This window comes from Homo sapiens, chromosome 13, assembly GCF_000001405.40.
Source record: "Homo sapiens chromosome 13, GRCh38.p14 Primary Assembly".
Taxonomy (NCBI): domain Eukaryota; kingdom Metazoa; phylum Chordata; class Mammalia; order Primates; family Hominidae; genus Homo; species Homo sapiens.
In genome coordinates, this window is record NC_000013.11 from 30,063,648 (window position 1) to 30,124,595 (window position 60,948).

A 60,948-nucleotide genomic window follows, 5' to 3' on the forward strand; every position below is an offset into this window, starting at 1 on the left:
ATAAAAATTACTTACATTTTGGGGAAGTCTTTGTTAGTCCACTTGGAGTACTAAGGAAGAAACTAAAATAGATGTTTAAGAGTGGAGGGAAGAAAAAATATTATTTCTTCTACCTATCTTTGGTCCATGGCTATAGCCCCTATAAAAGACACACATGCAAATGTGTGTAATATAAGTTTTACATGAAACGGGAGCCTTCATAAGAAAATGAAGACCCAAAGAAACAGATGTTTTTATGCCAGGTTTGATGAAGCATGGAGAAATGTGATAGCACAAAGAGGGTATGAGCTAAGTGTCATAAACTGGAGGGAACTTAGCAAGGCATGTTTGTTCAGATTATTCGTGTGACCGGGGCACTGGTATCTTCAGAGATAGTGGTCCTGTCCACTATCTCTGGAGGAGGAGGACAGTGCTCCTGTCCTCCAGGTAGAGGAAATGCACCTCTTGAATGACAGTCTTATGACCTGCCTCAGGGGAAGGTCAGAAAATCCTGGGTTTTATAACCCGTTGCAGGAGAGAAGGGCTGGGGAGGATCAGAGAGGCCTTCCTGCAGGCACTGTCTCCCACATGCCTTCAGCTTAAAATACTCAATCTGCCAAAGCACCATATTTTAGAATTCCTGAGACCCAATAAGGAAATTTAGTTAAATTGCAAATGCCTTTTGGTAGTAATTATTAAAATTTACTATTTTTTAAAACAGAATTACAGGATTTGTAGCTTAAACTTCAAAGCCCAGTGAATGAGAGTTTTTAAAATTTGTAAGTTTGATATAATATTAAATGAGGTAACGATACAACCCGAAACTATTGTTTCCCATTCCAAAAAGTTGCCGTCAAGATGTTAAAATTTCTCCTTGACATCAGGCTGGGTGCGGTGGCTCACGCCTGAAATCCCAGTATTTTGGGAGGCCGAGGTGGGCAGATCTCCTGAGGTCAGGAGTCTGAGACGAGCCTGGCCAACATGGTGAAACCCCATCTCTACTAAAAATACAAAAATTAGCCAGGTGTGGGTGGTGGTGGGCGCCTGTGATCCCAGCTACTTGGGAGGCTGAGGACCAAGAATTGCTTGAACCTGGGAGGCAGAGGTTGCAGTGAGCCGAGATGGCGCCACTGCACTCCAGCCTGGGCAACAGAGTAAGACTCTGTCTTGGGGGAAAAAAAAATTATTGACATCTTAGAAGTCTAAATGGTAGAAACCCTTCTCAGATTCCCCCTGCCAGGTCCCATCTCTCTCATCTCGCTGTGCTGGTTCTTTTTTATAGCACTTACCACCTTCAAACAGACTATACAGCTTACTTTTTTAAAAAAACTATTTTGGTTTATTTTATTTTGATAAAATATACATAACATAAAAGTTACCATTTTAACCAAATTTAAGTATACGATTCAGTGGTGTTAAGTATGTTCACAATGCTGTATAACCATCAGTTAACATTTATTATGCTTATTATTTACTGTGTCTTTCCTCTCCAGAAAGTTCACACACCTTGGGAAGGGATCGTGTTGTGTTCCTTGGTGTTTCCAGAACCTGGGACAGTGTGCTTGGCACCAGAGTCGTCAGTGATTTCTTGCCTGGATCTGACCACCTCCCTAGCAAGGTTACTTGGTGACACCAAACTGAAGCAGTTTTGGGAGCAAAGGAGAACACAGAGCCCATTGTTGCTCCCTTTCTTCTCTCCATAGGAAACAGTTCCGGGACATTGACCAGCCAGGCTATGAGACTGTGGTACAGGCCCTGCACTGGGCTGCTGTGGCCTGGGGGAGGGAGGTGTGTGACACAGGCTGCCTGTGTCTTCTCTAAACCACAGCACACAGTAGCTCCCCTTGACTCACTGAGAAATAACTTGAGCCGGTGGCTAGCTTTATTTCATGACCATTTTAAACTTAATTGTTAAGAAGGAGTAAATTAGGTGAACGTAAATGGGATAAAAGTTTGTAAATGAACTTTTCATTGTTTCTTTAACTTATTTTTAAGTGGTGTCATGATTAGGTAGTAGATTCATGAAACTTCTGAATAATTTCTTTCTTTTTTTTTGAGACGGAGTCTCGCTCTGTCGCCCAGGCTGGAGTGCAGTGGCGCGATCTCCGCTCACTGCAACCTCCAACTCCCGGGTTCACGCCATTCTCCTGCCTTAGCCTCCCGAGTAGCTGGGACTACAGGCGTCCGCCACCACGCCTGGCTAATTTTTTTTGTATTTTTAGTAGAGATGGGGTTTCACCGTGTTAGCCAGGATGGTCTCGATCTCCTGACCTTGTGATCCGCCCGCCTCGGCCTCCCAAAGTGCTGGGACTACAGGCGTGAGCCACCGCACCCGGCAATGTCTGAATAATTTCTAAGCAAGATAAAATACTGAAACATAAATTGCTGAGCGTAAGTTTATTTTTTGTTTTCTTCGATTTTATACAAAAACAAAATGTGTTTAGATCTGTTGGTAAATATGTTCTGCTTCACACTGAAAAATTGTGTTATGAAGAAGCAGATATTATGAAATGGTGATAGTTTACAAAATGCTGCTTTGTAATTGCTAAAGATTAAAATATCTAATTAATATATGCAATTAAAATTACTAAAAATAGGGAAACAATTCCGTATGCCAAGCATACAAGGAAAGTGATATGTTTTTTGAGGAAAGTTATAAAGAAAGCATAAGGATACGCCATAGTTTGAGTTTTTTTGAAGAAAAGAATAATTTCGTCTAATTCAGAGATTATTTTAATGTTGTTTCAAAACATAGATATAGGAAGGAAATAGAAACAAGGCAGAAAGGAACCAGTGAGTAGGGGAAAGGGAGATTTTTGTGTTTTATCAAAATAATTTCCTGTGCTCTACACTGTCTTCATCAAGTCTTTGATTACTTAAGAAAACTGAGTTAAAGGTCTGTTGTTGTTGTTGTTTTGCAAATATGTAACTTCTTTCGAAGTCTTTTAATATCACTCTGGTTAAAGGCTTGACTGGTATTTCACAGTGGCCTATGATCCTGTTTTTGATCAAATAATTTGAACCTTTATTTTGACACTTTCTGAAATCAAATTTTAAAGTTTTTAAATTAAGTATTTTTGACCTTGAATTAATTTTGGGATACCCCAGAGGGCCCTGGAACATCTGAAAGTGTCTATAAAACAGATATTACACCCGTTGGTCTTATTTGATAAATTACACGGGAAATATCAAAATAAGAAATGATGTTTAATTTTCTTTGAGTTGTATATATATGGGTATGTTATTAACATGTGTTCCAAAATATGTCTTGGCATAAGTGTTATCAGTCATAATGTTGATTATTATGCTAAAATGTTGTACACCACGGAAATAACAAATTTCCCTGTCAATTGCATCATTATGAACTCTCATAATGAGAATTGTGGTTTAAAACCTGATGAGATTTTTTAACCATTTTAAGTCTTGTTGTCCATAGTTAAATTGGTTTATTCTGATACTTTTTCTGAAAGCTCTTTGCAAGCAACTATAATTCTAAAGCTTTTGGTCTTCAAGGAAGTTCATGGAAAGGATGAAAAGACTTCTGACAAGTACAGGTTTCTGATAATTTTGAGATACCATTGGGCTTGTAAGAATTTCTAAAACTAATGAAATAATTGATGGGTTTGTGAAACTATCAACCAGGATCAAACAGACCAAAAATTAATTACATGAGATAGAATAAACTGATAAAAAAGAATTACGGTTTTTATAGCTTTTTATTTGAAACATTTCTGGTTCTTTCAATGTTTTGTCTTCCAGATTTTTTTAAAAAAAAAAAAACAACTTTATTTTTCTTTAAAGCTATCTACAGTTTACAAGAATTTGGTGAAGTATACATTGGTAAACAAAAATTGAGATATTTGCTTTTCCTCCCTACATGATCCCTCCAAAATTTGGAAAGTATACCTGAGTATTCTTATTTTTATGGCAACATGGTTATTTGCATGAGTTCATTAAGAATTGCTTTCTTTATAGCAGGATACAATTGGAAACACTGGTTATACTACTAGGGCTTTGGTTGGAATGTCGTATTTGAGAAGATGCATAGAATGCCTGGTTTCAAGTGTTTCTAGCCTTACAGTGAAGGAGTAAAAAGTTGTCACTTCCTGGCAGGCCCAGGAACCTCAAGCTATTAGATATTACAGGTAAAGGATGATGTTTGCCTTGGTTTGGCCTCCTAGCACTGAGAGGTTTTAAACGTCCAATCTGAGATTCCTTATCAAAATTTCTAGCAAAGCGAATTTAAAAGAAGCCAATGTGGTTATCCTTGGTGCACTTATGCAAATAACTAGGCCAAGTTGGAGAATAAACTTATTTTACAAACCTATTTGTCTTACCATGATTATCCTTGGTAGAAATGAGATGATTGTGGATAAAAAATTTATTTTTAAAAAGAAAACGATAGTACACCCGTTATTAGATAGTAGCCGTGCTTATTGTTTTCAATTTTTCATTATCTACCTGGAGACCAGACTGGATTATGAATTCTAGTTTTCTCTAATATCTGGGTACAGCTCCCCATGAAGAATGGGAACCACTGTGTTTCTGAAGCCCTATAAGCTGGACAACTTAATGTAAATTTCAAGGGCTAAGTTTCATGCCTGATGTGTGGGCCTACACAGAGTGTTCACAGAAACGTCAAATGCCATAAGACAGTTCAACCAAAGACATTCAAACTACAAACCAGAATGAGAAGCTGCTGACTTCATTCTGTGGACAGCTTTTCCCACGATTGCTGGAGCAAAACCCCCAGTGTAATAAGGCTCTTACCCCTCTCAAAGTTTTCTCACCTATGCCCACTTCATTCATTTGGCAGGATGACACTGTAGTTAGGATTTCAAGATCAGTGGTTTTTGGTGGATCGGTGAGTAACTTGGAAGAGTAGCGGATATGTCAGGTTAAACCCAAATCTTTACAGGACCTAAGAGATCCTTTAGTTCATGTAATGGGTACTTCAGCAACATCCCTAACACAACTGTTTGTTCAAATTATAGTGGTGTTTTTTATAGAGTTAACACTCTCTGCTCTAATTTAAGCCTTTCCTGGGGTGCTAGATGATAAAACTGCTACCTACTAACTAAACAGGGAGAAATCTGTGTAGTTGCTGACAATTTTTCTTGTACACAGATGAATACATTGGGTATTGTGACTCAGTTGCAAAAAGTTAACAGACAGGCGACTTGGTTAAAATGGGTAGATTCCTTCTCTGGCTCAATCCTTGATTTATTCAATTGTGGCTGGTTCAGTTCATGGGGACTCTGCCTAGGCAGCATACTCCAAACACTTGGTACAACCTGGTAATCATAATATCCTCCTAATAGTTATAAAAGTAGTCTCCCTGGTGCGCTGTATCCTCTCAAAAAGTTTTAAATGTTTGTATACAAACATCTGTCGAACATCAAATATTCTTTCTTCATCTAAGTTACAGAAACGCAGAGAGATGTACGATCATGAGGACACTGCAGCCTATGAAGGGTGTGTTGAGACTGGAAACCCAGAATGATGGTAACTGAGAGCAGCACCAGTGTCCTGTGTTTTGGTCAGATTCTCGCCTAGGTGAGCACTTAACCAAAAGAGGAATTGTTAAGTAACAAGTATAGGAGGGCACTGTTTAGGACTAAGCTCCTGCACTAGGCCCCACCAGACCAGACTAAAAATCCAAATAGAGTCACTCATGCTAATGTCCCATGTGACCCAAGTAAAACAATAAGTTGTTCTCTGACCTTCCAAGAAATTAGGAGGGAGAGGTAGCAGCCAGTTCCCCAAACAGGTCAATTTCCAACCTTCAGTTGGCATAATAATGGCCTTCTTTCTGCTTTAATTCTTAACCGGAAGTAATCTGGTGTTAACCAATGAATTATCTTTCTATTGTTTTGTCTCTCTGTCACCATTGTAAAAGAAAAGTAACTTTGAAGTGGCCAATCTGCTTTTTGTTCTCTGTTTCTGCTCTATTCAGCCCTTTTACTCTCTCTAAAGCCAATCTCCTCTGCTCAATTCATTGGAACATTATTTTGTTTTATGGAGTGAGGTATTGCCCAATTCTAGAATTGCAAATGAAGCCAAATGAGATCTTTACATTTGTTGTAATGTTGTCTTTTGACGGATCTAAACTGCCAAATCCAAATGACCAAAAACATGAAGTTTAGATGTGATTGAGATCAGGGAAACAGAAAATAAGTTACAATAAACAATGAGTTCCCACTTTAAATCCATAGACTGACAAAAATTATGAAAGAAATCTAATACCAGCTGCTCTCAGAAATGCCAGGGAAAAGAGTGCCCTCTTACATTACTGGTACAGATCTGAATTACAGAGTGATGGGAAAATAAGATGCAGTAAGATGCAGACATGACGGCCAGGCACAGTGGCTCACACCTGTAATTCCAGCACTTTGGGAGGCTGAGGCGGGCTGATCAGCTGAGGTCAGGAGTTTGAGACCAGTCTGGTCAACATGGCGAAACCCCATCTCTACAAAAAATACAAAAAAATTTGCCAGGCATGGTGGCGTGCACCTGTAATCCCAGCTACTCGGGAAGCTGAGGCAAGAGAATCACTTGAACCCAGGAGTCGGAGGTTGCAGTGAGCCGAGATTGTGCCACTGCACTCCAGCCCGGTGACAGAGTGGAACTCCATCTCAAAAAAAAAAAGAAATCGGAACTATATACAGCCTTTTAAGAAAGCTGTTTGAAAAACAATCTGGCAGCACTTACTAATTTTTTTAATCTGCATTCTTTATGAATCAACAGTCTCACTCCTGGGGAATCTAGCTGTTAGAAATAAAAGAATCAATTTGAAGAATGTAGTTATAAGGTTGCTGTAATATATCACTCTTTGTAGTGGAGGAAGAAAATCTGGAAACAAAGTGAATGTCCATCAATAGAGAGAACCTGAATTCATTATGGAACTTCCTCCCAGTAGTTTGCTGGAGCTGTCTCCAGAGATCCTGCACAGAACTCTTCTCAACTCGGCTCCACCCAGCCATCACATTGGTAGCTTGAAATGAGCCATGGTGGGAATATTTAGGGCACGGATATCAGCAAACACTAGCAGTCAGGGCTTTCCCTGAGAGAGCTGGGGTTATATCTTTACCAGACAAAACTACCTTCACCCCATAAAATAATAGGCATTAAAAATCATGCACCAATCCAGTTAAATTATAGGTGTTTTCATTAGGTTTCATTGATTGATATAAGAATAGTTGTGTCCCATTGCATTTTTGAAACAAATTTTTTAAAAACTTTGCAGAAATGTATATGTGTGTAAGTATTTTATAGATTATATGAACACGGAGGAAAGTATGAAAGATACATAGGAAAGGGTAATGGGATTATGGGATTAGGGGTAGTTGGGGAAGGGAGGGAAAGTTTTTTTTTTTAAATGATTCCATATGTAACTGACATACACACAGGTGTGTGTGTGTGTGTATAAAGAAATTAAGGAAACAAAACTAAGTTTAAAATCCACAAACATGTAGAAATGTTTGTGCTTAATCATGAAATAATAAAGCACGTTGCAGAGCCATGTGTTTGGTAATGATATGGCTCCGATGAGTGGAGGAACACCAGGGCTCTTGTCTCACGTTGAATTAGATGAAACAACAAGGACACACGTGGAGTGGTTTTAAGGAGCAGAGAATTTAATAGCCAAGAAAGAAGGAAGAAGCTCCCCCGTAGAGAGACAGAGGGAGGGGGGCTCCAAAGCCGAGAGAGAGAACCCCAAGCAGAGTGGAAACCAGCCAGGTATATATAGAGGCTGGAGGAGGCGGTGTCTGATTTGTACAGGGCTCAGGGGATTGGTTTGACCAGGCATGTCATTCATGTAGCCTGCGGAAAAGCTGGCCCTCCCACCCTAGCCTTTTAATATGCATGCAGGGCGCCATGATGTTCTACACACGTAGGGATATGTGGGGGTGGCCTTGATGCCAGGAACATGTGGGGCAAGGGTAAGAAGGCCAGGGGAATCGCCATGTTTGGGTAGACCCAGTTTCTAATATCCTGCATTTGCATATCAAAGGTTGCCAGCCTGGCTCTAAGAGCTGCTTTAAAAACGAAAATTTTTCAAGGACTCTTTTTCCTCTCTATCTGCCTAAAATAATTTCTTAATAACTCCTACAATAGTACGATCCTGTTTCAGTAAAAAGAAATAAACCCAAAGCCCAGTTTATGTGTATATTTGCCTGCATGTGCTTGTATGAGCATCGTGAACAGTTGTGTGTAGACTTTGGATATCTCAGGAAGGTAAGATTAGAAGTTAATAATGGTGAGAATTTTCTCTATATGTCTTTGAACTGTTTTGCCTATAACAACTAATATGTCATATGTTTACAATTTGAAAAACATCAAATGAAAACAATTTCCAGAAAAGAAATTAGTTCCTTCGGATTGTCAACACTCTTTCACACTCATTACCACCTTTGCCCCACTTACCTGTGTAGGAAGAATAAACATGGCTGTCTCCACTTCACTGTTAAGGAAGCAGAGCTGGGAGATGGAAACTGCCTTGTCCATGAACACATGACTATGAGCATTGGAACCTGTCTCCCACCCAGTCTCTTGACCCACAGTCCAGAGGTTTTTAGATACCCCAGTGGATATGGGAGGAGAAAAGCAGCAGCAATAACAGAGAGTGACCAATGGTATCTTTCTAGCCAAGGACAACTCTGCAGCAGGAATGAACTCTGCCTATGACATAAAACATACGTGAACACACAATTATCAGTATTTACCATGTATATCTAAGAAGGCTATTTGTCTAACCTTGCCTGAAGCAGCCAGCATTTGTAATCTTATCACATCATCTGGAAGCTTCAGTGCTAGTTTCATGGGGTTACTCTAGGTCACGTGCCCAGAAGAACCTTCATAAACAACAACTATGGCAGGGAGGAGGGAATAGTGCCTGGCATGTCCTTTCTCCGTATCAGTAACGTGACTTTCCAAGGCCCATTCTGCTGGCTCTATAAGAAGGGAATCCAGTTGGAGACCTTGCAAGTCCTCACCTGTGGGACGTCCTCCCAGGGCGCGGATTTGTGTACTGTTCTTTTACCATATCAGCATCTTTAACAAACACGCCCTGTGCTTACTTAAGAGATCTCTAAGTTCCTGAAAACAAAGGAATGTGCACTGTGACATGGCCAAATGAATCACAGTGTAGCTCCAGGTGGAAGTGGGCCGGGTGGCAGTCTTATCATCTTCAATGGCACTTTGTGCATTCTTGCCTTTGCTGGCGTGGCTAGTCTTTTGAAAATGGATTGGGAATTACGTTTAGGGGTTCAAAAATACTCTTTCCACACCTACATTGATCAGGGTGTGTTTGACTAATGTTTGTGTTATGAACATATGACACATTGGTTGTTATAGGCAATGAGTTTTGGTGGAGCTAGTTGCAATGTGGTGAGCACAGACCCAGCTCTGGAGCCCATGGATCTACAGAGAGACCTGGCTCTGCTACTAGCCATGGGGATCTTGAACAAGCCAGAAATTCTGTGTAGGTCAGTGTTCCCATCTCTAACATTAGAATTATTAAACCTGCTTCCTGTCCCTCATGGATCATTGTGAGAATCAAACTGGAAAATGTATAAGAAAATGCCTTGCAGACCATAAAGCGCTTTAGACACACAGGTGTTGTTATTGATTTGCTGTGTCATAGGAAATGAGAAGTCTCCTCCTTAGGGACCCCTATTTTCAGGCACATATAAAAAATATGTATGTATACATGACTTCAATTTTAAATCCTTCATGGTTAATCCAAGATCCCTGGTAAATCTGTTTTGTAATGTTGAGTGAAATTCCCTCAAGAGATTCTGTTCATATATCTGCAAAGCAGTATTTACCACCAACAAATAGGGATTTTAAAAAGATGCTTTCCCCTTGACCATAGTTATTTCTGCTTGATACTATGCAAATGCCTTTATTTCACAATGCTTTTTCCTTGTTTCTTTAAACGAGAGCTTCAGAAACAAGTATAGTACACTGTGTTGCTTGAGACGTTCAAAATGCAACTAAGTCTTTCCATTCAAAGTTCAGAATATTCTTCTAAATTTAAATAAGATCCACTTGGGCTGAGCGCGGTGGCTCACGCCTGTAATCCCAGCACTTTGGGAGGCTGAGGCGGGAGGATCACGAGGTCAGGAGATCAAGACCATCCTGGCTAACGGGGTGAAACCCTGTCTCTACTAAAAATACAAAAAGTTAGCTGGGCGCGGTGGCGGGTGCCTGTAGTCCCAGCTACTTGGGAGGCTGAGGCAGGAGAATGGCATGAACCTGGGAGGTGGAGCTTGCAGTGAGCCGAGATCGTGCCACTGCACTCCAGCCTGGGCGACAGAGCGAGACTCCGTCTCAAAAAAAAAAAAAAAAAAAAAAGATCCACTTTACATTTTTGGAACGCAACCTGGTAAAGATCATTAAAATTAAAAATAATAATCTCTTTGGCTATAGATGTGACAAAGCATATAATAAAGCTAACATTCATGGAAGGTTTCCTGTGTGCCAGGCACAAGGCTAAGTGCTTTACAAGTATCATCATCTTTAATCATCACAATTCAGTGAGTAGATATATTATGATCCTCATTTTGCAAATTCAGAAGACTGGGCTACTGAATTCAACAAGACACCACTTTTTCCCCATGTGTTCATGAAATGTCACTATTAAAGTGGATATCCATTAAATTTAGAACATTAAACCCTGGCAGATGGGCAAAGAACACTAGAAACCACCCTTTCTATATGCCAGACACAGTGCTAGACCCTTGTCACAAACTATCTCATCCAACCTTCCCACTGCCTTACTATTTCCCAGAGGAAGAAATGAGGCTTAGGAAGATGGCAAACTACTGTGTTGAGATTGTTATTGGCTGCCAGGCCTAGTGCTGGGTGTTTTTCAATGGCCTCCTCATCAACAGACAATCCTCAGATAAGGAAACTCAGTGAAATGCATACAGTAAACAAACACATGAAAAAAATGGTCAACATCTCTAATAATAAAACATTACAACTGAAAACATCAATGAGGTACCAATTGCATTTGTCACATTAGCCAAACAATGCTAAATGCCAAAGGTAGTGACTTCATAGTGAAGCTAATTTATTTATATATTGCTGGTGGCATGTTTACGGCCAAACACTAAGATGCAGCATACAAATGTACGCCTGCTCTAAGATTACCCACAACGTGAAGGGAACCCAGCAAAATGAAAACAGCTGTTGTGTTAGAGTGGAATAAAATTTTTAATCTCTCAGATTGTCTTCACTCTTTTATAATATTGTTTTGACAATAAATAAAACTGGGGCAAAAAAGGATTTTATTATCCCATCTATCACTTATAGTTGAGGATTGCATTCCTGACTTCAATAAATCATCGATATGACCAAGAATTAATGAAAAAGCCAAGATTCAGTAATTTTAAGCTTCTGTTTTCACCTGAGATATCAAAAGTAGGCCCTAAAACACAGAATTTTATGATCCTCATTTAACCTCCTCATTTTCTTGATGAAGAAATGAAGGCCTAGAGACATAGAATTTCTTGTCAAGGTCAAACAGTTGCATGCAGAGCTGCAGCAAGCACCTGTTGCTCATTAAAAAAAAAAAATCCATAAAAGGAAAGTGCATTTGCTATTTATAGGAAACTGCCAAAAAATCGGCATAAAAGAAAATGGGCAGATCTCAGAATTCAAAGCTGGAGCAAATGTGTCCCTGGGGCCCATTCTAGAACTTCTGGTTGGGATGTGTTGGCCACCCGTCTCGAGCTAGGGTCTTACTCTGAGGCAGTGGTTCTCACTGTGGGGCCCCCGGGCCGGCTGCATCAGCATCACCTGGGAACTTGTTAGAAATACAAATATCTGGGACCCATTCATGGTAAAGTGAAACATAAATTCAGAGAGTGGGGCCCCGCAATATCTTTTAACAAGCTCTCCACACGTTTCTGCTGCATGCCAAAGGCTGAGAAACAGGCTCTAGGGCAGTGCCTCGCCAAGTTCAGCGCATAGGAATCACCTGGGGATCTTGTAAAACTGTAGGTTCTTATTCAACAGGTCGGAGGGATGGGGTCTGGGAGACTGCATTTCTAACAAGTTTTCAGGATATGCCAATGCTGCCTCTTTGGGGACCACACTTCGAGTAGCAAGATTCAAGTAAAGCCATGTGCCCATGTGAACAGATGCCAGGCCTGCATACATTGAACCTCAGCCCTCTGTGTCCTTCCTACTCCGAGTGTGGCCCAGACTCAGCATTGTGGGCACCCTCTGAAGCTTGTTAGAAATGCAGACTCTCAGCACCACCCCAGACCACTGCATGTAATCTGTGTTTTAAGAAAATCTGCAGGTTTACTTGGCAACATTAAATTTTGAGCAGTCCTGGTGGAGGGAGGCTGCTGGAGGCAGAGGGACAGTTAGCATCTCTGAGCCAGTCACCTCCACCAGGCAGCACCAAGACTCCACCCTAGTGCAACTGACAGATGTGACCTCCCACATTTGGAAAAGGCTGGTGGCCCAGGTGTAAGGGGAGGGGAGCTAGGGTGTCACCAGACAGAACAACCAACAACAGGGGCTGGGTAGGGGAGGACGGGGGACAGGAATCATGCAGGAGTATTTTTAATGCAAAAGTGTTAAGAAATAAGGCTTCTCCCCCGACAAAACCAAAATAAGACAAACAATGGCTGCTGTTGAAAGTTTTGCCAGGCAGTGCAACTTCGTCACATATGGGTGGGTGGGTGGCAGGCACTGAGGTTGTCATCACCTCCTCCTAAACCATCCCCCCCAGCCACAACCCTGCTCCAGAAACCAAGGAAGAAGTGGGAAAGGACTGCACAATGAAGAGAGGTTTGAGTTGGAAGCATTTTAGAGACATTGCCTACTGCATGAATTTCCTATGCTGCTGTAGGAAACCACCACAAAGTCAGTGGCTTAGAACAACATAAAAGCATCTCACGGTTCTGGAGCTCAGAAGTTCTAAAATCAGCCAGGCACGGTGGCTCACGCCTGTAATCCTAGCACTTTGGGAGGCTGAGGTGGGTGGATCACCTCAGGTGAGAAATTCGAGACCAGCCTGGCCAACATGATGAAACCTCATCTCTACTAAAAATACAAAAATTACCCAGCTACTTGGGAGGCTGAGGCAGGAGAATCGCTTGAGCCCTGGAGGCGGAGGTTGCAATGAGCCGAGATTGCACCATTGCACTCCAGCCTGGGCGACAGAGCGAGACTCCGTCTCAAAAAATAAAAAGAAGTTCTAAAATCAAAAAGTCAGTGGGGCTGTGTTCCATCTGCAGGCCTTAGAAAAGGACATATTTATCTGCCTTTTCCACCTGCATTCCTTGGCTCATGGCACCTTCCTCCATCTGCAAAGCCAGCAGTGCAGCGTAGCATCTTCAAACCTCCCCCTTTCCAACTTCTGCTTCTATCTTCACATCTCCCCCTCTGAATTTCCCACCTCTCCCTTTCTTTTCTAAGGACCCCTGAGATGACACTGGACCTCCTAGATAATCCAGATTAATGCCCCATCTCAAGGTCTTTAATTTAATCATATCTGCAAAGTCCCTTTTGCCATGAAGGATGACATATTCACAGGTCCAGGGGTTAGGATGGGGACATCTTTGGGGGTGGGGGGGAGGGTCATTGCTCAGCCTCCACACCCTTTTTCTAAAGCTTCTCTCATGGGTCTGTGGGGAAGGACGCCACCTTGCCAGGGGGCTTGCTGGGCTCCTGTGGCCCTTCTTTGAATCTGGAAGATAATGTTAATGTCACTGCCTCATTCAGAGCTGAGAACATTGTAGTATTTCATGTGTCAGACTTCCCACTGTCAGCAGGACTTAGCTTAAGTTATTTATAGTGTCAATGACTTGCCTTTTGCATTAATGTAACTGTTTGTGTTAAATAAATTTTTAAGATAGGAGCCATTCAGAGCCACACTGGGGAGTGCTTTCCGTTCTGCGGGGCACCAAGTTTCACAGGGAGAGCTTAATGAGACTGAGCTGGCATTGTTATTTATCACGCCCAACTGCCCCCTCACCAACACCAATTACACCTGAAATATGCTTATCTCATGAAGCTTCCATGGAGGACAGGCTTTCTTGTTGACTCTAAATGACTTTAGGTCTGGTGCAGGGAATGGGGTGGGTGACTGGCCTCAGGCCCCTGCTGCAATATAGGAGTCTGTCAACAGGGCCTTCCACTGCTGGTGGGGCTGTGATCTGGGGCAGGAAGCCTGTGGATGCCAGGCCCCTCCAGCCCCTGGCCAGGGCTCAACTTCCCCTTCTGGTTCCCAGAAGGAACAACAGAGGCACTGGAGCTAGAAAAATTCTGATTCCTTCAGCAAAGCCGGCATGTCAGGTCACTGCTAAATGCTGGGATGCAACCACAAAAGGCCTGGTCCCCACTCCAGGAGCTTACCTACAATGATAAGGAAACAGCAACAGTGCAGGACGGGAGGCATCATGGTAAAATTAAGAAAAGGGTGTTAAGGGGAGTAGAAAGAGCCCATATCCGGCCTAGCAACAACACGTGAGCTGGGGCCCAAAGAATGAGCTGGAGCTAATCAGGTGAGGGGGCGAGGAGGCTTTCCCGCATGAAGAGAAGCTGGAGTGCAGTGAGCACGTGGTAGGGGCTGGCTATTAGCATCTGTGTTATTATTATTCATGTACTCCTGCATGCATGTCACGCAGAAAGGTCACTGTCGTCATGACAACTAACACTTAACCTCATACTTACCATGTGCTGTGCTCCATGGGCTTCCCCTACATTAACTCATGTGCGGCTCACAACCACCTGTGAAGTGGTGACTATTGTTACCTTGGAAAGAAACTGAGGCACGGAGAGCTTAAGGCAGAGGTGATGCGACTCAGTGGCAAAGCTAGGCTGCCCCTCCTCATAGCCTGATTCGACAGCCCAACTCTTAGACAATTAATTCCCTGCCCTGGAGTCCCCAGTCCCCGGTACCTGGTAACGTGGCAGCTATAGATGGGATACGGTGAGTAGCAGCACAGTACCAGACAAACAGTTCTGGATTCTTCCACAGAAAGCTGGGTGCCTTGGAAAAGTTACAGGGTTCAGCCTTGATTTCTGGAGTGTGGTGGGCAGGGAAGAAGCCTGCAGGACTTCCATGAGACCCTCAGGTCTCAGGCTGCAGGTGTGAACGGCTCCAATGCACACATGGAAACGGCGCCCCCAGCAGAGAAAACATCGCTCCCTCCAGCTCCCAGATCTTTTAACCTGGAAGGGCCTTGGTCTTTTGAGAAGCTGCCCCTGTGTAGAATGTCAGGCGCCTCCACCATGGGTGGGGAGTGACAGCTCCCTGCTCTGTGGCCCAGCACTTCAGGAGGCCTGGAGACAAATCCACTCCAGATGGTCCCAGAGGAAATGGTCTAGTGGTCAATGAAGGGTGGGAGGACAGACACCAATGCCATGGCCTGGATCCCAGCAATTACCCTAGATGCTTATGAAACAGTCCATAGAGACCCTCCTTCCTCCAAAGCTCTTCCTTTGCCATTTTCATTAAAAGCCGCAGCTAACTATCATCACTCTGCCAGCCCCAGGGAGAATATACTCGTCAGGGTCTGATGCATCTTGGCAACAGTTATTTTCCTCTTCCTCCCAACAACACAAATGATCCCCCTTGCCCCTGGTACTCACCTCCCCCTTTCAGCCTTTTCATTGGGAAGTGATGAGCCATGCGAATACCCTTCAGGTGGGCTTCCTGTCCACATATTTGGTCAGCTCAACCCACAAACAAAGGCAATTTGCAGAGATCGTTGGCTCTGACAACCTGGGTGCTGCAGATAACTGAGGCAGAGCCTCGGGCTGCAGCCAGATTGGGCAGGCAGCCAGAACGCCTCAGGCCATTTTAAGAAGCTCCCGCAATCAAGTTCTTTACCTGACATGACCTAGGAAATCAAGATTCTCGGTGCTACTGGAGGGAAAATTAAGTGCCTTACTCAAATTATTTCAAGTGCCCTGCCAAGCATTACTAGCTTTTATTTTATTTTCTTAGTTGTTTTTAGTTGTCTCGATCGTACTTTAAGGGCAGAGAAAGTTGAGTTAGCCGGATGCGTCGGTTCTTGTCAGTGCAGCCGTGACTAAGAACTGCTTCTCTCAAACACTGGCTCTATCACTTAGTGGCCATGTGGCCTTGGCGACAGCTCTCTGTTAACTAGGGTTAGCAATGGTGCCTACCACTGCAAGCCTGTTGTAAGGGTAAAATGGTTATTGTACAAAAAATACTTAGACCTCTGACTGATGGATAGTAGGAGCTATGCGTTTGTATATTGTTACAATTAGATTTTTCCCCTTTTAATTATTATTTTACTTTTCTCTTTCTTCCCTGATCTCTGCTTCCCTTCTCTTCTCCAGGGAGCCAGTCTGAAGTATTTGATATATGGCCTGTTATCTTCATACACAGGCTTTTCAAAGTCAGAATTAATTCCAGGCCACACGTCACAGCCAACAGCCAATGGTGTTGTATTAACAATTTCCATAAGTGCTGTGTAAACTATGACCAGCTACAGTGATCACCATATTCTGGGCTAACAATTGAATTTACCTATAAAATAACTTCTTTATAGGCAGATGCTTTGTATTGACAGTGTATAAGTCTGGGTTCTTATTTGCAAGCAACAGAAATTGATCCTGGCTGAGAATCTCACAGAATGTCCAGCCATGGGGTGGGGGAATCCCTCAAATCTATGCCATTTTATAGGGATGTAAGGGATCATCTTCAACATATGGCTCCTAAGGCTGCCCAAGGTAGAGACATCCAGCAAATGGGAGAGAGACGGCCATGCATGGGAGGTTTTATTGGCCAGGCCCGAAGGTGGCTCTATGCCATTGGTTAGAATTCAGTCACATGGCCCAACTGCAACGGAGGCTGTAACCTGGCTGTGTGCCTCAGGGAGGAAAAAAAGAAAGTGGGGTTATTGGTCAGCTAGCAGTCTCTGCTATGGAAAACAAGCATTTGGTTATTTCAGTTACTATGGCAGAAAACAGACTGTCCCTCCCACACAGATCCATATGGCAAGGAATTCTTCAGACTTATCAAGGGGTTTCAAATCCTCAGCATCAAAAAAGATGAAAAGTGTCCAATACAGGCATTACAAGAGACACTCAAGGTCTCTCCTGAAAGAGAGGGGATCCCTCTTTGGTTGCAAACAAGATATTGGCTGGGCTACAGTCTCATCTGAAGACTTGATTGGGGCTAGTAGGGGAGGGAAGGCGGCCTCAGGCAGACTGTGTTTTCTTCCCTTGCAGAGGCTGAATGCTGTGTTTTCTTATCTACAACTTCAACAGAGGTGACTCTTTCTAAAGATTTTTCAAAGGTAGTAAGATGTAAGTTTCCTGTGTAATGCTGACCCCAGCACTTATAGCAGGAGCTTCTCATTCATTCATTCAAAATCATATTTTTAAGCATCTACTATATGCCAGACGTTCTAGAGATTCGGAATACAGCAGTAAACAAAACCCCCAAACATCTACCTCCATAGAGTTTGCATTCTCCTTTGATTTTGGGGCCACTTCATGATGCAGTTTCACTGTTTCAGGCTTTTTTTTTTTTTTTCGAGATGGAGCCTCGCTGTCACTCAGGCTGGAGTGCAGTGGCATGATCTTGGTTCACTGCAACTTCCGCCTCCTGGGTTCAAGCGATTCTCCTGCCTCAGCCCCCCAGGTAGCTGGGATTACAGGTTCCCACCACTGTGCCTGGCTAATTTTTGTATTTTTAGTAGAGATGGGGTTTCACCATGTTGGCCATGGTTGTCCAGGCTGGTCTTGAACTCCTGACCTCAGGTGATCAGCCCACCTCAGCTTCCCAAAGTGCTGGAATTACAGGCATGAGTCACCACACCCAGCCTAGGCATCTTTTAAAAACCATTTTAATGTTCAAAGTTGGTGTGGCCAAGAGGTCCCTCCTGTTAGGGTCCCTGCCCCCACCTTCCCCCCAACCCCACCCCACATACAGACATTGGGATCCACAGCATGCATCTGGGAAATCCCAAGTCACAGATGATGGCAGATGAGGCAGCCTTGGGCTGACTAGCAGCCCATATCCCCTTGTTCTCTGATTCTGCTTTTGAAATTTAAAATTCTGTGGAATAACTGGTGTGCCATGAACACTGGCCTTCATTCATTTCACAATGCACTGAACACTGCACTCATCGAGGAGCAGCGTGATCTGTTTCTTCACTTATTCAGCCATTGGCAAACATCTTCACTCTACATGGTAGCAAAGTGCCAGGTCCTTGGGCTTACCGCGAAGGTGAGGCACGACTCTCACCTTCCCAGTGCTTTCCACACAATGATGGGAACTTGTGACCAAGGTTTGAGCCCTCTCACTGTTGGAAACATGGCTGTCTTTTGTTCAGCACCCACCCACTCCCATTTTGTTTGTTTTATTAAGAGAGTATGAAGGTTCTCAGCCTGGGAAGCCCATGAGGCAAAAAGAACCAAGTCAGACTCTTCAGCACACCTGAAGGCATCTTGTGAACACAGAGGCTGTGTTTCCAGTAGAACCTGTATTTAATTTATTCCCATGAGGGTCCCCAAGTGGACCACATCTGTATGCCCTAGTCCAGATTTTTAAATCCTCTGATGCTGCAGAACCACTCTGATAACAGCAGAAACTTAAATGGATCAGAAACTTGAGTAACACCAACCCATAGCAATTTCCTTTTTGGTAGAATGTGAGGGTTGAATTTGAGAACATGGAAATGACAATGGCTTTTGTGGAAAAAAGCACTTTGTCAGCTCCTCCCCAAAGCATTAACTGCATGGATGGGCTATTTCAGACAGTGAGACCTGCTGTGATAAAAAAGATTGCTTGGGATACGTTGCTATGTTATTCCACTTTTAAAATGCTTCTCTTCTCTTAGGCAATGGCAGATACCATGGTAGGACAGGCCGCCTTTTCTTCCTTCCATTTTTCAATTCCTGTCCAAGGAGCAGAGGCATGGCTGAATTCTAACAGGGGTGTGAGCTGGCAAGGGATGGGGCGCAGGTGTGCTAGCAGGGCCATGCTTTGGGTCGGTGAGGAAAGCAATATATGAGGAGGGAACCCTGATCCTCTTCTCTACCTGCCTCATGATCTTGCTTTCACACCGCTGCTTCTAATGCCTTTCATCTTAAGCCTAGCAAGCACCATGTCAACCTGCTATTTGAAAATTGTTGAAGATGGAGCTGGAGAGAGGGGGAAATGGGGAGTTATTGTTTAATGGGTGCAGAGTTTCAGTTTGGAAAGATAAAGCTCTGAAAGTAGATGGTGGTGAAGGTTGCACAACAATGTGAATGCACTTAATGGCATTATGAGCAAAAATTATGTTCCAGGGAGTTGTAATTGGCTAGGACTCTGGACAAAAATTACCCAGGATAATCTTAAACTTTGTTGGCAAAAAAAGGGGGGGGGCTCTTTTGAACTCCTAAACTTGCCTATATGCATACACAATTAGAACAAAGAAGACACTGAATTTACCAGAGACTATGAGAAGCCCAACTGGCAGTTGAAAGTTCTAAATGGAATGAAGAGGTTACCATTGCCTTTCTTCGATAAAATAATTCCAAATTGAATATCTTAATGAAGCAGAAAGACAGATTAGCACTGAAGAGACTGAAGCCAAAGCTGTTAAACGTCTTTGAAAGATCTCTCTTCGGCTGGGCACAATGGCTCAACACCTGTAATCCCAGCACTTTGGGAAGCCGAGGCAGGTGGATCACCTGAGGTGAGGAGTTCAAGACCAACCTGACCAACATGGTGAAACCCCATGAATACTAATAATACAAAAATTAGCTGGGCGTGGTGGCACATACCTGTAATCCCAGCTACTCGGGAGGCTGAGGCAGGAGAATCGGTTGAACCCAGAAGGGGGAGGTTGCAGTGAGCCGAGGTTGTGCCACTGCACTCCAGCCTGGGTGATAGAGTAAGACTCCATCTCAAAAAAAAAAAAGTCTCTCCCACTAACCCCATTCCTGCCACTCTGCCATCCTCTGCACCTGTTTTTTGCCACCTCTGCTTTATCCTTCACTCCCTCCATCCTCTTTCACTCTTTCACCTGTTATTTTGAAAAAGTTTCTACATTTTCTCTGGACTTGTCTGTGTATTTCCTTGTGGAATCCTCTGATGATTCCTATGATTTTGTGTAGATTTAGCATCCATTTTGGTCCTTCTCTAATACCCCCAGACTTCTTGAGACACTTGAATTCTCTCTGTGCTTGCTACTCTGTTTTCTCTAAAATTCCGTAAGGGCTTCAGCCATGTGGGACAGGTAAACTTCAGTTGTTCCCTTTATAGAGATACTATTTGAGTTCAACTGTCCTTTTAAACTAGTGGGTTTTATCTGACTCATGGCTAAAATTTTAAAACTAAAGCTGTAAGGTCTTTATTTGTGTCTCTCTCCATTTTTATGTACACATATGTATACATGTCTGTATACTGTCTACATCAGGGGTTCCCAGCCCCCAGCCCACATACTGGTACTTGTCTGTAGCCTGTTAGGAACTGGGCCACACAGCAGGAGGCAAGCAGTGGGCAAGCAAGCATTACAGCCTGAGCTCCACCTCCTGTCAGATCAGAGGCAGCATTAGATTCTCTTAGGAGCACAAATCCTATTGTGAACTGTGCATGCAAGGGATCTAGGTTGCGTGTTCCTTATGAGAATCTAATGCCTGATGATCTGAGGTGGAACAGTTTCATCCCAAAACCATCCCCCACCCCATCTGTGGAAAAATTGCTTTCCATGAAACGAGTGCCTGGTGCCAAAAAAGGTTGTAGACCACTGGTCTACACGACACCAAATTGGTTTATAAATAAATGAGTACTAGAATATTAAACAAATAAGCCCAGTTGCTTTTCAACTGGCAGATGGGACTAGTCTAATATTGTTGGTTTGATGGGGCTGTGTCTTCTGAGGTATCAGCAAAGTATGCATGGATTTCACTTTAGGGTTCCTGCTTTTATGATACTTGCCTGGCAGAGAGTAATATAAAATTGGTTGATAGAAAATTTAGCTTGGGATAGTTGCTAGATTCTTGTAGTGTCTTACAAAGTTTTCTAAATACATTAAGTAAATGAATTAAATGTATGTAAATGGGATGAAAGTTTAGTAAATGAATTTTGGTAACGGATGTTTTGTAATATGTTTACTTGGAAGGGCTTCTCAAATATCTTTAGTAACTCTTCCCCTAGAGTTTTGCTAAGCTAAATTAAATGATAGATATTCATTAAATATCTAGATTATTTCCAAATAAGTTAATGTTAAGACATTGATTGCTGAATATCAGTTTAGGCTCATATACTTTTGGCTTATTATTTCAGAGAAACAAAAGCTATTTAGATTTGTTAGTAAATGTCCTGCTCCACATTTAAAAACTGTTCTGTTAGAAAGCTTATGTTTCTAAAAATTATGAAATGTGTATCCACAAATAGTACATATCTGACACCTTAGCATACTTATTTCCTAGTTTTTATTAAAAATTAAGGTTACTAAGAGTTACCATTGTAATTTAGATATAAGAAAAACATTTCTATATGCAAAGTATATAAGGAAATGAGGATGTGTTTTTAGAAAGGAAGGATAATAAGAGAATAATTTTGTATGAGAGTTTTGTGCAATAAATTTTTGTCCTACAGTAAAATGACTTGTTATTTAAGAAAAAGGAAGCGTAGGACAAAGTGGAAAGTCCAAGCATGTCATACATGATCTAAGTAAATCATGATAAGGTTTATGAAAAGAAAGTTTGTAAAAGGAATGTTCAATGTGGTCAGTTTGGCTACAACTGGAAGAAAATTGTTTATAGTTCTTTCTAAGGATTGAGTTTTGATGTTAGAAATGTACTAATGTAGAATTTAAAAATTTGATCCCCTGTGTTGGAACAAGGTTTTCTGAAAATATTTATGTGTTCTTCGTAAAATTGCAAGAGGTTTTTATTTTATTTTTGAAATCTATTTCCTTAACTACCATCCTTTAAACTACAAAGTTTCTAATTCTGCCACATTTCTTCTTGAAAGCTATCTAATTTCCCTAGTTTCATACTGGAAATACAGCTCTCCTTCTTTCTACCCTTGAAAAAGTATATCTTTTTGCTTGGCTGAGTGCTAACCCTCTCTTTCAATCTTTTCACCAGCTCCTTTCACCTTTTCTCTGGTTCAAACTCTGTCATTATGGCCTGATGATAAAATGTGTATCTTGAAGGTCTAGAAAGTCAGTGTTTTCTCCAGTACAACCTGATTCTGTACTTTGGGCTTTTCTTAATGTGCCTGAATTTACATTCACCAGAAAACTTCCTATACTGCATTTTGGTTTTTGGTTTTGAGACAGAGTCTTACTCTGATGCCTAGGCTGGAGTGCAGTGGCACAATCTCAGCTCACTGCATGCAGCCTCTGCCTCCCGGGTTCAAGTGATTCTCCCACCTCAGCCACCTGAGTAGCTGGGATTACAGGCACCCACCACCACACCCAGCTAATTTTTCTATTTTTAGTAGAGATGGGGTTTCACCATGTTGGTGAGGCTGGTCTCAAACTCCTGGCCTCAAGTGATTAGATTGCCTCAGCCTCCCAAATTGCTGGGATTACAGATGTGAGCCACCGTGCCTGGCCCCCTGTCCATCTTTGAGACAGCTCCTCTGCATGAAATTTCCCTGCACCCCTCCTGACTGTGTGAGGTGTCCCTCCTGAGGGCACCCACACCATGTGCCTATGCTCTTGCAGCACTTCTGACTGGAAAAAAATATGCCCCTATACTGTTAATAAGAACAACATATTCTCCAGCTCAAGGTACTAGTTCTCTTGTTTACATTCCTCTATAATATGGTGTACACTCATGGCCATAACCCTGGACACACTCTTCCTATGCCTGATTAAATTCAAGTCCCATTTCTATCAGGTGTAACTTCCAGGTTATCTTAATGGGCTTCCTGTAAGGAGAAGGAATCACGCTGCAGGAGGTTTTCTTTTCATTGCCTTTTAGGTAACTGGCCTAGGAAACAAATATTATGTGTTTGACCAAAATAATTTTCTGTTTTGTATGTTGTCTTTGTTGAGTATTTTATGACTTAGAATAACAGAGCTTTAAAAAGTTTAAGGTTTTTACATCCATGTAACTTTTTGTATTGTTTTTGAAGTCTTTTGATTATCACTGTAGTTAAACAACCATTATTTTACAATGACCTGTGATTCTGTTTAAGTACTTTGAAAGTTTTTGACATCTTTGACAGGTTTTTCTAGGATCAAAATCCTAAATTATCTATCACCTAAAATTAACTTGAGGATTTTGAAGTTGGGCCCCTGGAGAGCATCAAAGAATTTCTCATTTTATGGAGATATCAAATGATCGGGCTTATTTGATAAATCTTCTGGAATCACTGACAAATAAGAAATGGTGTTTAATGTCCTTTAAGTTACATTTGTGTAAACGTGTTATTAAAATGTGTTCTAGCCAGGCGTAGTGGCTTATGCATGTAATTGCAGCACTTTGGAAGAACGAGGCAGGAGGATGCTTGAGCCCAGGAGTTCAAAACCAGACTAGGCAAGAAAATGAGACCCCCATCTCTACAAAATGTTTAAAAATTCGCTGAGTGTGATGGTGTGTGCCTGTGGTCTCTGCTGCATGGGAGGCTGAGGCAGGAGGATCACTTGAGCCTAAGAGGTCAAGGCTGTAATGAGTCATGTTTGTGCCACTACACTCCAGCCTGGGTGACAGATGGAGACCCTGTCTCAAAAAAATTTTTTTTAATATGTTCCAAAATTAGATGAGATTTCTACAACTCCAACACATTGTGATATGCATTATCAGTGATGACTTAAATTATCTTAAATTTTTGTATGCCACAGAAAAACTAAATTTCCTTATCAGTTGTAAATGCTCATTAGTTTGTTGTTGTTGTTGTTGTTGTTGTTTTTGAGACAGAGTCTCACTCTGTTGTCCAGGCTGCAGTGCAGTGGCGAGATCTCGGCTCACTGCAAGCTCCGACTCCCGGGTTCACACCATTCTCCTGCCTCAGCCTCCCGAATAGCTGGGACTACAGGTGCCTGCCACCAGGCCAGGCTAATTTTTGTATTTTTAGTAGAGATGGGTTTTCACTGTGTTAGCCAGGATGGTCTCGATCTCCTGACCTCGTGATCCGCCCGCCTCGGCCTCCCGAAGTGCTAGGATTACAGGCATGAGCCACTGTGCCCGGCCAAAGCTCATTAGATTTTTTTTTTTACCATGACTGTTATGGATTTTTGTCATCCACAGTTATTATTTTAAATTATTCTCTGGGAGCATTTGCAATCAGATATTGCAACAAATTGCTTTTCATGGATCTGCTAACCAAACTCAAGCAAAACAAAATTAATTACATGAAATTAAGTAATGATAAGCATAACGTTTTTATGACTTATATTTTAAAACATTGTTGGTTCTTTATTTAAATGTTTTATTTTCCAGATTTAACAAACTTTTTTCCATAAGATGTCTATAGTTTGCAATAATTTGGTAAAGTAGTATACTTTTGTGAACAAAGGTGGAAGCATTTGCGTTTTCTATTTGATCTCTCCAAAGTTCAGAAACTATTTGTGAGTTTATCTTTTTTGTCTTATTAAAAAAAATTTGTCTTATTTTTTTCCATAAGTTTAATAAAAATCCACTCCCTCTTTATAAGCAGGACACAATGGGAAATGTTGGTTATATGGCCAGGGTTTTGACTGAAATATTGTACTTAAGAATGTGCATAGTAAAATGCCTGGTGCATTAGTCTGTTCTTGGACTGCTATAAAGAAATACCTGAGACTGGGTAATTTATAAAGAAAAGAAGTTTAATTGGCCCACAGTTCTGCAGGCTATACAGGAAGCATGATGCTGGCCATCTGCTCAGCTTCTGGGGAGGCCTCTGGAAACTTATCATCATGGTGGAAGGTAAAGGGGAAGTAGGCATGTCACATTGCCAGAGCAGGAGGAAGAGAGAGAGGGGGGAGGTACTACACACTTTTAAAACCACCATATGTCTTGATAACTCACTCACTCACCATCACTAGAACAGCACTGAGCAGATGGTGCTAAACCATTCATGAGAACTGCGTCCCTATGATCCAATCACCTCCCACCAGGCCCCACTGGGGATTACAATTTGACATGTGATTTGATGGGGACACAGATCCAAAGCATATCACCTGCCTTTAAGAGTTTCCAGCCTTGGGGCCTGGCGCAGTGGCTCATGCCTGTAATCCCAGCACTTTGGGAAGCCAAGGCGGGCGGATCATGAGGTCAGGAGATCGAGACCATCCTGGCTAACATGGTGAAACCCCATCTCTACTAAAAATACAAAAAATTAGGCGGGCGTGGGGGCGGGCACCGGTAGTCTCAGCTACTCAGGAGGCTGAGGCAGGAAAATGGCCTGAACCCGGGAATCGGAGCGCCCACTGCAAGCTCGCCACTGCACTCCAGCCTGGGCGACAGAGCAAGACTCCCTCTCAAAAAAAAAAAAAAAATAGAGTTTCCAGCCTTACAGTAAGTGAGTAAAAATTGTCCCTTCCTGGCAGGTTCAAGAACCTAAAGACTGTAAGTAAAATCTAAAGCCTGGCTTGGTTTGATTTCTTAGGCTTAGGAAGTTAAGAAATTTGAGATTCCTATATGATCAATATGGAGAGAAAAAGTTATGTATCTGGGGAAAACTTTAATACACCTGTGATTAGATTGCAGCCCTGTGAATTTTTTTTTTTTTTTTTTTTGAGACAGTGTCTCCTTCTGTCACCCAGGCTGGGGTGCAGTGGCACGATTTTGACGCTGCAACCTCCACCTCCAGGGTTCAAGCGATTCTCCTGCCTTAGCCTCCCAAGTAGCTGGGACTACAGGCATGCACCGCCACGCCTGGCTAATTTTTTTTGTATTTTTAGTAGAGACAGGGTTTCACTGTGTTAGCCAGGCTGGGCTTGAATTATTTTTAAGTTCTTGTTATCTGCCTGTATATTGGACTAGATCCTGATTTCCTAATTTTCTTCAATATTTGGCTACAACTAAATCCCAGTAAAGTCCCTCAACCCTCTCCTCCTAAGCAAGACTAGGGATGCTATGGGGACCTTCAGAGGATTTCCCTTTCTGTCTTAAAATTAACCAGGCCGGGCATGGTGGCTCATGCCTGTAATCCCAGCACTTTGGGAGGCCGAGGCAGGTGGATTACTTGAGGCCAGGAGTTCGAGACCAGCCTGGCCGACATGGTGAAATCCCATCTCTACTAAAAATACAAAAATTAGCTGTGTGTGGTGGTGCGCACCTATAATCCCAGTTGGAGGCTGAGGCAGGAGAATCACTTGAACCTGGAAGGTGGAGGTTGCAGTGAGCCAAGATTGTGCCACTGTACTCAAGCCTAGGCGACAGAGCAAGACTCCATCTCGAAAACGAAAAACAAAACAATAACAACAACAACAACAACAACAAAAAACTAGCCAACTAGGGGAATTAGATATTGAAGCTGGAGTCAAACCAGTCAGAGCTCTGGGACTCCACTGTGCATTCTTAACTTACCTTGCTTTCAATGTTCTCTTCCCAGAGTTCTCAATTCATCTAAATGGCCAGGATAACCAATCGGCCTATGACAGCTCCTAAATCTCTAGCTATTCCCTTCCAGCTGGGACCCCTCATTAGCAGTCATTGCTTTTTGCTTATCCTATTGGCTCCCATAACCCTCCTGGAAGGGGACTTCTTAGAAATCTGCCATGCCCAAATTTCTTTCTCCCAAAAGGGGGAAATAACGCTTGAGTTATCCTCACCAGGAGATTTTGCCACAGACATGACTTTTACCCAAATTAGCATCTTTTCAGTGAGCCTTAACAATGCTACCCAACCTGCTCTCCAAGAGCCACCAGAGAGTCTTTGGGCACAATCCAAACAGGTGGTGACCCCTCAGATTTTGATGATAGTTGTGGGCACTCTGAAGGATGCAATTTACCTGGAGGGGTTAAGCCTAGTGAAGGAGCTAGGTTAGGAGGGCTTCCGGAGTCTTGGTTTGGATTAGGCCCTGCTTGGAATACATATATAATCAGAAGCCTCTCTCACATTATTAACAGAATTTCCCAACCCACCACCTGAGCCATCAGGGCACAACAGAGCTCCCTAGATTCCCCTCACTTGGGTGGTCCTAGACAACTGCATTGCTTTAGTCTAGCACCTTGTTGCACAGGGTGGTGTTTGTGCTGTTGCTAACATTTCCTGCTGCACGTGGGTAAATACTTCTAGTCAGGTTGAATTAGAGACATCTAAGATCCTAAAGCTGGCCAAGTCTCTGAAAGGTGCATCTTCAGAAAGCCTCTTGGCTGGACTTACTGGAATAAGTTTCCAATTTCCAGATATTTTCAGCTGGCTCCTCCCAATATAGGATTTCTTTTGCCCTGTGAGTCTTAATGACCCTTCACATGTTTGGGCTAAGCATTTGGCTCCTCTTTAAAATTGTTCTAGCCTGTTTTAACAGATGTCTTCAAGAGAGTCCCACCAGAATCATGCTGACCCAACACCTTGATAATTTAAACTCACTCCAGCCGGAAACTGGAACCAACTAAACCCAAAAGACTTTGATTCAAACTCAACAGGTACTTGAGGGCCTCTCATAAGTAAATGGCTCTAGTTGCTCAGCTGGCTACTTGCCCTGCCACTAGGATCCCTGCACAGGACTAGATGAACCTGGAGTAGACAGCAAACCACCCTGGTGCTGTGATGGAATGCAACCAACCTATTCAATCATCAGTGCTGTCTGCAAACAGGTTTCAGGTGAGAGGGGGAATATGAATAAATGTGAACCTGAAAGAGCCAATTCTTCAAGATGGATTCCATGTGACTAACCGAGCCTAATTTTTACATCAAGTCATTTGCTGACTACAGGTCACACATGTACTTGGAGTTCCCCAAAGAATCCACACCGCAGTTTAACTTTGGGACTCTCAGAGCTCACCTGCACAAACCAACCAGAGCTCACCTATTAACTTATCAGGGCTCAACCATATCGACCCATCAGGGATCAGCTGTATCAGCCAGTCAGAACTCAGCTGCATCAACCAATCAAAACTAAACAACTATGAATCCTTCATTTGCATAAATGGGCCTGATTAGGAACCTGGGTGGGAACTTCTCAACTATAAAACCTGAACCGTCCCTTTGATCTCTGGAATGCCCTTTTGTTTTACAGGGAAGCCTGCATCTCTCCAGTTTGCAAACTGTTCACTGGAATAAAGTCTCTTTGCCCCAAATTCCTTTTCAGAGAACTTTTGTTCACAGGGCTGTCACATGTCCTGCCTGTCACTGGCCACTGGACTTCCTGTGGTCTCACTGGCTCTGCCAAGTGAAGCCAAGACTGGTCGAGCTTCCTCATGGGGTGCCTTTCAAGTCCTCCTTCTGCTCACATTAAGCAGCCCACTTTGTATTTTAAGGCGTGTCTCAGCCTGCCTAAAAGCACAGCCCTTTCCATTTCATATTTTAGTTGATGTTGCATCCAGAAAAGCAATTTGGGACTCGATTAAACATTTCATTTCTCTTTATCATATTTCTTTGTTGTTCTCTCACTTCGGGTTCTTGTCTCAGTAAGGACCAGGTGCTGGGTAATGTTCAAGTGTGATACCAGGAGGGAGGTTGACTTGGGAGGTGAGAGAACCAACCTGCAATTGAAGTGTCATGTGCTAAGTCCACCATGATGTGCTTCTCTCCTCTGCTGCCATATTATTCATCCCTACCCAACCAGGAGGTCAGAAGAATTTGCTAGTGACAGTGAGATCCTTGGTCATAGAGATAAATTATTGTTTTAGGCAGTGACTTCATAGAGGGCCAGAGGGGACAGATAATAGTAAATACTCCTTTCGGATCAGCCACATTCGTCTTGTATTTGCTAAACTGGAATTGGCCAATTGCAATGATTGAATCGTGTCCCCCAAAAAGGTATGTCCAAGTCCTAATCTCCAGTATTTGTGAATGTGTCCCTTTTTGGAAACAGAGTTTTTGCAGGTGTAATTAAGCTGAAGATCTTGAGATGAGGTCATCTGGTGCCCTTATAAGAGAAAGGAGAGATTTGAGATACAGAGACATGGAGGAGAGAGCCCACAGGGGAAGGCCACATGGGCATGAAGGCAGAGACAAGCCAAGGAATGCCTGGAGCCACTAGAAGTTAAGAGAAAGGCATGGAACAGATTCTCCCTCAGAGCATCCAGAAGGAACCAACTTTGCCAATGACTCTTTGATTTCAGACTTCTAGCTTCCAGAGCTGTAAGAGAATAAATTCTGTTGTTTTGTTGTCATATTGAAAAGCAGCCCTGAGAAACTAATACAGTACCCTCCTGGGACTCCAGGACCTGTCTTGGAGAAGGCCCTTGACTGAAGTCAACAGACCAGGTTCCAGGCCCATCCTCCACAGATTCTATCAAAGAGAATTTTACGCCAAATCCTAACCCATAAAAGCAGTCAAAGTGAAGTTTATGTGCTTGAAGCTTGGTGGCAGAGCTCTCCCTGGCAGCCCAGGCTGAAAAGCCTCAAACCCCACCCTCCCAGTCTCGCACTCCCCATAACTACCACCAAAGACACGCTCTTGCCTGAGGCACCTCCACAAATCTTGGGGACCCCAAAAAAAGGCTGAAGTTACAGGTGCTGACATGCAGCCACTGCACCTGCCCTGACATTGGGCAGATGGAGCCCTGATGCTCAGATCCACCAGTGACGATAGAATGGCCTCAGACAAGTAGTTGCCATTCTGAGCCTCAATCTTCTCACCTATAAAATGGGAATCCTGGTCTGCTATGGACTAAATTGTGTCCTCCCAAGATTCATAGGTTGAAGTTCTAATCCACAGTGTGACTCTCTCTGGAGATTGGGGCTCTAGGAGATAATTAAGGTTAAACGAGGTCACAGGGTGGCACCCTAATCTGATAGGAGTGTGGCTTTATAAGAAGAGGAAGAGAACTTTCTCTTTTTCTTTTTCTCTCCCTACCTTGTGAGGACACAGCAAGAAGGTTGGCTGCCTGCAAGTCAGGAAGAGAGCCCTCACCAGAATACAACCATGCTGGCTCCCTGATCTCAGACTTCCAGCCTCCAGAACTCTGAGGAGCAAATTTCTGTTGTTTAAACCCACCTACTAGCTTATGTTTATTTGTCATCGCAGCACAAGCTGATTAACGCACCATCTCACTCAGTTACTTGGAGGATTAAGTGAGAAACACAGCTACCTGCAGCAGCCCATAGTAGGCACTAGGTAACAGATAAGGTAACCTTCTGTGTCTCCTTTTGTTTGCTCCCAGCCCTCCCCTATCTCATCTGGAAGACCCTTCATCATTTGGCCTTGACACACCTGTTCGGCTTCACCTTCTGCCACTCCACTCCATGCATGCTTGTAATAAATGAATGCAGCCATGACTTTGCACAAGCAGGTCCTTCTGCTTAGATCACCTCTCCCTTTACTTTCTTTCTACACACCACACACATGTGCATGCATACACACACACACCCTCCACATCCTCCTGACAGACTTCTACTTATCTTTCAAGATTGTCTCAAACAACACAGCAGAGTTGCTCTATATCTTCCCCCATGCATCGAGGCTGCGTGTCCATACCTCTCTGCCCCTGTTAGCCACACTAACCTGTGCATATGTTGAGAACACGCCTGCGGCAGGCCCTGTGGACAGGTGCTCTGGGGTAGCCATGGTCCTCCCTTGCCCTCAGAGCTGGGTCCTTTGTGGCAATGAATCATGCCTGCCCTGAATCCTTGCAGCAATTTCCTCCCTCAGCCAGGTGTTCGTCCAGGGTGTTATGTGACCTGATTTGGCCAGTGAGCTGGAAGAGGAGGCCAGCTTTTGCCTGGGAGATGGATGTTTTCACATGCGAGTGCGATGCTCAACCCTGCAGGGGTCATCTTGCCACAGTGAGTGACCTGAAGAGTCTCAGAGACACCAACACATTGTTGAACTGCTGACACAATTGTGGAATCCCTTACCACCACGCTTCTTGTTAAGTTTGGTGATAAATATCTATATTATTTAAGTAATTGTAAGTTAGAAACTCTGTTCAACACAGTGCCCACCTCACATTACTGTTATGGAGATTGAGTGAGGCTGTGGCCCTGACTGAGTGAGTTCTGATTGCTGAGTGCCGAGAAAAAGTGCCAAGGCTGGGCTGACCAGAACAGCTCTGGACTGCTTCACAGGACACGTCTGTGACAGAATGGCCTAACATTTCATCATTATGCTAACCCTCACAAAGATCTGTAAAGTACCTACTGTGTGAGGGTGGCCAAGTTTGACCTGAGTCAAGGATTCCTAACTTGACTAGAAGGTAACTCCATGTTTTATTAGGTTTGGGCTGTTATAACAAAGTACCATAAACTGGATGGCTTACAAACAACATAAATCTATTTCCCACAGTGCTAGAGGGTAGAAGTCTGAGATCAGGGCACCAACATGGGGCTCTCTTCTGGGTTGTAGACAGCTGATATGATTTGGCTGTGTCCCCACCCAAATCTCATCTTGAATTGTAGTTCCCATAATCCCCACATGTCATGGGAGGGACACTGTGGGAGGTAATTGAATCATGGGGGCAGTTACCCCCATGCTGTTCTCATGATAGTGAGTGAGTTCTCATGAGATCTGATGGCTTTATAAGAGGCTTTTCTGCCTTTGCTTGGCAGTTCTTCTTCCTGCCACCATGTGAAGAAGGATGTGTTTGCTTTCCCTCCCACCATGATTGTAAGTCTCCTAAGGCCTCCCCAGCCATGCTGAACATGAGTCAATTAAACCTCTTTCCTTTATAAATTAACCAGTCTTGGGTATGTCTTTATCAGCAACTTGAGAATGGACTAATACAACAGCCATCTTCTCTTTGTCTCCTCATATGACAGAAAGAGGGCAAGAGAGTTCTCTGGGGTCCCTTTTATAAGGGCATTAACCCCATTCATGAAGGCTCCACCCTCATGACCTAATCACCTTCAAAGGCCCCACCTCCTAACACCATCACACTGGGGGTTAGAATTTCAACACTTGAATTCTGGGGCAGGGGACAGGACACAAGTATTCAGTCCATAGCACCTCATGAAGGTATGTCTCTTCTAATGTTTCTTATTATTCTCCTCCCTTGCTCTCTTTTTATTCTTTTATTTTTATTTTTATGGTTTTGAGACAGACTCTTGCTCTGTTGCCCAAGCTGGAGTGCAGTGGCAAAATCTCGGCTCACTGCAACCTCCACCTCCCAGGTTCAAGTGATTCTCCTGCCTCCGCCTCCCAAGTAGCTGGGATTACAGGCACCTGCCACCACGCCCAGCAAATTTTTGTATTGTTAGTAGAGATGGGGTTTCACCATGTTGGCCAGGCTAGTCTTGAACTCCTGACCTCAAGTGATCCACCCGCCTTGGCCTCCCAAAGTGCTGGGATTACAGGTGTGAGCCACCGCACCTGGCTGCTCTCTTTTTATTAAAACCAAAACACCTTAAAAAGGTGGACATCAGAATGTAATGTTGAGCGCCAAAAGATAGGAAAAAAACAGTGTTTTCCCTACTCTCACTCACTATTCAATGCAATTCTGACACCAGATGTATAGAGTTTTTTCCCCGCACAAAACAAAAATCAGTTCTGCAGTGGACAGCAGCCCAGTGTTCTATAATTCAATTCAAGTCTGATCCTATCTACCTGGAGAAAGCATCTAATCCCACAGGTTGAGGGCTCAGTCCCACAGGACTGCCCCCACTGCAGATGCCAATCGCAAGCCCAAGTTATGGCCTGAGCTTCCGATGGACCAGCTATAGATTTTACAAGTCAGGGTTCCCAACACTCCCTCCTTGGGTTTGACTAATTTGCTAGAGTGATTCGCAGGACCCAGGGAAACACTTTACTTATGTTTACTTATTTATTTTAAAGGATGTTACAAAGGCTACAGATGAACAGCCAGGTGGAGAGATGCACAGGGCAAGGCAATGCAGGAAGAGCTCAGAGCCTCTGGGCCACCATCCCCCAAGAGCCTTCATGTGTTCAGCTCTCTGGAAGCTCCCTAAATTCAGTCCTTCTTGGTTTTTCTGGAGACTTCATTACATGGACATGATTGATTACAACATCATTAGTTGGTGACCAATTCAGTTCCTCCCTGCCCCATTGATGGAGGGCATGGCTGAGAGCCCCAACCGTCTAATCCTGCCTTGCTCTTTCTAGTGATCAGCCCCATCCTGAGGCTACCTGGGGACCCCAGCCACCAGTCATCTCACTAGCATACAAAAATACACTCTTACCACTCCAGAGATTCTAAGGTTTTTAGCAATTATATTTCAGAAAATGGGAGATGAAGACCAAACATATATTTCAGAATATCACAGGTGCCTTCCAAGTCCCAAGGCTCCAGCCAATGAGGCTATTTACAGGTGAGGATTGGGCCTCCCTGCAAAGGGGTCAAGGTACTCACGGGCTACTGGATAAGTGCCCACTTGCCCCCCAAGGGCTCCTGACTTCCTCCTGTGAACATAAATCTACTCTTGTCTAATGATAAGGGAATCATGCATAAATGTGCATTGGGTAACATGGGGCCGTAGGTGAACACTGGACTGACATTCATGAGCCCCAGGCTTGGTTGTTGTTTTATCAATAATAAACTGGGTCACTTTGGGAGGGTCCCACAGTGTCCCTGAAGCCCCTTTCTTCACTATAAAGTAACAGTCATATAACATAAATATGAGTATATGACCATAAAGTAACAGTCATTCCTTCACTATAAAGTAACAGTCATATAACATAAATATGAGTATATGACTATAAAGTTAACAGTCATATAACCAAATTCGTATCCGGCGAATTTGAAACTGACTCCATCATTTGCTGTAACTTTGAACTAGTTACAACTTCTTTTTTTTTTTTTTTTCTGAGATGGAGTTTCTTTCTGATTGTCCAAGCTTGAGTGCAATGGCACGATCTCGGCTCACTGCAACCTCAGCCTCCTGGGTTCAAGCGATTCTCCTGCCTCAGCCTCCTGAGTAGCTGGGATTACAGGAGCGCACCACCACACCCAGCCAATTTTTTGTATTTTTAGTAGCAATGAGGTTTCACCATGTTACCTGTGGCTGAACTCCTGACCTCAGGTTATCTGCCCGCCTCAGCCTCCCAAAGTGCTAGGACTACAGGTGTGAGCCACCGCGCCTGGCCTATATCTTTAACCTCCCAAAGCTTCCATTTTTCTTACATGTAAAGTAGGTGTGATCATAATCCTGACTTTGTAAGGTTTAGAAATAACTTATATAAATCATTAGCATTGGGCTATCCATGAAACAGGCACTTAAATAGCAGAAATTGTCATCACTTCCAGTTGTATGAGTCTTAGCCTTGTGACAAAATTGTGAAACAGGGCACTGCTATCACTTTTAGACTCAAGGATCACAGATGCCTTGCTCAGTGGGGCTGGAGAAGCAAACCAGTGATAAATTTGGTGCTGAGCTCGTGCAGCAAGACCCAGACCCCGTGCTGCTGTCCAGACCAACGTCCCCTCCTGAAGAAGTGAGTTTTAAAAAGACATCCAGGTTGGAGCCATAATTAGAAATGACTGAGAGCCTTAAGCGAAAACAGCAAGCTTTTACTAATCAATAACAGTCATTTCTTTCAGAGAGAAAAGACAGATTTCAAAAGACATTGGAATTGGAAATGCATCCAGGATCCTCGGCCTGAGTGCTGAGAAGGTGTGGAAGTGTAGCCTAACATTCCGAACTGGAAGCCGTCCCTCACTGCCAAGCAAGGTCACCACCAGGCAACTCCTCCCAACCTCCAACAATCCCCTCATTGGGAACCCTTAGCCTCTGCCCAGACACCCCAGGCCCAGTTTTCTCAAGAGACTTCTGGCATTTCGAAAGCAAACCATCTTTCACTTTTCTCTTCTGGATGAAAACTCTGATTTTTTAAAAAAGCTCCTTTTAAAGAGATTTCCATTGTGAACATCCTTACACCTGCACAAATGCACTCATCTGGCCAGTTGCTGTTCAGAATAACAGTGCCAGAGACAACACTCACCTACACTCCTCCACCTCTTGTCCTGTCTCCCTCCTCCCCCGACATTAGGTTGGGGCTGCATGACTAGTGTGGCCAAAGAAATCTGAGCAGCAGCTTCGGGCTTCCACCCAGGCTGAGGTCATTAAGAGCTAGTGTGGCTTCTCCATCTCTTTCTTTCCCTGTCCTGGAGGCCTCCATCTCTCTCATCCTCTACAGAGGAGTAGCTGCAAGAAAGCAGAGAGCCACCGAACCCACATCAGGCTTTGAGAGTGAGATCTAAACCTGAGACTTGAAGGTTTGTCTACTGTGGCCGCTACCATTAGTACCCGAACTAATAATGTAGGGTCAGTTTTCAGACAGCCCCTTTCACATTCTCAGAAGCAGATGCAATTTTCTATCCCATGCTCACGTCTCAAGCTTGTATGGAGCCTCCACTGTGTGCCAGGCACTACTGGGATGGGGATTAAGAAGGTGAGTAAATCCCTCCCCGGCCTTCCCTAAAGGATTGTGCCATCTATTAGGGCAAGACAGACACATAATGAGCTCACACTCCCGGACAGATCTGTCTCGATGGTGTGGGCAAAGTAATGATCTCTGAAGAACTGTCTCCCGGCTCTCGTTTCAGCAAATCCAGAGTAATCACGGGCGCTAACAGGAAATGTTAGTATCAGAGAGTGTACTTTCTTTGGTCAGGCATATTTTATTGAATCACATTCAATTAGGCTATTAATGGATTCTTTTTTTTTTTTTTTTTTTTTTTTTTTTTTTTTTTTTTTGAGACGGAGTCTCGCTCTGTCACCCAGGCTGGAGTGCCGTGGCGCGATCTTGGCTCACTCCAAGCTCCGCCTCCCGGGTTCACGCCATTCTCCTGCCTCAGCCTCCGGAGTAGCTGGGACTACAGGCACCCGCCACCACACCCGGCTAATTTTTTTGTATTTTTAGTAGAGACGGGGTTTCATCGTGTTAACCAGGATGGTCTCGATCACCTGACCTCGTGATCCGCCCGTCTCGGCCTCCCAAAGTGCTGGGATTACAGGCGTGAGCCACCGCGCCCGGCTATTAATGGATTCTTAATTCTTCATTTAATGAGCACATACTGACCCAGGCACATTCTTAGTGGAGATAGACCTCACCCCAGGAAAGACACAGTCAAGGAAAAGTTCAATAAGAAAATAAACTTCACAGGAAAGTGTTTGTTCTCTCAAGTTATGAAATAAAAAACAAAGCAGGCTTGAGGGGTCATTTGATACCTACTAGGTTGTAAAAAAAAGTATATACAGTTTTATACTGTAAAAAAAAATTATAAAACATCTTTGTTAGTTTGCTAGGGCTTCCATAACAAAATACCACAAACTGAGTGGCTTAAACAACAGAAATTTATTGTCTCACAATTCTGGAGGCCAGAAGCCCAAGATCAAGGTGAGGGCAGGGCTGGTTTCTTCTGAGGACTGAGGCAACCTCAGCCCCAGGCCTCTGTCTCCAGCTTCTGGGGCTTCACGGGCAGTCTCTGTGCTCCTCGGTTTATGGATGCTTCACCCCATCTCTGCCTTCATCTGCAAGTAGTGCCCTCCCTGTCTGTGCACCTGTCTCTGCGTCCAAATTTCCCCTTTTTTGTAAGGACAACAATCATATTGGATTAGGGCCCACCCTAATGATCTCATCTTATTTTGGTCATCTGCAAAAACCTTATTTCCAAATAAGGTCACATTGAAAAGTTCTGGTGGTTTAAGCTTCAACATCTTTAGAAGACACAATCAAATCCTAACAATACCGGCTCTGGCAATACTGAGTTGAAACTGGTCTGCTCACACAATGATGTCTGTAGCCGTAGAAATAGCTGTAAAATGTTAGGGAAGCAATATGGTAATGCGCAGCAGTAACTATCAAGATGAACAGCCTTTGGCCGAGAGGCCCCACTCCCAGGCATGTATCTCACACCTGCTGTGCAGGTCAAATCAGGATGTTAGTCTCCCCAGGGGTACATAGCAGTGAGTGGAAAGGACTCAGTGCTGTGGGTTACAAACATTTTTCCACACCCATCAATTTAATCATATTTCAATATATGTATATTTTATAGTCACCATTTATAGCCCTCCAATGTGCATTTTCTGTTGCTACTAGAACTTTGGTGGGAAAGTTTGAAAAGATCTGTCTTTGGGAAATAATTCAACATAAGCCAAAACCTCCAGATACAAAGATGATTACTGCAGCATTATTGCTATTCCCAAACTAGAAACAAGGACCCATTCCAGCTATTATTTGCCAAGCACCTTCTGTCTATCAGGCATTGTGCTAGGGCCTGGGGATGCAGTGGTAAAACATCATTCCTAGTCCCTATTTGCAAAGAGCCTGTGGCTTCCCATTGATGAATGTTTTAATACATTATATTCTTAACATATTAGTGTAACATGCAAGCACTAAATGGTAGCTAAGAAAAATGTAAATAACATTTAAAATTCATAAAGATTTAATTGAAGATGGCATATTATACTATAACTATTTGAAATATGCATGCTTCTTGACTTTTGTCTGTTTTGTTCACTTCTGTATCCCTGATGCTGAGAACAATACTTGGCATGTAGTAAGCGCTTAATAAGAATTTGGCATTGACCAAAATGGTGAAACCCCATCTCTACCAAAAATACAAAAATTAGCTGGGCATGGTGGCGCATGCCTGTAATCCCAGCTACTCAGGAGGCTGAGGCGGGAGAATCACTTGAACCCGGAAGGCAGATGTTGCAGTGAGCCGAGATCATGCCACTGCAATCCAGGCTGGGTGACAGAGCGAGACTCCGTATCAAAAAAAAAAAAAAAAAAAGAATTTGGTGAACTGAATTAATATACTAAGGACTGGGAGGTTATGCGCAAAATAAAAATTATAAAAAGAAGCCATTGTTGTACTCGGGTCATAGAATCATGAGTATGTTTTCTTCCTTTTTTCCAAAAAAGAATTTTATGCAGCTGTTACTACAGTTTGTTGAAAATAAGATAATAATTTTTTAAAAAACCTAGATGTGTCTAGTATTCATATATCAAAGGAATGCAAATCTTGAAAAATTGGAAAATAAAAGCACTATGGCTCTAGGATTTCCCCCTCCACCCCCCACCACCTCCGGGAGGCAGCCTTTGCAGGGTGCAGAGGTTAACGTGAGAAGTAATGAGCCCAAGCTAAGAAAGTGTCGGGGTCTCAAGGAAGGGCTGATTCTCCAGACATTCTCATCTTGCATGCCCAATTTCTCTGCCCCAATTTTCCTAATGTTGCTTTGGGTTCTGCCCCACCTTTTTTTTTCTTGCTCTTCTAAAAGAGGAGTGAGACTTGTTATCCCACGATGGAGTGACTTCCAGACAAGTTTAGAAAAGCCTATCTTGAATAAGGAGCTGGTATGGTCAATTAGTTGTGACAGGAAGATGGCATTGCTAACTGTCCTGGCAAATGATATGCCTGCACAAATAAAAACCAAAATGAGGCCAGGTGCGGTGGCTCACGCCTGTAATCCCAGCACTTTGGGAGACTGAGGCGGGCGGATCACGAGGTCAGGAGATCGAAACCATCCTGGCTAACACGGTGAAACCCTGTCTCTACTAAAAATATAAAAAAATTAGCCAGGCGTGGTGGTGGGTGCCTGTAGTCCCAGCTACTCGGGAGGCTGAGGCAGGAGAATGCCGTGAACCAAGGAGGCGGAGCTTGCAGTGAGCCGAGATCGCACCGCAGCACTCCAGCCTGGGTGACAGAGCGAGACTCCATCTAAAACAAAACAAAACAAAACAAAACAAACAAACAAAAAAAAACTCCCAGGTCCCATTGTCCCTCCCCAGTCAGTCAAATGGCCCAAGTCAGTAAGCTAGTGGTTCTCCTGGACAGCTTCCTCACTCCCTCCTGCCTGCCAACATACACATAACCAATCCTTCCCCTTGCCTTCCAGATTCTGCCTAAAAGAATATGTCCACTTTCTTCCACTCTCTTCACTCTACACCATCACCTGAATCCAAACAGCCCCAGAAACTCTCACCTGGATTTCTGCAACACCCACTAACTGGTCTCGCTGTTTCTACTATTGGCCTCTCTGATCCATTTGCTACACAATAGACAAAGATATAATTTTAAAAACAGAATCTAGATTATGTCACTCTCCTGCTCCATGTCACTGCCTTCAGTGTTGTTCATCTCACTTGGGATAAAATACAAAATCCTTAACAGGGATGCAAGGCATCTGTGTTCTGCCCCTGCCTGTCTCTCCAGCCCTTTTTCCTGCAGAACTGCCCCTCATGCACTTCGCTGGCTACACGGTCCTTTTCAGTCTCTCAAGTTGAGTCAAGCTCTCCTGTGTCTCTTCATAGAGGTTAGAAATCCCTGTTACACTTTCTAATAGGACTCAGGACTTTCATTTCATGCAGTTATCTAAATGCATAAATTTCTTGTTTGTGTGATTATTGGTTATTGGTTTAATATCTGTCTCTCCCATTAGCTTACAACCTCTATGAGGGCAGAGAACATGTCTGCTTTGTTCTCCATTGTATACCCACCCAATGCCTAGCAAGGTATCCGGCTCATGGTGAGCCCTCATCACATGTTTGTCAAATGAATGATTAAGTGAACAAACCCAGATATCAGTTATATCACAAGAAATATTTCCTGGTTATGCCCTTAATCTGTTGCATCCAAATTTATTCAAGAGTTACATGATGAAGAGCAAACAAAACACATAATTCTTTTGCTAAAGTGGAGGATGCATTCCAAGGACATACTTCTTGGTTTGACAGTTCATTTCTAGAGGCAGAAATATTGCAGGCAATCATCAGATGTAGCCCAAGGCAGCAGACAAGGGTTTATCTTGCAAACATCATGAAATACTTTATAAATTAGGCAATTTCAGTCTGCAAGAGATAAAGACATACTCAGCTTGTCTCAGTGGAGGTCTATCAGTTAGGATTCTTAATATTGCATGTGACAAAAGACCTAACTCAAGCTGCATTAAACAACAAAGAGGACGTATTGGCTTCATAACTGAAAAGTCTAGACACAGGACGTCCTTCTTCGGGAAAGGCATGATTCTGTGGCCTACTGATGTACCAGCGGACAAGTTCCTCTCTGTGGTTTACTTGCCAGCCATGCATTTCTTTGACCTTAGGTTGCACAAGGTCATTCAGGTTCTCCTTTCATGGAAACAAAAGGGCTGCAGCCACCCCACCCTCTCATCCTCATAACCCCTGAGCTAGAGAAGAGAGCATTTTTCTTCCAGAATCTTCTGCAGTGAGTCTCAAACCTGACTGATGAGCAGAATCACACGACAAGCTGATTTCTAGAGTCCCATGCCAGCATCTCCACCCAAACTTGGTGTATCTGGTATATGGCCTGAGAATCTTCAATTATTGAATATCCTTTACAGAAAACTCTAAAGGAGAAACCAAAATTGTCCCATAACTCCACCTTTCAGATGACACTTACTGAAGTTCTCCACTAAAACTAATCAATGCACAAAGTAGGAAGTAGGAAAATCAAGCAGTACTGAATGAAAGGTAAGAACCTCTCTTCTCATCCTTCCCTCAAAGTTGCCACTGTTATCAGCTTCTTGTAGATTTTCCATTGAAAAAGAATTTGTGCATTTACCAAAGTATATGGTGTGTCATTTTAAAAGTTATGTGGAAAATGGATTACACCATTTATACTGCTCTGCTGCTTGATTTTTTCATTGCACAACATAACTCAGAGACTGCTCTATATCAGCAAATGGAGTTCCTACTAAATCTCTTTAAAAGATCTAAGAGTGTGCCACAGTTTATTTATCCAGGTTCCTATTGATGGACATTGAGGTTGTTTGCTATACAAATAATGCTGCTGTGGGCATCCATTCTTGCCGACGTTGATACTCTTCTGTGGGAAATTTCAGAATCAGCTCCCATCAGTAGAATTGCTGGGTCAAAGGTTACTCATGTTTTAAAAATGTTGATGTATGTTGACAAAATTCCTTTAGTTGAAATTTACTAGTCTGGTCTCTATTACCATTTCGAACTTCACAAATTGTGCCCTTAGTTACACGCGGGTGCCTTATGGCAGTATGGGATGGGGGCGCAGAGAATCTATGTTTTTAAAAGTTCATCATGTGATTCAGAAGCTCATGCAGGTGTGAGAACCACCGCCCCACCTTGTCACACAGGTGCCAAAATCCACCAAGTTTGCATTCACTGGCATCTGCTTCCATACTCTCATCAGCAATGGGCATCATGAAACTTTATAATTTTTGCTAATCAGATTCATGAAAAGTGGTCTGGCATTGTTCTGATTTGCGTCTCTTTATTTCTGAGGAAGGATGAGCAGCTCTTCATATGTTTCTTGGTCACTGGTATTTCTTTTCCATGTTCTGCCAGTTCAGATTCCTGGCCCAGCATTTATTGAGTTGTTTGTATATTTCTTATTTATAGACATTTGTTGCAAATTAAAGAAATTAGTGTGTCTTCCATCTATATTCCAAATACTGTTTTCCCCTTGTTTATAATTTCTTCTGACTGATTCATGAGTTTGTTTGTTTGTTTAGCTTTACAGAAGGATTTTGCTTCATTCTGTTTTAATATGGTGATATTTTTAAATCTTTGGTCTTTATGGTTTCTGGAGGAATCAAGTTTTTAAAACTCCCCAGGTGATTCTGATGAGTTTGAGAGTCACTGTCTTACAGGATATAAATAAGGAACCGAATACAGTCCCTACCCTTTGGGGTTTACAACTGTATGGGAGAAAGACGAGCTTATACATAAAAGAGAACAAGAGATAAAGGGCACTGCGAAGTTTCAAATGAGCCATGCAGATTCTTGGCTTGGCATCAAGAGCCTGCCCACTCCACGCTCCTCTCCTCAGCACCCTTTCCTCTCAGATCCTCGTGGAGGTGAGTGGGAGATCCCATCAGGCAGCAGAAGGCAGAGAAAAGCCAGCCACACAGTGGAGGGGAGGTGGCCAGGCCAGGGCGGCAGCGTAGAACAGTGGAAGCGAAGCCTTCAGGCCCGAGAGAACAGGCTCCTGGTCTCAGAGTGCTCTTAGAGGCCATCGTCCCCCTCCTACCTCCAGGGCCCGGGAGGCCTGGCTGCAGGGGTGGCCCTGCCCTCTTCTGGACAAGCCATGAGGTAGAGTCCTTTCCTCCTCTATCTTGCCCAACCTTAGAAAATCAAGTAAATAAATAAAAGGAACACTTGAGTCAGTTTTTGCTTTGTTCCATTAGAAATTCTGAGAAAAGCTAGATTTCCATGGGCTTCAGTGGGGAGAGGAGAGCATAAAGTTTCATGAAGGGAACCAAGCAGAGTTCCAGCATGGGGCCTCTGGAGGGAAGGAACTGGTTCTCACTCAACCCTGTTTCCCTCACAGCTTCTAGAACAGGGTCCTAGATTAGATATACTGCGTCCTGAATGAATGAATCAATCAATGGGAATGTATTCGAGCTGGGCGTGGAAAGACTAAGGATAAGGACCATTTCTTTATTTTCCTAGTGAACAAGAGTGCCTGATACACAGTAAGTACCTAATAGTGTTGATGTTATCAGGGGAGGTGAGGATGATGGTGTGAGCAAAGGTGCAACATTAAGAACACAAAAATCACATTCACAGGACAGTGAGGGTAGCTTATTTCATGAAAGATTCTGTGAAGAAATTAGACACAGAAAAACAAGTTGGGAGCCTCAAATGCCAGGTAAGGAAGGTGGAGTTCTATCTGTCTACAGGTAGAGTCACTGATGACTGTGTTCAGGCCACGACATGGTTAAAATCAGTGTTTTAGGAAGACTTGTTTGGTGGCATAAAGCAGGATGGATTAGAAGTTAGAAGGAAATTCAAAAACACATTTGCTCATTATCTTCTTCTTCAAAAAATGTAGTCATATTCAGTACATTAAAATAATCCAATAATATTGATTCAATTATGAATCCAATATCTGATTATGAAACATAATAATAAACCCACCATCCCACGTGAGACCTAGAGCCTTGCCAATACTACCAAAGATGCCTGTGCCTGATACCCTTTGGTTTGGGTGTGATTTCTACACAAATCCATTGGATTGACTTTCTTCCCTCCATCTGATTCTAGTCTCCCTGAGGTCCAAGAACACCTTCCAATTCCAGCTCCATCGTACCTGGAGTCCTCCCACCCCAGCATTCAGGATGAAATAGAGGTAAGATGAGAATGAACATGCGATGATGAATAACAGATCACTCAAGATTTTGAAATTTATAAGTAAAATTATTTTCTACAGTTTTAATTATGGTGACTCATGCAATTTTGGTGTAATTAGCCTTTTATTCTTACTCATTTTAATTATGAAATAAATATGCAAATTTATGCTAATAGTATAGTTAAGGAAATTATCCATTGCATTTGAGGAAGCACTCAGGCAAATTTTAAAATGGGATCATAGTTCTGACAGTTACAGAAATGGACATGAAAACAACAGGCAGAGTTCCCTGAATACACAGTGAACATGGCCCTAGAAATAGAGCTTTCATGAGACGTTCCGAGAGAAATGAATGTTTTCCCGTCCATTCCTGCTGGGCCTCCTAGATTCAGATCCAAGCCTGTATCTCTGGGTCTGCTTGTGTGCTAAAGCTCCCAAGGATATGAGCTGAGCCAGATCACCTTTATTCCCAGGGTTTCCAGAAACACAAGGGGCAACGTGACTGTTGTCTAACTATCAGTTACCGTGTACTTCTTCTGTGCGCTGGTGTTCCGTAATCCCCCTGAAGCTGCGATGCCTGCAGTCAAGACTCAACCAATGGTGGAGTCAAGAATCACCACCCAGCAACAAGAGTCATTGCAAAATAACTGAAGTTCCTTATATGCGTTCTTAAATGCTGAAACAGAGACACATGGCCCACAGAAATACTTCCTTAAATTTCCTTCCCTTTCCACCTATTGTCCTCATACTCCAGCACCTCTCTCCTCAAGATTTCCTGAAGAACTCCTCCCCAGCCATAGCCCAAGTAAGCAGAGAGGCATTCTGACCATGGCGGCCCCCTTCCCAGGGCAGCAGAGGGCGAGTCAGCTGAGATGCCAAGCCTTCTCTGATGGGCAGGGGAGCGAGGCCCGGGAACCCTCATGCACGACTCATTGTCATTGCATCCTCACTGTTGAATTTCCTGGATGTGTCAGACCATGAGCCTTGGCAGTGGAGAAACCAGGCATCTGCAGGCAGAAGCCCAGCCATAGAATAGCAAGTCACACAGGCCTGTATTGCCCGGCAATGCAACACGTGTAAGTGGCTGCGGGACTCCCTGCACTCAGCACCAGTGATGAAATCTGTCAGCAGAGATGTAAAGAATCATGTGATCTGGCCGGGGGCGGTGGCTTATGCTTGTAATCCCAGGGCTTCAGGAGGCTGAGGCAGGAGGATTGCTTGAGGCTAGGAGTTTGAAACCAGCGTGGGCAACACAGTGAGATCCCATCTCTACAAAACATTTAAAAATTAGCATGACATGGTGGTGTACACCCATAGTCCCAGTTACTCAGGAGGCTGAGGCAGGAGGATCACTTGAGCCTAGGAGTTCAAGGCTCCAGTGAGCCGTGACGGCACCACTGCACTTCAGCCTGGGCAACCGAACAAGATCTTAACTTTTTTTTTTTAAAAAAGGAAGTGGGGAATCATCAGATATAAATAAATGGTAAGGTTATAAACCCAAGCATCACCAGCAGCTACCACTTTTAATAAATCTGAGAAAAATATCCCCCTTTGCTGACTCAGAGCCATGCCCAGGTTGTCTTTAGCTGTGGCCACGTCTCCCAGCCACCCACATTGCTGCCATCTCTGGGGTTGTGCCCCTCCCTCCTCACTGCGCCCTATTAAAACAATCATCTATAAAGCCACAAAGTGAGGGCTCAGACTAAACCTTGAATACATCCTTGTGAATGCATGGGCTGGCCTCCAAGGCAGCCCTGTCCCCTGCTATGACTCTGCCCACCCCATAGCTCCTACCCTCCACCGTGTTTCCTGGGTCCATTTTTGCAGCTGGGACAGAGAGGGGCAGCTCCAAGTGAGACGGGAAGGTCAAGGGGGCTGTGAAAAGAGACTCCCTCCTTCACACCTGAGGATCTGATCTTACCCAGATTGTTTTTTCCTCACAGAGAAACTCCTCTGGCCCAGTTTCCCATATTGATCTAATCAGCAGTCCAAACATAATTTTGGGACTGTCAAAACAAGACCCGCAGGCCTGACATAGACAATTAACATAAGTCAGGGCAACCCACCTGCCACTTCCCGTCTCTCCCCGACGTCTCGTCAGGATGTTAGCAAAGCCAGTACCCGTTACGGGTGGCAGTATCACCAGGAGCACGCTGTTGAGCAGGGGACTCCTGACATGAGGCTGGAAGCTATAATTACCCGGTGTATAATTTGGTTGCTAAATGGATTGTTGACAAAGGTGTGCATGATGAAATCACAGGCATGTTAGAGCTGAGAGGCAGGCGGGGTCAGGGAGGAGGCAGGCAGTCGTTAACTCCCCACCTCCCTCCAGGCTCCCCTCTGCCAACTGCCGCCACCGCCACCACAGCAGACTCTGACCTCGCTGAATCACCTGGGCCTCGTGTTCCATGACGTTCAGGAAATACCTGGCCTTCCTCCCTCAGGTTTCATCTCGTAATAACTCCCAGCAGAAGCAGACTCACCTTGGCACAGCACTGGGGATGGAGTTCTGATGTCACAGGCCCCTGGGGTTAGCCTGCAAGGGAAAGGAGCCCAGAGGAAAGCTTAGTGGCCCAAGAGGCCAGAAGGGGAGGTCAAAGTCACAGTTTATTCCAGGGAGGTGCTCCATGAGGGTCCCCCCAAAGGGATCAGGCCTGGACATGGGGCACTTCATACATCCACCCGCAGCTGAAGTAAGGAAATCGAAGACCATCTCATTAAATTTGCAGGGAACATAAGGAGGAGGGGAGAAGGGACATTGCCTTCTTTGCACAGTGGCTGAGATGTCAAAGAGTCATTCTAAAATCAGAAAAATGACTTGTCAAAAACAAGCTGACATGCAATAAGGACAAAGAGAGGTGGCCCACTCGAAAATCTACAAAAAGCTAAGGACAAAAAATGTGAATAATGGGATAAACACACAAAAGCCCAGGAGGTCAGATTATATCTCAGCTCAAATGTGCCTTTGTAATAAAACGCTATTGTAAAACAAAAGAGCATAAACTCTAACATAATTTATGTGCATTTATGTTAAAAGAATTTAAGAAATTAAGAATAAAAGAATTTACCAAGAAATAATCATTCTAGTGCTAACAATCCAAACTTTGGAAAGGCATGGGAGAATTAGACAGGGTCTGTGAACAGGAAACAAAAGTGGCAAAGAGATGGAAAGTTCCAAGAGTGAAGAAACGGTAACTCATTCAAAAGCATTCAACACATTCAAAAGTGTTCACGCTACACAAAGGCATGTGCGAGGTGGTTCGGTCCTGAGAGCACACTCGCTGTTCTCGGGAATTCTAGGCAACATGGTGCTGATTTCTGTCTAACATGGGTCTTTCTGGACTTTATCTTAGGAATTTAGTTAATAAAGCACTGAGATAATATTAACAGAAGTTTCATTTGCAGAGTGGTCCCACTAGCCCTGCCAGAAACCCACAAAAACACTGGTGACTGGGCAGTCACAACCAACTCCCCTCTCTCTGTGACAGCAACACTCAGCAGACATTCATGGCACCCGCTGGACTGCAGCATGATGGAAAACCTGAGCACTCATATGACAAACAAGACGAGGTCCACTCCAGCCTCGCAGAAGTGAGTGGTAATAAAGGAAGCTGCAAGAGTATACGGTAAATTCCAACCAACATCAGGGGCCTTGAGGATGGACAGGACAACTCTCCACTTTGGCAGGAAGGCAAAACATGACTGGCAAGACCCTTTCATCTCCAGCAGCCACAGAGCAGCCTGAGATTGTCCAGAAGCCCAGAAGCTGCTCTGTCCAGGGACCTGCCCCGTCATCCTCCCAGGCGAAGTGAAGGCCAAATAGCCCAAGAGACGGCCATGTAGTCCAGCTGCCGACCTCTTGTTCCATCTGGCCTGACTGCTGACTCTGAGCATGTGGTCCAGAACCTCCCAGCCTGCCCCCTGTTGAGTGAAGAGTTTGGGCCTAGTCCCTTCTCTCCATTGTCCTCACACAGCTTCTAAATTCCTGCCACGGAGTTGCAGGGGCCAATCTCAAGCTACTGCTAAGACAGATGAGACCCTTGCTCCCTTGCCACCTGCAGGGTTCCCGCTGAACCTTGCTGCTTTGTCTCAGAGGATCCTGGGTCTGCACACGCGCAAACAGCAGCTGGACTTCGGCAGCTTCCATTATGAAGGGAGGAGCCACGAAGAGGGAAGGAGGGGGCAGCTTTGGTTCCTACATTCCAGAAAACATCAAAAACACATGCCTGATGCACATGACTTCATCCATCCTCTCTCCACCCACAGGAGAAGGGTTCCTAACACCAGCCACACTGAACAGATGAGGGAACTGAGGCACAGACTGCTCACAGGGAGCTTGGAAGGCCCAAGATTTCCTGCAGGCAATCTGGCACCGGAGTCTCTGCTCTGAACCATGCTGCCTGCTGGCATCAGGTGAGCATGGCACTCATTGACTTACTGTTCAAACCTAAGGTGCTTCAGTGTGAATTCATTAATCTCTCCATTCATAAAAAAGTCAAAACAAATGAATAAAAACATTTATCAAGTACCTGACTTATGCCATTCATTATGCTGGTAAGTGGAATCTTTTATGTGAAATGAATACCTGTTGAATGCCACTAGTTTTAATCCTCACAACCAATAAGGTAGGTAGTATTAATAATTTTCCCATTATTATTATTATTATTATTATTATTTGAGACAGAGTCTCCCTCTGTCATCTAGGTTGGAGGGCAGTGACATGATCACAACACACTGCAGCCTCAACCTCCGGTGCTCAAGGGATCCTCCTTCCTCAGCTTCTTGAGTAGCTGGGACCACAGGTGCATGCCGCAACATCTAGCTAGGTTTTGTTGTTGTTGTTGTTGTTGTTTCTTGTTTTTTGTAGAGACAGGGTCTCATTATGTTATCCAGGCTGGTCTCAAACTCCTGGCCTCAATGAATCCTCCTGCCTTGACATCCCAAAGTGCTGGGATTGCAGGCTTGAGCCACTGCACCCAGCCATAAATTTTCTCACTTCAGAAAGAAGGAAACGGAGGCTCAAAGAGTTCAGCTATGAATCCCACTTTGCTTGGACAGTGATTCAAACAAAGGCTTGCTGGGAAGAGCCAGCCCCTCAAAAGGCTGACAGAAGAGAGTTTAATGAAGAGATGATTTACAGAGGCCTGGGGAGGCATAAACAAACTAACTAGGGATGGCAGAGCTGGAAGCCGTTTCACCCTGAAGCCTGAAGGGGCAAAGGCAGAAAGCGGTGTTCTAGCAAACCAGGGAGAGCTAGCAGCAGGGCATGGGGCTGCCTAACTGGAGCTGGGGCCCCAGAAGGACCCACCACTGCCAGCAGGGGGAGAACAGAAGAGACACCCTCACTTCTCTCCCTTCCATCCAATGGCCAAGCCCAGCTAAGAAGCAAGAGGGCAAGAGAGGGGAACAGGGACTGGAGCAGGTCACAAAGAACAGCTTCTAGGGGTCTGCACAGGGCAGAGAAGGACGAAGAACGAATGGGGACGGGAAATAGCTGGAGACCATGCAGCACGAATGGTGAAACATGGAGCCAGGATTGGGAATCACTGCACAATCCAGCTTTTCCCAGTGAATATAAGAGTGCAGAGCACTCAGTGTTAAAAGATAAGCCTGATGTGACTCTGGACCCCGCAGACTAAAGACAGTATGGACGGTTCAGGAGAACATTTTCAAGTAATGCATAAACCATCTGTTGTCCTGCCCTTTCCTTTGTACACTAAGGTGGAGGAGACATCGCTGTAACCTACAGCCTCCCTCTCCCAACCTGGCAATACCCCAGGGGAACAAATGAATGAGAAGCTGTGGGAGTCATTTCTGTAGCCATTTCTCCCATCCTGATGCCGCACGGCTCCAAACCCAGAACTAAATTAAGATGCAGCGCCACAGTTCTTGGCCTGGGAAATTTGGCATAATAAGCATTCCAGGTCACAAGCACCTTTTCATCTTCTTCTCTGCGGAAGCCCCTCTTTTTCCAACATTATGTCATACAACTCAATTGACACGGTCCCCCGCCTACAGACATGCCGGTGTATTCAGCAGAGACGTGAGACTTTGCTCAGCCACTGCAGAGGGAGAGCCTGCACCTGGGAGGCAGGGAGCCCTGCAGGAACGAGGGGAGGAAGAGATTAGGAAGCACGTGCTCTCCTAAAGAGAACAGCCACTGAAGATGTCTAACAGAAAAACGAGAGCTCCTGGTAATAATCACTTTAGCATCGATCAATTATAATTCCTCGATTAGATCACATACTGCTCATTACCATTAAAAAACAAAACAAAACAAAACCCTGACTTTTCCATTAGAGTCAGAGCAGTAGGTTTCATTTTGATTGAAAAACTCCAACTTCAAGAATGAATGAACGCATTCCAGCCGAATCAAAGCCTGAGCTGAGGCTGCAGACATTTTGTTTCCTCCCTGCCTCTACCCGGGGCGTCATCTAGCGTCCGCCCTTAGGTACTACACTCTCCTGCCAACGTAAGCCTTTTACTCCAGAGTTGGTTTCAGTAGAAAATCATGAGACCTGACAGGAGAAAAAAAAAAACTGGCCTCAATGATAGATATTTTTCAAAAGCGGTTGAGCAATAAAGACTTCCCATTTATTGGATTTCACACATGATTTTGCTTGAGCCAAACCAAAGACTCATGACTCCTAAAAAACAATGAATAGACAGAGTACAGAGTGCTTGGGCATTTTTCTCAGGGCTCTCTGTTCTTCGGAAAGATGTTTATGTGCAAAAATAAAAACCTGACTGATTTACATACGGAATAGGAACACACATTTTTCAAGGTGTGGTATCTTACAAGTAACATTTATTTGGACCCCTCTTAGGGCTGAATTTTACCCCTCTCCCCACCCCCCCCCAAAAAATCCTGTTGCCGTCTAGTGCCTCAGAATGTAACTGTATTTGGAGATAAGAGCTTTACAGAGTTAATTAAGTTAAGATGAGGTCTTAGAGTAGGCCCTAATCCCATCTGACTGGTGTCCTCATACAAAGAGGAAATCTGGACATAGACAAGTGCATGCACAGAGGAAAACCCATGTGAGCACACAGCAAAAGGCAGCCAAGGAGGCCCTGGAGAAACACGCCCGGACTACATCTTTATCTCGGACGTCCAGCCTCCAGAACAGTGAGAACATCTATGTCTGTTGTCTAAGCCACCCAGTCTATGATATTATACTATGCCTAGCAAACTGATATACCCCCCAAACTCCCCCCACCCCCTAAGCTGGGCAAATGTTAGGTGACTTTGATGCTGAGAGTGCCTGAAGCAAACTCTTTATCTGCTCTTTTTGTACACAAGGACTCTTGAACCACTCTTGAACCCGGAAGTCTCTGGCAATGGCTTGGGGATCCCACTTTGCCTACTCCTCGCCCCCGTCAATAGGGGAGTTGTTATCTCTTAAACCACTCCGGGAACCTCTCCTCTCTGGGTGGAGGTTAAGGGGACTCAGTCGGGGAGTTAAGTGACAAGGGTGCCTCTGGCAGAGCCTAGGTGTGTAAGCTTTGGCAAATGACCAGGCCTCGCTGAGCCCTGATTTTGTCCTCTGTAAAATGAGAGTGATCGGATTCCTTGGAGCACGAAATGCCTTCAATGTGGGGCTTAGCACGGGTCTGGCTCACAGTAACTGCTCTCACGCTCCACTAGCCACTCCTTAGCAGGAACGTGGGCACGAGAATTCCCAAACTTCCTCGAGTCAGTGTTCAGAACCCCGCCCTCCCTTTATCTTCAAAGGAGAAGGGAGAGCAGTGGGTTACAAGGGTCAGCTTTTAAATACCCCTGCTCTCCCTTGACCACAGACCCTGGGGAGTTTCCCCAGCTAAAAACGAAGTTTAGAAAATTGCTTGCAATGACCCATGATTTCAAGGGCCCCAGTGAATGACAGATCTATTGAGGATAGGGCCCCCTGGCTGGAAATTTAGAAACATTTTGTTTTTGTAAGAGGAAAAAAAGGGCAGAGAGGCACGAGGGCTGCAGGGGATGGCTCTGGAAGGACACTGCAGCGAGGCTGCCAGACTCCTTGGAACCGCAGCGCCGACGCAGCCATTTCCCAGGGAGATCAATCCTCTGGCAGGTCCATTTCCTCCGCCGCGCGGGCGGCTGCGGGAGGCGGCGGCGGCGGCGGGGGTGGCGGGAGCCATTAGTGACTCTGTGACCCCGTTCACCGAGCGCGTCCCCGCCCAGGTGCTCGCTGCCCGGCGCCGCGCCGTCCACCCCCGGCCGGGGCAGGTCGCGGGGCCCAAGCTGGTTCAAGCCCCCGTCGCTCGTCGCCTGGCTCTGCGCCAGGCCCCGTGCCCCTGGCTGCAGGCCGGCACCCCGCGAGCCGCAGCGCCCAGGCAGGCGAGCGCCGCTGCAACCTGCAAGCCTGAGTCAGCTCGCGGCGCGTGAGGCGCGCGCACTGCGTCCCCGCGCAGCCGTCGCAGCCAGGTGCTGGCCCGGAGCGCTGCGTCCCCAGACAGAAACCACGGCTCCCCCTGGCGGACACCGGTTCCCCAGCGCTGGGCTTTCCCCTTCAGTAGTTTAGGGGTAGTTTTCAGCTAAAGAAAACAGTGGACGCATTTTCCCATCAGAGGGCTTGGTGGCAGGATTCCCACAGGCTTAAGGAATGAAAGAAAGGAGATGCGATAGAAAGGAAGAATGGTAAGTAAGGCCCGGAAAGTGCAGGCAGAGAATGTTATGCACCTGCATGTCGTGAACCCAATGGCAACGAAACACTTACTTGTCTGCGGGGCAAATATAGCCGCGTTGGCTCTTTCTCCTGGAACCACGGATACTTTGGCAAGGAATGAATGAGTTATAAATGCAACGTTTTCTTAAATATATTAAATACATAACACTGACCTTCACAAAGGCTTTTATCTGGAATAAGGAATGAATAAGTAGGGTAATGAATAAGAAAGTTAAATTAAAGCACCATAGAACACAGTTTGAGTAACTTTAAAAATTTTTATTTACTTAATTTAATGAAAACAAATGATAAGTAAAATGTCTTTATATGAACATCTGAAAAAGCTTATAACTCTAAATGGCAATCCTAATCCAGCTGCTATAGTCAGGCTGCTATAGCAAAATACCCTAGACTGGTAGCTTATAAACAATAGAAACTGATTTCTCACAGTTCTTGGGGCTGGGAAGTCCCAGATCAAGGTGCCAGCTGATTCAGTGTCTGGGGAAAGCCTGCTCTCCGGTTCATAGATGGTGCCTCCTAGCTGTGTCCTTACCTGGGAGAAGGAGGAAGAGCGTTCCCTGGGATCTCTTCTATAAGGGCACTAATCCCGTTCATCAGGGTGACCTAATCACTTCCCAAAGGCCCTGCCTGCTAATGCCATCACCTTGGGAGTTCAGTTTTAACGTGAATTTTGAGAGGACACAAACATTCAGACCTTAGCAGCAGCCTTTTGTTTTATTCCCCGAATACAATGTATAAATGTGGAAATGCCTGGGAATTTCAGCCATCTAAGTCAGGCAGTTAGCTTTGTGATATGGACTCCCTCTTGTAACTTACTCTGTGTGGACATCTGTTCTGTTGATTGTGTACAGAGTTGAATTTCACAGAGGCTGACGCAGCAGTGATCATTCAGACATTTCTGAATGGACGGCAAAAGAAGGAGGAGGAGGAGAAAGTAAATACCAATGACTTACTTTGCAAAGTAAATTGACAGATCCTTTGTAGACCAAATCAGCAAGGTTGGGTTGTGTCCCTCTGGGCCTGGGTTTCCCACCTCTTGTAAAACCGGGAGAGGCAGAGAAGCTAAGACAGATGGTGGGTCTCCTGGGAGGCTCAGGGCCGAGCCGGCCTCAGAGGAAGTCTCTTCATCAGCACTCGGCAGCAGCAGCGTGGAGACTGTCCTCCACCCTTCCTGAAGCCACCAGCTTGGATGGCCCAGGCTTTCTTCCCATCACTCAGTTGTCAGAGCAACAGCTTCTGGAGGGAGCCAGCCCACGGCCCTGCCATTATGCTTCCCAGTGGCAGCTGGGGGATAGGGGGCAGTTAGGAGGAACAGAAACAGGTTGACATGGATCCAGGGAGCAGAGATGGCTCACAAGTGCAGATAGGGAGTGATCTTAAATCTACAAAATATGGATGAGAGACAGCATAGGCAACACTTTAGGCTTTGTGTTAAGCCTTTTAATTCAAGTCATCAAGTGTTTACAAGTGCTTTCTAATTAGAGACGACATGGAATAATTTGAAGACAAAGAATTACGTAAAGAAGATAGTTTGCTACCCATATGTTGGTGAAAGAATAACTTTTCTGATCTAATTGGGCCAAACCAAACTAAACACCTAACACCAAAGACAGCAAGCAGTATTTGCATTATTATTTAGCAAATATTAAAGAGCTCTTGTGGCCAAACATTCTTAGTGGAAGGGGTAAAAGTCCTAGCGTCTTTGTTTATATAAAGACATATGGAAGGATATTTTATAGTAGTGGTTCTCAAAGTGTGGTTCTCAGACCAACAGCAGCAGCAGCACCTGGGGACTTAGGAATACAAATTCTCAGGTTTTGCCCCAGAACTACTGAATCTGAAACTCTGAAGATGGGGCCTGGCACCCGTGTTTTAGCAAACCCTCAGGTGATTCCAATGCACTCTGAAGTTTGAGAACCACGACGCTAATCTTATCTTCGCTGCGGTGTCAGATTTAACTAGGTTTAAAAGAGTCAGAGTAGATCTAAAAGAATGAATTTAAAATAGGGCTTGGAATATAAGAAATAAAGCTTGAAAAAATACAAAATCGTAACTCCCAACTTCTATCCAGTGCAAGACGCCCTGCATAAATCAGCAATGGAGACTATGAAAAGAGTCAGATAGGACAAAAGGGGAAGGGACTAGGTTCAATGGAACCCAGAGAGAGGCTTCCGGTGATGTGCCACAGGGTTCTGCACTGTCAGGCCCACTAAACATCTCCATGATCACTGATAAGACTAAACAAATACTCACCAAATTTTAAAACTATGAATTTAATTAAGTTGACAGCAATCCCACCTGTTTGATAGGTCTGAGAAAATGTATTAGTCCATTTTCACACTGCTATAAAGAATACCTGAGACTGGGTAATTTGTAAACAGAAGAGGTTTAATTGACACACGGTTCTACAAGGCTGGAGAGGCCTCAGGAAACTTACAATCATGGTGGAAGGTGAAGGGGAAGCAGGGCACTTCTTACATGGTGGCAGGCGAGAGAGATAGCACACGCAGAGGAAACTGTCACTATTAAACCAGATCTCGTGAGAACTCCCTCACAATCACAAGAACAGCATGGGGGAAACTGCCCCCATGATCCAATCACCCCCAACCACCTCCAACCAGGTCCGTCCCTTGACACATGGGGATTACAATTCCAGATGAGATTTGGGTGGGGACACAGAGCCAAACCATATCAGAAGGTATCAACAGAATTGGAACTGCAGTTTAAAGCCAACAACGTGTCGTTTATTTGAGATAACATATTGTTGTCAGGATCAAGCAATCAACAGCACCAATGCAAATGAATTAGGGTCTGTAAAGACAATATATTTAGTAAGCACCAATGCAAATGAATTAGAGTCTGTAAAGACAATGTGCTTAGTAAGCACCGATGCAAATGAATTGGGGTCTGTAAAGACAATGTGCTCAGTATAAAAGTCAACAATTTGATGTGACCACCAGAAACACTAAAGAGATGCTAGGCTCTCTTACAGAAGTGTTGTCTTTCAAGGTAGACAACCTTGTGGTAGAGTGAAAAAAATCCCCTCCTCTCAACCGAAGATATCTAATCCCTGGAAACGGGGAATGTTCCTTTATATGGAGAGAAGGGGAAGGAGGTCTTTGCAAGTGTGATTGAATTAAGGATGTTAAGATGGGGAGACTATCCAGTTGGGTCCTAAATACAATCACATGCATTCTTATACCAGAGAGGCAGAGGGTGATTTGACCACACACAAAACAGAAGGAAATATAAAGACACAGCAGAGAGAGCTTTGCAGATGCTGGCCTCAAAGATCAGAGTGATGCAGTCAACGAATGTCGGCAGCCCCTGGAAGCTGGGAGAGGCAAGGAGCAGATTCTCTCCTGGAGCCTCTGGAGGGAGCATAGCCCTGGTTTGAGCTCCGTGATACTGATTTTGGAATTCTGGTCTCCAGAACTGTGAGAGAATAAACATCTGGTTTTTGGGGTTTTTTTTGTTTGTTTTGTTTGTTTGTTTGTTTGTTTGTTTTTTTCAGACAGAGTCTCACTCCGACACCCGGGCTGGACTGCAGTGGTTCGATCTCAGCTCACGGCAACCTCTGCCTCCCAGGCTCAAGCGATTCTCCTGCCTCAGCCTCCCGAGTAGCTGGGACTACAGGCACATGCCACCAGGCCAGGCTAATTTTTTGTATTTTTAGTAGAAACAGGGTTTCACCATGTTAGCCAGGATGGTCTCAATCTCCTGACCTCGTGATCCGCCCCCCCGGGCCTCCCAAAGTGCTGGGATTACAGGCATGAGCCACCGTGCCTGGACAATATCTGTTGTTTTAAGCCACTAAGTTTGCAGTAAATTTGTTATAGCAGCCCCAGGAAACTAACACAGGGTAAGAGAAGAGAGTTCTCTTTCATTCTTCACTTGATCATACTGTGTTTGGTTCTGAGCACCACAATTTGGGAGATACATTTACCAAAAGAGGCATTAAGAGTTTTCTGAATGGTACCAACAGGAAAAGTTAGGATTCCAGTTGTAAGATGCAAGGTGGCGAGTTTCAGCTTGAAATAAGGAAGCACTGTCTGGACAAAGAGGGAATGGACAGCCTCAGAAGATAGTGACTCCACCGTGGCTGAAGGTATTCAAGCAGAGACTGTGCAGCCATTTGTTAGGAATGTGAATATTGTCAAGAGAATTCAAGCCCTGAGGCAGGGTGGATTCAATGCTGTGTAAGATTCTTTGAACCCAGATTCTGAGGCTGGGTGATTTTGCGGCTGTTCTCAGCTCTCACTGGAGCCGAGGCAGACAGGAAGAAAGAAGGCACACAAGGTTGTAAAAGTCTGAGCGTGCAATGATTAAACCCAGGCACGGATGTGGCTTTGGAGATGGAGAGGAAGGAATGCATTTTTAAAAAGGTTTTGGAGGCTTAAGTAATCGGTCTTTGGCAGCAGCTTGAATTTGGAGAGAGAGCATTTATTAGGTGCCTCCTAAGAGCACTGCCCAGGAGCCATGGGCAAAATAAATATAAGATGGACGATGATCCCCAGGGAGAAAGCAGAGCACACATGTAATCGTTAGGAAATAAGGTTCCAATCATGATTTTTAAAATATGGATAAAAGGGTAGAAACAAAGGGATCAAAGAAGGCTAGATTCACCAGTTTTTGGTTTTGTTTTTGAAGAAGCAGGCTTTGAAAGATGGCCAAATCTAGTGAAGGGAAGAGCAAAAAGCACTTTGGAAAAAGGAGAAAGTGTGACATTAGCAGAGAGGTGCAGGAGGGGCATGAATATCTGGGGTTGAAGCATAACACATGCTGGTGAGGATTGTGTGGACAACAGTAGGGAAGGGTTTGTATCCTCATCGATAAGAGGCCCAGACTCAGATGCCAGGCTTGAAGCTAAAGTTGCAGGTCCAACCATGAGGAAGAGGTTGTGCAGGTGCAAAGCACACAACATGTGCTTGTTGTCACATTCAATTTGAAAGCAGCTGCAGTGTCCCAGAGAGGATCTTGGAGGCCTAGAGGTGGGGAAATGCTTCTTAAACAAAACCTCAAAAGTGCAAAGCATAAGGGAAAAGCTTAATGAATTTGAACACATCCCACTCAAAGGGTTCTATTCAAAGAAGAACAAGGTTATGAGACAGATGAAAGATTGGGAGAAGACACTTGCAATGTCAAAAATAACTAGGAAACAGTATCTAAAATATGCAAGAACCTTGCAAATCAACAAAAATGATGGAAACCCCCTCTGCTCAAAAAACAAAGGCTCAGAAGAGGCAATTTGCAGGAGAGGAAACCCCCCTGAATAACAGGCATGTGAAGAGATGTTTAAACTCATTAGTAGAGAAATACAAATTAAATAGCAATGAGATATCACTTCTATTCACTCAACTGGCCAAAACCAGGAAACTGGATAATGTCAAGTGGTGGTGGGGATGTAGGAATGTTGGAATTCTTGGGCCTTGCTGGGGGTTTGTAGACTGGTACAGCCAATTTGGAGAGCAATACTTCATCAAATTAAATGTACCTGTCTTCTATTTCCCAACAATACCACCCCTGGACATGAATCATAGAAAAAATCCTTCCACACACCCTAAGGGACCATGCACAAAGAGACTTGCTGCAGTTCTTTCTGTGGCAGTAGGTGTCATCCATGGAGGTGGAGGAGCACAAGTGAAAAAGGTACACTCTGAAATACTCTATCAGAGTTGGGAGGAACAGACGACATGTACACGCGGCAACATGAACGGAGCTTTGAAAGGATAGTGTTGAGTCAAGAAATGAGAAGTGATGAGCTAGAGGATGTTTGTGTGCCTTCAACGATATGTGCCTTTAAACACTTTGTTTTTGAGAGAACACATGCTGATAACTACAAACAGGGAACACATTAGAATAGTTGCCTGTGAGGGACAGGAGAAAAGAAATGGGGAATGGAGGCCAATAAAATAAATGCCTGCCTGCACACATGAATGAATGAGATGGGGCTCTGAGGAGCCAATGATCCAGTGCATCATGAACTGAAGAATGTGGTGAACCCAACCATGTGCTTCTAAGAACAAACTAAGCAGAACTCAAGTGCTATATCCATTGCCAAGGCAATTCTAGAACTGAGTGTTAAGTAGATGACTTATGAGCAGAAGTAAAGAAAGTGGTACCATGAAGAGTCTATTATGGGTTATAAACCTAAATATGACACAACATTTTGAATAAATTGTATACAGCTACCAAACTAGCAGGTCAAGGAATTTCGTTAGACATAGGATTGCATTTTTTAGCAAAGCGTTGGCATGATCCCTGTGAAAAGGATGACTACATGTGGGCAGAGTAAGTAGTACCAGATACACAGTAAAGGAACTAAGTCCAGTAAAGCTACCTAGCTTCTCTGTGCTTGAATATCTTTATCCATGAATTTGAGCTTCCAGCTCTAGATAAACTGCTTTCATGATTCCTCTTCTCTTGGGTGTCCCCTAGCCTCAGGGGCATGTAGTGGAACATTCTGTGGTCCAGCCCACAGGAAGCAAGGGCACCAGGGCTGGCTTCCTCACTAACTAGCTGTGGGACCTTGGGGAGTTCACTTAAGTTCTTTGGGCCTGAGTTTTCTCATCTCTAAAATTTAGGTGATTTAGACTGAAAGGTCTCTCAGCTTTATGATTTATGAAATATGAATAAAATAGTCTTAAACTTTTTATTAAGTCATGAACTATAAGCTCAGTTCAAAGAGCTTTTCTTGCTCCTGGACCATTTGAGAATAAGCAGCATAGCCGATCTGCTGCACCAGCCCCCTGAATATTTTCATGCATATTTCCTACAAACAAAGACTTGCATCTACATAGCCACGTGCCACCACCAACATAGGAAATTAATGTTGATGCATTAGAACCCTGGACCCCATTCAAGCCTCATCATTTGGCCCACTCTAGATAAAGGACCCGGTTCTGAATCACTTAGCAGGCTCTGTCTCCTTGGTCTCTTTCAGACTGGAAGTGTTCCTCAGTCTTCTCTTGTCTCTCAAGACCTCCACACTTTGAAGATGACAAGCTAGTTATTTAGTATAATGTCACTCATATTGGGTTTGTGTGACGTTCCCTTGTGATTGCATACAGGTTAGACATCTTCAGAAGAAATCTCACAAATGCAATGCTGTGTTCTCATTGCATCCTATCAGGCGGCAGGAAATTTTGATTTGTCCTATTACTAATAATGTTCACTTTAATCACCTCATTAGATTGGTGTCAGTCATGTTCTCTGGAAGATCACTCATTTCCTCTTTGTTATAATCATTATTTTATGAGGAAGTATTTTTAAACTATAGCTACCAAGTTATAGTTTAAAAATGGCTTAACTACCAAATTATAGTGTCTAATATAATTGTGAGAAAATAAATATCTGTTGTTTAAGCCACTAAATCAGCAGTATGTTGTGAGAGCAGCCCAAGAAGATGAATACATTATTTATTGAAAACTGTGAGATCCCACAAATACCTCCAATTCTAATCCAACTGGAAACTCTAGTTTTCCTCCTTTCCCTGACAGTGAGAAGCTGGATTCCTATTAACCTTAATATATCCCTTCATTTGACCAATCCCCTTGTAGGTGGCCAACCCCCATCCCCACAACCACGCACCCTGCACTCACACTGCCTGTGGGGACACCCACATCAGGCCCGCTTCCCTGGGGAGGTTCGTCCTCCTCTCCCTACTCTGATTCCCACCCTGCCAAGGACAGCCGTCACAGTGCTTGGGCTCCAATAGCCCACCCCACACCAGGCCGGCCTCTGCCTACAAGCCCTCCTTCATTGACTTGTGTGCTCCTAAGCTCACAAAGGAACCTACAACTATAAATACCTTGAAAACTCATAAATATTTTAACTTTACTTCCTAATACTTCCTACTTTAAAAATACCAGCTCCTTCCACCTCCATGGCATCAGATGTTCAGAAATTCTCCTCCTCTGAAAGGACACATGAGGATGGGCAGGAAACCTGAACGAAGGCAGGCAGTCGGTCGTCTCTCCCCTATTCCCTCAAAACTGCAGCTCTGGGGCCCAGCAGCCTCCTGGAGGTCTCCATGTAGACGGTTCATGAGCGCCTTCACTGACATGACCAAGCTGACCTTGGCCATCCTTGTCTCTGTGAGTGGCACCACCATCCACTCGATGACTCATTCCAAAAATCTGAAGTTATTCTTGATTCTCCTCTCTCCCGATAGCCCTTTCCACACGGTATATATTGACTTGACTTCTCAAACATCCTCCGAGCTTTCTCCTCTGTCCATCGCCAGGCTCCTCATGGGGCCTAAGCCACCGTCATCCTCCATCGAACAGCCATGTTCTCCCTGGCTCCTGGGTCCCGCCTGCCTCCCTGGGTGGCCATGTCATGGTTCGCAGCCATGCACCCCTTCATTCTTGCTGAAAGGACTGTCCCTCTCAGCCTCATCCACTTTGGCCTGGGCCTTGGGACTTGCTTTGGTTGCGGGTGGCAGGGCTCGTGGGCCCTGGTTCCACCTGTGTCAGGGGCTCCCCCTTCAGCCTGGTCCTGGGGAGAGAAGGCAGCTGGAGCACAGCAGGGCCCTTGGCTCTCCAGAAATGTGAGCAAGAACTCACATGTGAACCATGGTAGGCTTTGGTAAACCTGGGGACGTATCTTCCCATGGCAAAGCTTATTAATAAGTCCCCTAAAATCTATTCCCCACAGTAGCCACTAGTTATGTTCAAAAAGTAAATTCTGCCATGTCTTTCCCTTGCTTTGCACCCACCGTGGCTGCTGCAGTTCTCTGAGTAAGAGGCCAGCCCTGATGGGAGCTCAGGACACCTTAGCCCTCCTGCCACATCCACCTCCAGCCCGACCCTCTCCTCCCGCCCCTTACTCTCCCCTGGCACTCCCAGGTCTCATTCTGGTCTGCCGTCCCGGCGCTGGCTCTTCCCTTTGCCTGGGTTGAGCTGCTGCCACCTCAACAGGATGGCTCACCTCATGATTTAGACCTTAGACGGAACAGCCCTGCTCCAGAGAGGTGACCTGACCACCCGTCCCCACTGGGGCACCACCCAGGCACCACACCAGCCTCTGCATCACGTGCAGCGCACTTGTTCAAACCGCTGGTGATTTCACGTCTCTGCATATTTTACTTGTTTATCGTCTCCTCCTCTCACTCTGGGAGTGCAGGGAACCATCTGTCTGGGCACTCACAGGTCTCCTTGGGCACAGAGTGGAGCCTGGCATGCACCCAGCACTGAGTAGGTGAT

The 60,948-nt window shown here is 44.4% G+C and overlaps 1 long non-coding RNA gene across 1 annotated transcript, besides 2 other annotated features; it reads right to left on the bottom strand.

The window, feature by feature from the left end:
* Positions 14,137-14,640: an enhancer, noted in NCBI's record as "H3K4me1 hESC enhancer chr13:30651921-30652424 (GRCh37/hg19 assembly coordinates)". NCBI's record gives its function as "activates a minimal SCP1, AML or CMV promoter by ChIP-STARR-seq in naive H9 embryonic stem cells {active_cell/tissue: H9 hESC(naive)}" and the evidence as "EXISTENCE:reporter gene assay evidence [ECO:0000049][PMID:30033119]".
* On the bottom strand, positions 39,531-45,228 carry LINC00365 (long intergenic non-protein coding RNA 365). The gene is made up of 2 exons (NR_046998.1): positions 45,122-45,228; positions 39,531-42,048 (listed from the first exon to the last, which is right to left on the bottom strand). It is a non-coding gene; the product is annotated as a long intergenic non-protein coding RNA 365 (long non-coding RNA).
* Positions 51,147-51,496: a silencer, noted in NCBI's record as "silent region_5226". NCBI's record gives its function as "represses an Ori minimal core promoter by ATAC-STARR-seq in GM12878 lymphoblastoid cells {active_cell/tissue: GM12878}" and the evidence as "EXISTENCE:reporter gene assay evidence [ECO:0000049][PMID:35858748]".